Source organism: Lithobates pipiens, unplaced genomic scaffold, assembly GCF_037356315.1.
Source record: "Lithobates pipiens isolate NorthernLeopardFrog02 unplaced genomic scaffold, aLitPip1_a1.2 Scaffold_25, whole genome shotgun sequence".
NCBI classification, from domain to species: domain Eukaryota; kingdom Metazoa; phylum Chordata; class Amphibia; order Anura; family Ranidae; genus Lithobates; species Lithobates pipiens.
The window spans coordinates 44,527,026-44,599,114 of NW_027507787.1; the positions used below are offsets into that span (position 1 = coordinate 44,527,026).

Sequence of the window (72,089 nt, forward strand, 5' to 3'; positions counted from 1 at the left end):
ACCATCCAATGGCTGGTGTCATAACGAATCACATGTGCAGCACCATAGCAGTTGAAGATTAAACAGAGGCAAAGATGGCAGCTTCCTTGGCTGAAAAAGATAGGGGAGTTTACTTCCACTTTAATGCTTGGATAAGGGTCTGATATTGATTTTGGAGAGGACCCCACACCGTTTTCTTTACATTTTGCCATGGGGTTCTCCTTAAAATCCATATCAGACCCAATGGGTCTGGTATGGATTGGGGGGGACCCAACGCTGTTTTACTTTTCTTTCTTTCTTTTTTTTTTTCTTAATCTTTACATGACCGCAATTCTTTTGTTTACATTCTGCTGTAGCAGATGAGTCATGGTTGTTAGGACAAGGTGGCCGCCTGCTCCTTAACAACCGTAACATTTACTAGTTGTTATGGACGCCAGCAGTCGCCCACTTTCTAACAACCAGTTAAAATCAAACACGATCCTTAAATATCGCATGTCTGGACCACCACTTAATTAGAGCATTTATTTATTTCCTTTTGTTAATTGACTTTAACACTGTTCTATGCGGTATTTACTGATTGTTTTTCCTGCATATGGTAAATACTGCATAAAGCAATAGTAAATTAACATTTTCTGGATCACATGCAGTATTTGGGAAAACACCTAAATACTGCATGCGATCTGCTTTTGTGAATGGAGCCCATTGTACTTGTTTCCCTAGTCAGTTTTATGAGTACACTCTAGCAAGGATGGTATCAGTGTTTGTACTGAACTAAACATGTTTTGTACTTGAAGGTGGTCCACTACTGTATAATTACTAAAATAGTTGACAGTGTTTCTATGTCATTCATTTTATGTATGACTCTGATTAGCCTGTTACTCTGAAAAGGGATTATCAATATGTAATCTCCTGTAAAATACTATGTAACACCAATGTTATGTGCTGCAATGGTGTCCTTGACCTTGAAAATACAGAAAAAATAATTGTATGGGAAACTATTTAGATAATATACTGTACTCACCTTTCCTCAGCTTCCATAGTGCAGGAGTGATGTTATCATTCTGCTGACGCTATCTTGGAGCATGATGCCCTGTACACACTGTCGGACTTTCCAACGGAAAATGTATGATCGGACTGTGTTGTCGGAAATTCCAATCGTGTGTGGTCTCCATCTGACTTTTTCCATCGGAATTTCCACCACACAAAGAATGAGATCTGGATCTAAAATTTTCTGACAACAAAATCCGATCGTTTAAATTCCGACCGTGTGTAGACAATTCCGATGTACAAAGTGTCACGCATGCTCAGAATAAATTATGAGATGAAAGCTATTGGCTACTGGCCTATTTATAGTCCCCTCCTACGTGTTCTACGTCACCTCGTTCTGAACGATCTGATTTTCAGACAACTTTGTGCAATCATGTGTATGCAAGACGAGTTTGGGCCAAAATCTGTCGGAAAAAATTTGACGGATTTTGTCGTCGGAATGTACAACCGTGTGTACAGGGCATGATAAGTACTCCAAATTTTGCGAGAGGATGCTAAAACACAATGATGGGAGCATCTTCTCAGTGAGATATGGAGAATGATGTCACCCTTACCTAGGTACCTTGAGTGGAAGCCGGGGAAAGAAGAGTATATTATCTAACATTTTTCCCTTGTAGGTTATATATAACATTTTATTTAATATTTTAGCAAGGGGGAGGGGGCATACATTAAAAGCAGACCTTGGTATTTAGGTTCAAGGACTACTTTAACCTTAAAAAAGTTGTGAGTAGCTTGGAATGTAGTGAATGAGGTATGCCAATCAAGTCTGAGTAAACCAAAATAGGACATGTTTTGAATATTTTGTAATTACATACCTGACTGATTCGTAATATCTTTCTATTGCAAAAATTATCTGGAGACTGCTGGAGGCACTGTTGGCATGTTTTTGCCTGAGGAATACATTTTATGTTTTCTCTCCCATTAGCTCATGTGTATATGGTTAAGCAACTTGGCACGGTACAGCCTTTCTCATTAAATGACAATACCATCCAAAAGCAATATTTTTGCTATGAGTGGATGTTAATAGCTTAAAGCGGAGTTCCATGTTTATTTATTTTTATTTTTTTATAACCCCTGTGACAGTCACCACTAGTCAATTACAAATCACCATATGTTGTCTATTGCACTGTTTCTGTTCTGTGCGCATTTTTTAGTACTAACTATAAACTCCAGATTCAGCATGCAGCCATCCTGATTGTGGGCATCTGAAGCCCACTGTGACTCTCTTCCGGGATTAGATGCAACTGGCTACCCAGAATGCACCTCTCACACAAGTGCAGTGGTAACGAATTGCCCCATCAGTTTTAACATGCAGTACCCCATCAGTTTTACCTGCCAGTGCAATAAGATAACCTTTGATTTGCAATGCTGCTCCTGCTGTTCCTGTCACCACCGACACCAGTTGCCAATCAACATCCGCCAGGAAGTAAATCACCTGGCTTTTAGGAAAAAACTCAAGACCTTCCTCTTTTAGCAGATGATCAAAGCTCGCCACAGCGCCTAGAGGCGATTCAGTTCGCATTGTGCCCTATACAAGTATTTCATTCATTCATTCATTCATTCATTCATTCATTCATTCATACCTTCGCTGCCAGACAGTACCAATTTAAACAAAGACTGACTTCCCAGTTCAAAAATGTCGCCTATGTCTGCTTAGCATTAGGTAATTTCCGGTTGTGAAGTGGGAGATGCCCGTTGACTCCTTGGATTGATGACACTGCTTCCCCAGGAGCCAATGGACAAACGGAAATTATGTACTGCGCCATGGCAAGGTTGGGCAGAAGTGCAGGCTTTACACTCAAGAAAAGGAAAAAAAAGTATTGAAACATGAATGGGAGTACAGTCCTCACTAATTGCAGGCACAGTTGTAATTTAGGCTGGAACTCCTCTTTAATCAATACAGGCTGTCTATATTTTTTGAGGACTCCTGCTGTAACTTTTGATTCAGTTATACACTCCTGCGGAGAGTCACTTTTCCTGCTAATATTATTCTTTGGCTACGTATAATAAAGCCTCCATAGTACAGGTTCATTGTAAACCAGTTTTAAAAATATTTATTTCATTAAAGAAATCATATTGGCAAATATAAGTGATATCAAGTATACAAGTTCATCCCAATAACACATGAATCCTTTGCATTTATACTCATTTACAGAACAGTTTACCTACTGAGTCCTATTTTATTAGAGAGCAGGCTGTTCATGAAATAATTCACTGCAAATTCTGGTTTCTTTTGTGAATGCTACCAAAAACTGAAAAACCTGCTTTGGGTGGACTGGCTATTCAAACTGAATAACAGGCTTTAAATTGAAAATTTTACTTTCCGGTGAAATCTAAAGGGGAAAAAGGTGGCCAGGGAACCCACAAACACTCTTCTTGGACACACTTCAGGACCCAAAACACCACGGATCCAACATGATGTCAACTGATTCACTTGTCCTGTACACAACAAGCCACCATAGCTTTGGCAGCAGATATATGACATACAAACCCCGACCATCTGGGGCTGTTTATCACAGTTACTATTACCATTCCAGTTAATTCTCTGGATAGTTATGATTCTCCATCATTGCCAAAAAATTCAAAGGTCACTTCCTTGCAACCATGGTGCTAATATTATTTTAAGGATAATGTGTTTGAGACGAGGATACAAGGATAATACTATTCTTAATACAATCATACTAAGCAAACTACTCAAGTCCTAGTTTTTTAAATATTTGCACATTATTTGGGTGCCAAGTCCTGAGAGATAACAACAACTAACCGTACTGCAGCCCAGCCTTTTGTTGGGACTATCTGTATATAATTCACAATCCTGGCAGAGACAATCCTCCAATGAATGGTACAGAGTCATTAGTAATGTATTACTGTTATTATAGTCTTTAGAGTCACATGGCCCCTGGCCAGTATATAAATAATGAAAACACATCTTTGCAGCACTAGCGATAGACCAATAGAGACAACACCAACAATGGTAAGTATAATTTTATATCTGATCATATAAATGGCAGTATCACATGTTTTAATTGAGGGTTTTGAAGAAGTGTTTGGCCATTCAAAAAAAACAAGTAAACGTTTTGAAATGACAAGCAGTAATATATAGCGGTATATACACACACACATATATATATATGCAGTGCATATAAAAAGTTTACACACCCCTGTTAAAATGGCAGGTTTCTGTGTAAAAAATTCGACAAAGATTAAACTTTTTTCACCTTTAATGTAACAAACTGAATATTTTAGGTGGAAAGTAAAAATGAAACAATTAAATAATATGGTTGCATAAATTTGCACACCCTTAAACTAATACTTTGTTGAAGAACCTTTTAATTTTATTATAGCACTCAGTCTTTTTGGGTATGAGTCTATCAGCATGGCACATCTTGACTTGGCAATATTTGCTCACATTCCTATGCAAAAACACTCCGAATCTGTCAGATTGCGAGGTCATCTCCTGGGCACAGCCCTCTTCAGATCACCCCACAGATTTTCAGTCGGATTCATGTCTGAGCTCTGGCTTGGCCATTCCAAAACTTTAATCTTCTTCTGGTAAAGCCATTCCTTTGTTAATTTGAATGTAAGCTGTGGGTCATTGTCATGCTGAAGGATGAAGTTCCTCTTCATGTTCAGCTTTCTAGCAGAAGCCTGAAGGTTTTGTGCCAATATTGACTGGTATTTGGAACTGTTCATAATTACCTCTACCGTGACTAAGGCTCCTGTACCAGCTGAAGAAAAATAGCCCCAAAACATGATGCTGCCACCAACATGCTTCACTGTGGGTATGATGTTCTTTTGGTGATGTGCAGTGTTGTTTTTGCGTCAAACATATCTTTTGGAATTATGGCCAAAATGTTCAACCTTGGTTTCATCAGATTATAACACATTTTCCCACATGCTTTTGGGAGACTTCAGATGTGTTTTTGCAAAATTTTGTCGGACTTGTATGTTTTTCTTTGTACGAAAAGGCTTCCATCTTACCACTCTATCCTATAGCCCAGATAGGCAAAGAATACTGGAGATTGTTGTTACATGTACCACACAGCCAGTACTTGCCAGATAATCCTGCAGCTCCTTTAACGTTGCTGTAGGCCTCTTGGCAGCCTCCCTGACCAGTTTTCTTCTCGTCTTTTCATCAATTTTGGAGGGGCGTTAATTTCTTGGTTATGTCACTGTTGGGCCATATTTTCTCCACTTGTTGATGACTGCCTTCACTGCGTCCAAGGGAATATCTAATGTCATGGAAATTCTTTTGTACCCTTCTCCTGACTGATACCTGTTACCAATGAGATCCCCCCCCCCCCCCCCCCCAAATATTTCAGTTTGCTTTCCAATTGAGTTGTACAGTTTATTAGTCAATTAAAGGTTGAAAAAGTTCTAAAATTATTTATCTTTGTCTAATTTTTTTACATCACAGAAACCTGACAGGGCTGTGTAGATGTTTTTTATCCACTGTATATATATATATATATATATATATATATATATATATATATATATATATATATATGGCTACCTGAAAATATATGTGCATATATGTGGACAAAGAAGACTCTCATGGACATTCACAACCTCATAAAATGTGATTAAGGCTGGGCTCACACCGCTGCGGCAGCGAGAACCGGATGTGATTCGCACCGCACTGCAGTGCAAATCACATCCGATCTCTGTGCGATGCGAGTTCAGCCATACAGATAGTATGGCTGAATTTGCATCGCACCCACCGCAAACTCGCACGGGACCCTTTTTTTGGTCCGCAGCAGAATCGGATCGCATGGGTGTTCACACCATGCGATCCGATTCCTGTCCGAGTTTGCAGATCGCACTGCGATATGCGAACTGATCTGGGGGTGTCATTAACATTTCAATGACACTCCCAGCAGTCCGCATAGGGCAGTGTGAACTGCCGGCGGGAGGCATGCGATGCAGGAAAACGCTGCGGATTTGCGGCGTTCCCGCATCGCTCCAGTGTGAACCCAGCCTTAGAGCCCGTTTGTACTTTGGAAGCATGTTAGCCCAAAAGCCTAAACAGTACATAACAAGTATTTAAAGCATTAGAAATGCATGAAAGCACATGCATTTTGGAAAGGGCAAAATTGGAACCGGGCCTCTAATCCTTACATTTCAACATAAGATGTACTTTGTGGAGATATTTAAAGTGCATGCAAAGCCAAAGCATGTATTTAATTTTGGACATTCGCCGATATTTTGCCTGTCAGAAGCTGTCCCTGTGTTTATTATCCCAAGGAACCACCGTTACATGCCTGTGATCCAGCTTGGTCTGGTAAAAAGTGACTCTATAGGAGGATTTTTTGCTCAGATTTTCCGGAAGAAATAGAAAATATCTTATTGTGACTGCTTTTGTTCCCAGGGATATACCCACGGGTTAATCTGCATTATGGACGGAATATAATACATTACAATTCATTGTACTTAGAGAGTGAATTCTGAAACAATAAAAAATTTTCGATGGTTTTATTACCTCAGTGTTGCAATTAATTACTGTATATTCTAAATACAGTTTATTTCAGCACATTGTCTTACAGTGTTGATTTATGTAGCGCTGCCTACATGAAATATTATTGTGTGTATTTTATTTTAGTTTGCTTACCTCGAGTAAGTTATTTGGCAGCAGCTCTGTGTCTTAAATTGACAATTTGAATACGTATTTCTTTGATTTCACTAGCTCCATAAGTGCTTAAAAAATTTGTAGAAAGAGGTTTTTTAGGGTATCTACAATTTTGTTTATATAATTTTGGATATAATGAGGACAGGTTGGAACCTTGTCTACTTTTTACTACTATATATCACTGCTGCAGGGATTCACCCTAATTAATGGTCCTGATGGCCATTGTCTCTGATACAGAAAGTAATGGGAAATCTAATTTTTTTTAAGCTGTCACAGGAACATAAGGCGAGTGGAAATTGCAAAATGGAATACCTGTTCTGGTGACAAATTTCTAAGAGGGGATAGCCCGTTTAGGGCAGTGGTTCAGGAAATGTGCTCCACGACACACTAGTGTGCCGCGTGAGATTTGTAGTGTGCCGTGGGGGTTTTGAAAAATATTTAACATTTCTAGCGTTTTGAAACCTTGAACATATCGAAAAATTAAATGGTAAATCAGTGTCCCAAAAGTAAAAAAGTAGCATATATAAAAACGATCTCTGGCAGTCTGTTATTTATTGGTTCTTTTCGTAACGTGAGACTTGTGCAAGATCTTGGGGGAACTCAATTGCTCTAATTATATTATAATAATAGAGACTGTTCTATTCTAACTTTGATGCTTATAAAGTTTGTTCATTGTTTAGCGATGGAGAAATACTTAATCAAGTCTGGAACTCTGAAAGAGAAACAGTTAAATGAAAAGCTTGGAAACAAGCGAAAGTACAAAGAAGATTACAATAGCTTCAATCTGATTTGTTCTCGAAAGCAGGCACATCCTTCACATTCAATTTAAAATTAAAAATGAAAAAAAATTGGTAAATCTTTTCAGGTGTGCCGTGAAAATCTTTAGATTTTTTTGGCCAAAAAAAGTTTGAGAAACACTGGATTAGGGGGATCTCATTCTGCTGTGTCTGTGGGACTGGAAGTGATGGGAAATCACCTTGATGGGACAGAAAATGGTCTTGACCAATCCCTACCCTATTTGAGGAAATATCATAGCATTGGTAGGACTCATTATTAATGTTAATTTAGGTGCATGAGTAGGGATGGAATGATTATACTTTTAAATTACATAGAGTACATTTTGATTTGGTCCAAGAATATTTAAAGGATGAGCACAATTTTGGAACACAGAGCTTCTTTCTCCCTAGTAAGATAAAACTCTGCCCTCTTAAAGTGTTTGTAAACCCTTACAACCAACTTTGACCAACAGGTAAGCCTAGATTAAGGCTTACCTGTAGGTCCAAGAAATATCTCCTAAACCTATACGGTTTAGGAGATATTTACCCGAAGACAGCCACCGCTGTCTACGGCGCATTAACCCGAAGACAGCCACCGCTGTCTACGGCGCGCAGGCACACTGGGCAGGCCGCAGATCGCGGCAATATGCTGCCGCCGGCTCCGGTGCGCATGCATGGGAGTGACGTCATCGCTGCTCCGGCGAATCACAGCCCCGGAGCAGCGAGACCCTGAAGTCACTCCAGTATCCATGTCAGCGGCGGACATGAAGACGGAGGACCGATTCGGGGGCTTCGTTCTCAGGTAAGTTATTCATAATGAGCTAGTATACTATGCATACTAGCTCATTATGCCTTTGCCTTACAGGGTGTGTTTTTTTTTTTGTTTTTTTTGCCTTTACTTCCTCTTTAAGGTCTTAAGTGGTCTTAAGTGATTCACCCTCCCAGGAGCTGGTGTTCACCAACCATAAGGAATAATTGGTCTGTCTCACCAAGGAGGTAAAGGGGACCTGTGGAACATTCTGTGCCTAACATTCAATTATCCTGTAAGATTAGTTATGAATTGAACTGAAAGAGAAGATTCTTCACTTTTAGGCTTGATTTTGACTTTTGCAATTCTGCAGTTTAAATATTTTTTATTAATTACCGTAGTTTGTATTTCTCTGTTTCTTTGTTGCTCTGTAAATAAATAAGTGATGTTCCGAACTATGCAATGTCTGGGAAAAGGACGTAATAAGTCTTGAAAGATTGCAACTTTAGTGAAAGGTAGATAATAAAGGGTACAATTTAAACTCCAAATTTATGACAAATCTGTGATTCTAATCTCTTAAAGGGGTTTTCCACTTTTGCAGTCAAATTTGAGAAAACTCTACTGTATGTTTGTTCTATGTTCTCTGTCACACAACATACCAAAAAAAATATATATATTTCTTCATTTTTAGATGTTTCTAAGGAGAAGGAGTCATAGGTAATTCATTTCTGGATTGTACACACGATCAGAATAGCAAACAAAAAATATACCCACACAGAGTAAGCTATACCTCATTAACATACAATGCAGGAGGGCAATTTCTATGTTTTTAACCCAACAGTGTTCAAATCTAGTTTAAGGCTGATAATGAAGAACTGCAAACACAGTACAGACAGGGTTAAGTATGTTAAACATTATTCCACAGCCCCTTGGCAATCAGAGCAGTGAGAGCATGTAAAAAACTTTAAGCAAGTAAAAAGCATTTAAAAAGGTAACCAGCAATTTAAAAAAAAGTTATGTAATTGTAGCGGTACCCCCATGAGGGCTGCTGATTGAGTCTATACCCCACTGGCTACCCCAACTCTTCAGATCCTCTCTTACCTCTGACACCTTGGGTTCCATTCTGTAATGTGATGTTAGCAATGAAAAACTCACACAATATCACAGAACCTTCCTCTGGGAAGTCAGCACAGCACAGGGATGGTGGGAGCCCCTCATAATGAGCACAGCAGGGTACAAACCCAGGAAGTTAGCACAGGGATGGTGGGAGCCCCTCATAATGAGCACAGCAAAGGTACAAACCCAGGAAGTCAGCACAGCACAGGGATGGTGGGAGCCCCCTCATAATGAGCACAGCAGGAGTACAAACCCAGGAAGTCAGCACAGGGATGGTGGGAGCCCCCTCATAATGAGCACAGCAAAGGTACAAACCCAGGAAGTCAGCACAGCACAGGGATGGTGGGAGCTCCTCATAATGAGAACAGCAGGGGTACAGCCCCAGGAGGAAGTCAGCACAGCACAGGGATGGTGGGAGCCCCTCATAATGAGGATAATGAGTCCGACGACTGCCATATTAAGAGAGGTATTTTTTGCTTTTTAAATTCATCATAATGAACGTTCGTAATTGTTACGAAAAGTTAATGAACCTAAGGAAAATTACCAATACGAATTAACGGCTAATACAAAATGGAACGGAAACAAAACGAAACAAAACAAAAAAACAAAACAAATTTATTGACGGCGCACATGTCTAATTTTTGGTTTGGGGAGTTGTTTTAGAGACAGAAGGTTTCATTTATGGGGGGATATTTGAGGGAGGGAGATATTTTACAGTGGGAATCTTTGCTTGGGGTGGGAGGGTTCTTAAGAGGGAGAGGGGAATTTTTTTCCTTTAAAATAGATTTTTTTTTTTTATAATTATACTTACCTAGGTGGATGGAGCATCGATCCAATGTTGCATCTGTCCCCAGCTGCTTCAAAGACCAACAGCAGAGCGATCAAAGACCGCTGATCACTCAGTTCTCAGCCTTCAGTAAGCAAAAAGTGGTGACTGTCAGTCCCTGGCTCTGCCCCCCCTCCCGCACGCTCACTGGAATGCCAGGCTGTGGAGGGGGCAGGAGTGGCTGGCTCAGGGTCTCATTGGCTCACTGAGAGGCTGAGCGACCTCCTGGTCCTGGCATCTGGGTGAATCCTGACTTTAAAGTTAGGATCTTTCCACAGTCTGGACTTCCTGAGCAATGTCAGCTGACAGCGGGCTATAGCTGGCTATTGGCTAAAAATGGGTCACAAAAGTGCAGAACGAACTGCTCTCCTCCCCAGGAGAAGCACACCCAAGCGTTATGCTGTGCCTTCAGATTACATGCACCGGTGACATCATTGGCTGCTTTCCATGTGAATATCTCCTAAACACCACATGTTTAGGAGATATTCACTGTACCTACGGGTAAGCCTTATTATGCCGCGTACACACGATCAGACTATCCGGCAGACTTAGTCCGGTGGACAATTTGCAGCGGAGGTCCGCTGGACTATGGCGTGAGTCCGCCTGACTTTTGAAATGAACGGACTTGCCCACACATGGAGAAAAGTCAGTTCATTTTGAACGCGCTCCAGGTAGACGAGACTAGCGAAGGACGTCAATGACGCTGCCTCCATGGGCGAGATTGACACCTCGCTGGCCCCGTCACCTGGTATGGACTTAAAGGGGAAGCCCCACGCCAAAAAAACGGCGTGGGGGTTCCCCCCAAAGTCCATATCAGACCCTTATCCGAGCACGCATCCCGGCCGGTCAGGAAAGGGGGTGGGGAAGAGCGAGCGCCCCCCCCCCCTCCTGAGCCGTACCAGGCCGCGTGCCCTCAACATGGGGGCTGCTTTGGGGAAGGGGGCCCTCTGGTCCCCCATTCCAAAGCACCTTGTCCCCATGTTAATGAGGACAAGGGCCTCTTCCCGACAACCCTGGCCATTGGTTGTCAGGTCTGCGGGCGGGGGGCTTATCGGATACCAGCCCCCCAACCTACATGAATGAGTATTGGGGTACCATGTACCCCTACCCATTCACCTGGTGAAAAAAAGTGTAAACAAAAAAAACACGTTTTTAAAATAATTTATTGCACAGATCCGGTGGTCTTCCGTCTTGGGGGGTCTTCTCGTCGGACTCCTCCGCTATCTTCTGCTAGCTCTTTTACTAGCGGAGGAGCCCAGCTTTCTTCTTCGTCGGGCGGATTGGCTAATCGTGTGTACGCAGCATTATAGGCTTACTTATAGGTACAAGTTTAAAAGCTGGGTTTACTACAGTTTAAGACTGAATAAATGCCAACCATATTGACCAGGTGCAACCACCCTGTGGTAGGCAGTGCACAATATACTGTATATATTTTTTTTAATCTCTTAAAACATTTCATAAAATTTCTTAGGACACAGTTTAAGGTTTAAATAAATCACTGAATTTACTGCCCACCACAATATTTTGCCCCTTGCACCTGCTCAACTTGCAGAGTAAGGTTAGCTAAAATACAGTCTTGGGTCTCATTCATACATCCTACATGACCATGGTGCAGCAAGTTTACTACTAATACCTGCACCCGGAATCTCAGATGTTCTAATATCTTCTCAGCCTGTACACCTGAGTGATGGGCTGAAAATAGATAAGGCTGTCTGCTGCTGTAAACATGTATCCACCTGTATCTGCACATCCAGTGGTTACCTGCAGATAGGGATACATTTTTGCCCTTGGATAAAACCTCTCTGCATCCAGGGTCAGAAATTTGTCCCTAACAGCAGGTAACCACTGTGACCCACGGTTTGTTAGTGTGTTGCTCAGGCTTAATCGATGTAGGAAGTAACGTAGATGATACCGAATGTGCTGCAGGAGTGGGGGCGAGAGATGGAGCTCATCCCAGCTCCTGTAGTCACTGAAGGGAAGAGAGAGAAAAAATCCCTGGTGCCGCACATCCACAGAGTCCTATGGTAATGTAGTAGTGATGGGAGAGACTACCTCAGCCTGGGTCCCACCAGGCCACACCCCAATGTGGTTTGCTTTGTCCCCTGAAGCTTAAACGTGGGGGCCACTGGATGTACAGACACATGTTAACAGCATTGGCTCTTTTCAGCCCATCACTCAGGTGAACAGGCTGAGCAGCTGACAAAAATTGGAACATCTGGGATCCTGGCTGTAGCTACTTATGTTATAAATGGCCATTTAGAACATATGAATGAGATAGAAAGCCTGGTTAACAAGGTGAGTTTTTTTTTAGTTCAACCAAGTGGGCTGAAAAAAAAAAAAATAGGGAGCTTAGGAGGAGTTCGCTGTACTAATGAGTACACTACACAACTGCGTGCATTGCGTTCTATTCAGTTGAATGGGGATAATTTTTGCTGCGCTGCATTGCAAAGCCTCATGGCCCCACTCTGCTGTCACATGTTTTTACCATACCTCCCCCAACATAAAGTGTAAATAACACCTTTGAGTTTGAAAGACCTGATGACTGCTTACTTGAAGAAATATCACCACTTGTAGATTCCTCCTTACATGTGAGTGCAATACAATACTGACCTTACAGCACAAGGGGGAAAAGATAAAGCCCCAACGTCCAGCTGTATGATGAAGTAGATTCACCTCCATGGAACTACAAGTCTCACCAGCAGTCTGTAGAAAGAACTCACTCAGCAATATTGTATTCTCTACTAGAATGGGCAGGTGCCCTTTCACCACAATGGACTCCAATGGCTGTAAGGTTCCATACGGAATCCCCTCCTGGTGTCTCCATCTGGTGAAGATAGCGCTGCCGCGCCATGCTGCAACTCCCGATAGGCTGAAATGCAGGGACTTTCAGTTGAGGCTGTACTCCGAGATCCCTCAGAGGCGGGTGATCTGGCTCTCTTGTCACGTACCTTTAAGCAGAGCCCGGAGTGCAGGGAGTGGCCTCTCGTAGACCTCTGACTCGAGAGACCCTGGTAGTGGTGACAGGGGCTCAGGAGCACAGAGGGGCACAAGTGCCTGACTGGATAGCAGATGGTAGAGGCAGAAGACCGTTGAAGGAGGAGGTGTATTGTAGTCCGGTGTCTGAATGCAGGCAAAGGTGAGATAAGGTCCAGCAGACAGCAGAAGGGTTCCTGTAGTCCAGCAACGGCATACAAGTGATTGCAGGAGGTGACAAACAACGGAGGGGTATTGTAGTCCAACAACGGATGCAGGTGCAATGGATAAGCGGAAGCGGAAGAGTCCAGTAGTCTGTGGCCAAAGGTAGAAGGCTACAAACGCAGAAGGAGTACAGCCAAATATTGCGGAGGACTGGGAGGTGTCCTGTAGTACAACAGCAAGCAACTTACAGTTGACGGATGGTGTAACAGTCCAGGTCAGGCACAGGCGGGCAGATCAGGTACAGAAACGGAATCCAGAAGAGTAGTCGGGTACAAGCCAAAGTCGGGGGGCAGGCAGCAAACAGCAGAATCGGGAACAAGCCGGGTTCGATACGGATCAGGGTACAGGTACAGGTACAGGTACAGGTTCAGGTTCAGATTCAGATACGGATCACCAGGACGCACAGGAACGCTGTTGATCAGGCAGCAAGGCAGTGAGGCATGGATCCAGTTTAAATAGCGCTATTGGCGCCAATTTGCGTCAAACGGCCGCGCGCGCACCCGCCGATCGCGGTAACGCTCCTGGAACTGGGCAAGAGATCTTCTGGGATCAACTGGGACATCTTACCTGGGTGAGATCTTTTAAATGCCAGAACCAACCTCTTGGCGTGGATGCCAGTCTCTGGTTCCCAGGAGTTCTCTTCTGGACCATACCCCTTCCACTTCACCAGATACTGTACCTGGTTGCGTCTCTTTCTGCAATCCAAAATTGCTTCTACTTCAAACTCCTCTTCACCATTAATAAGCACAGGTTCAGGAGGGCCCACGTTCCGATCGGTGAAGGGATCCTGGATTGAAGGTCTTAAGAGGGACACATGAAACACTGGGTGAATACGCAGCGATTCTGGTAATTTCAGCTCATAAGCCACATTGTTAATTTTTCTGGAAATTGGGAAAGGACCCACAAATTTTGGGCCCAGTTTTCTAGATGGGCATGTTAATTTTAGATTCAGAGTAGATAACCAAACCAAATCTCCGGGTTTTAGTTCGAGCTTCCCTCTCCTCTTTCTGTCAAAAACTGCTTTGTTGCGTTCTTGAGTTCTTGCCATCGTTTCTTGAAGCAACTTGTTATTGGTGCAGAAAAAGTCCAAAGTTTCTTGAACTGCTGGAACCGTGCATTCTGGGATATTGGCTGATAAGAACTGAGGGTGAAAACCATAGTTCGCAAAGAAGGGAGATTGATTAGTTGCAGAATGAACAGAGTTATTGTAGGAAAACTCGGCAAGTGGTAAAAGGGATACCCAATCGTCTTGCGAAAAAGAAGAATAACACCGCAAATATTGCTCAAGGGTCTGGTTCGTTCGTTCGGTCTGGCCGTTGGTCTGGGGATGATAGGCAGACGAGAACGAAAGATCAATTTTCAAGGACTTACATAAAGCTCTCCAAAATTTTGATGTAAATTGTACCCCTCGGTCGGAAACAATGTTCGCAGGTATACCGTGGAGTCTTACAATCTCCTTAATGAAGATCCTTGCGGTCTCAGGGGCAGAAGGTGTACCCTTCATGGGCAGAAAGTGAGCCATTTTGGACAATCTGTCGACCACCACAAGGATAGTGGTGAAGCCTTCTGACGGAGGTAATTCTACAATAAAGTCTATGGAAATCATTTTCCAAGGCCTTTCCGGGATGGGGAGTGGTTTCAGCAACCCCCAGGCTTTGGTCTTGCTACTCTTGTTCTGGGTACAGGTAATGCAAGATTCAACATAAAGTTTACAGTCTCTTAGCAGCTGAGGCCACCAGAAGGTGCGTTGGAGAAGTTCGGCGGTCTTGTGTACCCCAAAATGACCGGCCAATTTGTGGTCGTGGCAAGACTTGAGAACAGCAACCCGTAGTTGTTGGGGCACGTAGATCTTGTTTTCATGCCATAACAAGTTATTGCTAGAGAGTAAGGTGGTGTTTGAGGGATGTGGAGCTGAAGATGAAGCCTGCTTAAGTTGGGATAGAAGATCTTCCTGGAGCATAAGGAAATTTCCGGGCGCAAGGATGGTGTCTGTGGGTTGAAGAACTTCGGGTTCGCTGAACATCCGGGATAGCGCGTCGGGTTTGGTGTTCTTTGATCCGGGCCTATAGGTTATGTGGAAGGAAAATCTTGTAAAGAACAGTGCCCATCTGGCCTGACGCGGCTTCAGCCTCTTAGCAGTCTTTAAATACTCTAAGTTCTTGTGGTCAGTGTATACCAGAATGGGATGGGCTGCTCCCTCCAGGAGATAGCGCCATTCCTCAAGTGCGGCTTTGATAGCGAGTAACTCCCTGTCCCCGACATCATAATTCTTTTCCGCTTCAGACAATTTACGTGAGAAGAACGCCACTGGGTGCAATAAAGCCTTTGGGCCCTGTCTCTGAGAAAGGACTGCTCCCACTGCAACTTCGGATGCATCCACCTCAAGGATGTAGGGTAGCGCAGAATTAGGATGCTTCAGGACAGATGCTGACACAAACTGTTCTTTAAGGGAAGAAAATGCGGCCTGTGCCTCCGGAGTCCACTGGAACTTGATACCTTGTCTCGTTAATCTGGTGATTGGAGCGATGATTGTAGAAAATCCCTTGATGAATTTTCGATAAAAATTTGCAAACCCCACAAAGCGTTGAATTCCTCTTTTATCAGTAGGGGCTGGCCAGTCCAGGATGGCCGAAACTTTTTGCGGATCCATCTTGATTCCATCCACCGAAATAATCAGCCCCAAAAACTGAATGCTGCGACGTTCAAACTCGCACTTCTCAGGTTTTGCGTACAAGCCGTGTTGGCGAAGCCGAGTGAGAACCTTCTTAACGTGTTCCCTGTGAGCTGGCAGAGAGGGGGAGAAAATTAAGATGTCGTCCAGATATACTATAACAAACAGGTCGAGAAAATCTCTAAAGATATCATTCACAAAATGCTGGAAAGTCGCAGGAGCGTTGCATAGCCCAAAGGGCATTACGAGATATTCAAAATGTCCGAAGCGGGTGCGGAAGGCAGTCTTCCATTCGTCCCCGCTTCGGATACGGACCAAATTATAGGCTCCGCGAAGATCCAATTTTGTGAAGATACTAGCTGATCCAAGGCGCTGGAATAATTCGGGTACCAAAGGCAGTGGGTACCGGTTCTTGACTGTAACTTTATTTAAGTCCCGGTAGTCAACACAAGGGCGGAGAGAATGGTCCTTCTTTTCTACAAAAAAGATTCCTGCCCCAGCTGGGGACGTAGAAGGACGTATGAACCCCTTTTTCAGATTGTCATCAATGTAAGTCCTGAGAGTCTCCAATTCCACTTCTGTTAAGGAAAATATTCTCCCAAAAGGGATTTCGGCTCCGGGAAGGATCTCAATTGGGCAATCGTAGGGTCTATGAGGGGGAAGTGTTTCTGCCCCCTTCTTGCTGAACACGTCCAGGAAGTCATGGTAGGTCTCAGGAACGTGCTGGCGAGTCTCAACATCGGTCTCCATACACATTAAATGGGGTGAAACCTTAGTTGATTCTTGAAAGCAGTGTTGACGACAATAGGGGGAGAAAAAGAAAATGTTTCCGGTGGACCAGTCTATTTGCGGGTTGTGTGCCCGAAGCCAGGGCATACCCAGTATGATAGGGAAAAGGGGAGATTCAATAATGTCCAGGCAGAGTTGTTCCTGATGGTTACCGGAAATAGTAGCAGTCATAGGACATGTCTCTTGTGTCACTGGTCCTGATTTGATAGCTGACCCATCGGCAAGGTGTACAGACAACCCTTTCGCCCTGGGCCGTAAGGGCACTTGGAACTTTTGGGCAAACGATAAGTCCATAAATCCACTGCACGCTCCAGAATCAACTATTGCGGGGACTTGAATGTTCCCTCCGGGTAGCTGAAGAGAGACGGGAACAGCCAGGTGAGTAGCATTACTAGGCACAGCAGGTAAAACAGGAGAAGATACAGAAGAATGCTTACGGAATTTGGCAGGACAGGATCTCACGTAATGTCCGGGTTCTCCACAGTAAAGACACAGATTGTTGAGCTGCCGGCGTTGTCGTTCCTCGGTGGTGAGTGTTGGTCTAAGTAAGCCCAGTTGCATGGGTTCAGGCGTGTCAGCAGCAGGATGTGCAGGGGGATTAGGTACACGGGGTAACATCCAGACTGGTCGGGACGGCCCGGCAGTGCGTTCTGTTCTCCGTTCTCTCAAGCGTCTGTCTATCTGGATGGAGAGGTTGATAAGGGCTTCAAGAGTTGCTGGAACACCCACCCGGGCCAATTCATCCTTTAGAGGTTCAGAGAGTCCCATGCGAAACTGGTATCGCAGAGCAGCATCGTTCCAGGTAGTATCGGAACTCCAGCACCGAAATTCAGACGCATAGTCCTCTGCCGCTCTGCGGCCTTGCTGAAGAGAATATAAAGCTGCTTCCGCTGTGGCCGCCTGTTGAGGATCCTCATAGAGCAAACCCATGGCTTGAAAAAAGGTATTCAGGTTATTAAGGCAGGCTTCCTTTTGCTCCAAAAGGCGGTGGGCCCAAGCCTGGGGCTCACCCAGTAGGAGGGAGATAACAAAACCCACCTTAGTGGATTCTAGAGAGAAAGTTCTGGGTTGAAGTGCAAAAAACAATTCACAGGCATTGCGAAAAGCTCTATACTTGCTGCGATTTCCCGAAAACCTCTCCGGAGTTGGGACCTTGGGTTCAGGGGGTAACATAACCACTGATGGCGCAGAAGAAGTTCCCGACACGGTAGGGCCTGTGGTAGATAAGACCTGGACACGCTCTTCCAATCGAGAATAGCCTTCTTGTAGAGATTTAACAGCCTGGGTAAGTCCAGCAAGATGACGGCATAAATCATCCATGGCCGAATCTCCCTGCGTGGGCTCAGACATGGCTGCCTGATACTGTCACGTACCTTTAAGCAGAGCCCGGAGTGCAGGGAGTGGCCTCTCGTAGACCTCTGACTCGAGAGACCCTGGTAGTGGTGACAGGGGCTCAGGAGCACAGAGGGGCACAAGTGCCTGACTGGATAGCAGATGGTAGAGGCAGAAGACGGAGGAGGTGTATTGTAGTCCGGTGTCTGAATGCAGGCAAAGGTGAGATAAGGTCCAGCAGACAGCAGAAGGGTTCCTGTAGTCCAGCAACGGCATACAAGTGATTGCAGGAGGTGACAAACAACGGAGGGGTATTGTAGTCCAACAACGGATGCAGGTGCAATGGATAAGCGGAAGCGGAAGAGTCCAGTAGTCTGTGGCCAAAGGTAGAAGGCTACAAACGCAGAAGGAGTACAGCCAAATATTGCGGAGGACTGGGAGGTGTCCTGTAGTACAACAGCAAGCAACTTACAGTTGACGGATGGTGTAACAGTCCAGGTCAGGCACAGGCGGGCAGATCAGGTACAGAAACGGAATCCAGAAGAGTAGTCGGGTACAAGCCAAAGTCGGGGGGCAGGCAGCAAACAGCAGAATCGGGAACAAGCCGGGTTCGATACGGATCAGGGTACAGGTACAGGTACAGGTTCAGGTTCAGATTCAGATACGGATCACCAGGACGCACAGGAACGCTGTTGATCAGGCAGCAAGGCAGTGAGGCATGGATCCAGTTTAAATAGCGCTATTGGCGCCAATTTGCGTCAAACGGCCGCGCGCGCACCCGATCGCGGTAACGCTCCTGGAACTGGGCAAGAGATCTTCTGCGACTTTCGCCGCTCGGACGTCCGTGAGGAGGATCTTCCTGACATCTCTGCTGTATAAGCTGCAGTCTCTCACTCCTAATCCCACACAGACCTCCTGCTGGCAGGTGTTAAATGGCATCAAGAGAGGCTGAAAGCAGGCCGCGCTGATCCTTTTATCACTCCTCCCATTGTCTCTCCTGTAGTTCAGGGCTGATCCAGCCAACAGAGTCACCTCCTCCTCCAAACTATCTCTTCCACAATACTTTGCTGCATTCCTTCTCAAGGAATAGGGAAAAGTTCTAACAGAGCCACTAGAGGGAGCCAAACTCATTTGAAACAAAAACAAACTGTTCAACTATAATAACTATAGTAGCAAACCTTTGGCTACACAATGTTAATGGGAACCTGTAACAAATATAAACTATGTGTTATGCCAATTTGGCTGAAAAAGAGGAATTACACTTTAAGGGTCAGTTGATACCAGATACGTAGGCACATGTTTTTCAATGCAAGTCAATGCAAGGACCTGTAAAAAATAAAGTATGTGGATAGGAAGAGCTAACACTGGTTTCTAGTGGAAAAAAGTAGAGCAAACTCAATTATTTTTTTTTGCTTTGCAACACAATGCAGCGAATGATAAAGTACATGCAGCAATGCACAGGAAAAACAGCAGGCCAGCAAAAGTTTGGTTTCTCTGCCGTGTCATAGATCAGCCATTCTCAACCAGGTTTCCGTGGAACCCTGGGGTTCCTCCAGAGGTTGCTAGGGGTTCCTTGAACTGTGGCTGATGAACCACCTTTTTTCCAGGTTCAGCACCACTTAGCAAAGCCAGCAGTATGACACAAAATATCTTTTTAGCTGTCTTTAAGGGTGGCGTTCTGAGCATCACTTTAAGGGGAACATTCTTCCTATTGACCACCAGTATAAGGAGCATTGTTCCTATTGACCCCTAATGAGATGGTTTTAGTAAGGGTTCCTCAAGACCTGAAAATTATTTTTGGGGTTTCTCTAGGGTTGAAAGGTTGAGAAAGCCTGTCATAGATCCTTTGCATGTTTCAAGAAGTGAGAAGTAAAGTACATGTTAAAAATACAACGCACCACAACTCAGTATGCCAGCTTATGTCAATGCACACAAATTTACCTGTGCTCAATGCCCATGTTGCGGTAGCATAGACCTTAAATGTATCTAATAAGTATATAATCTTTGGGTGTTGCTAACAATCTTGATACAAGGCTAATTATAGCTTTAATAGATGTCTTTATGTTCACAGGATTACCTTCTACCTGCCCTCCTTGTAATGGGCATGGTCTCTCTTTGTGGTGCACAGTGTGATACAGAGGCTTGTACAAAAGTCCTTCGTGATCCTCATAAGCATGCTTTACATGTGACACGTGGTAAGTTAAACAATAACCTCTGTAGTAGTTAGTAGAAACTGAAATAACACAGACCCGTGATTGATAACTCATGATATCTTATGACATTTGTAGACCAAAGCACAAGTCCTTGCATGAAATAACCAAGTCAAATGGAGCCAAAAGTATTTCACATTCCCTTTGCTTATAGTATCATGCAGTTTGCCCGTGGATTTAAACATTGAAGTATTTATTTATTTTTATTTTTTACTGGAATATAAGAAGCAGGATTATACTAGCAACATATTATCCCAGACTGGATTTACATGTCAGGAACCAATAAAGGGAAAAAAGCTGATGCTTTAACCACTTGACCTCCAGAAGGTTTTACCCGAGGCCATTTTTGCTATTCAGCACTATGTTACTTTAAATAGTAATTGCCTGGTCATGCAACACTGTACCCAAATTAAATCTATATAATTTCTTTCACACAATTAGAACTTTCTTTTAGTGGTATTTTATCATGACCATGTTTTTTTTATTTTTTTTTATTTGATAATTGTAAAAAGACCAAAAAATAATATTTTCTACTTTCTGTCATAAAACATATCCAATAAATTCTAATGTATTCAACAAATAGAGGCCAAAACATGTCTTTGGCAAAAAAATATATATACATTTTTAGGGGGGCACTATGCTATTGGGGAAACTAGTATAGTTGTGACCCTAAGCAGAATACTGATCAGGATAGACGCTATTCTAGTGATGGCTGTGATCAGCGAATAAGTGTGACTGTGATAGTGTGGTAAGCAATCAGGGACTGGCCCTAACTGACACTGGCTGGGAGGGCCACTAACTGACTCTGACACTATCTGACAAAGATAGTGATGCTAATACAGTAATCAGTGATAATACTGTATGCTGTCACTGCACTAATGACACTGGCTGGGTGACAGGGATGATCAGGAGGGCAATCAAGGGGTTAACTGTGTGCCTAACAAGTGTATGTGTGCTGGTTTTACTCACAGACTGGCTGGCTTTTCTTTCTGATTTCAGCTCTTAATGGTAAGTGAAATCAGGGAGAAGGACCACAAACACACACACGCAGATCTCTGCATATTAAAAATATGCCACCCCCCACGCCAACCACCTGTAACCTAATTTGCTCCTTGCATCCTTATTATTCCTCCCTGGTTCTTGTTCACCCATTCTCCCAATCCTACATCAGTCTCATTTCACCACCTGCCTCAGTTGCCGCTTATCCTTCCCCATATTTTAGAAGTCTCACTTCACCTGCTACCTCGTCACTTATCCCTCACCATATTACGGCAGTCTTGTTCCACACACTACAAAGCAATCTCATTCCACCCAATACCTAAGTAGTCACTTATTTCTTTTCATCTTTTCATGCCAAGGTTCTAGATGTAGTCCTGGAATCTGAACTCTCCTTTAAACAACACATCCAATCACTGTCCAAATCCTGCCGCCTCAGCCTCTGCAACATCTCCAAAATGCGCCCCTTTCTAACCAATGACACAACAAAGCTCTTAATTCACTCACTGGTCATCTTTCGCCTTGACTACTGCAACTTCCTTCTCTTTGCCTTACCTCTACATAGTCTATCATCTTTTCAATCCATCATGAATGCTGCTGCCAGATTCACCCACCTTACCAATCGCTCTGTGTCTGCTACTCCTCTCTGTCAATCCCTCCACTGGCTTCTGCTCCGCCAAAGAATTCAATTCAAAATTCTAACTACGTACAAAGCCATCCACAATTTCGCCCCCCTGCTAAATCATTAGCCTAGTCTCTAAATACCAACCTACTCGTTCCTCTCAAGACCTCCTGTTCTCTAGCTCCCTCTTCACCTCCTCCCATGCTCGCCTCCAGGACTTTTCCAAAGCCTCTCTAATCCTATGGAATGCCTTATCCCAATTTGTCCGGTTAATCTCCTACTCTATTAGCTTTTAGACGATCGCTGAAAACCCTTCTCTTCAGAGAAACCTACCCTACCCACGCCTAACAACTGTATTTTAATTTTCTCCATCAGCTCACCCCCCACAGTTATTACCTTTTGTTTCCACTTGACCCTCCCTTCTAGATTGTGAGCTCTAACGAGCAGGGCCCTCTGATCCCTCCTGTATTGATTTGTATTGTAAGTGTACTGTCTGCCCTCATGTTGTAAAGCGCTGCGCAAACTGTTGGCGTTATATAAATCCTTAATAATAATAATTTTACAGCAGTCTCATTCTACCGTGTGCCTAAGTAGCTACTTATTTCTTTTCATCTTACAGTAGTCTCATTCCACATCTTTCCTCAGTAGCCACATATCCCTCCCCATACATATCACAGCAGTCTAATTCCACACATCAATTCAGTGGCCACTTACAGTATTTCACCCCATATTACAGCAGTCTCATTCCACCTTCTGCCTCAGTAACCGCTTATCCATCTTCATATTAGAGCAGTCTCATTCCATCCATTACCTCAGTAGCCATTTGTCCATTTTCATATTACAGCAGGCTTGATTCCTTAGATAGGCAGTGAAAATTAAGGACATTAAATGACATTAAGGATGTTAAATGTCTCACTGATTCACAGAGGACTTGTCCTTCCTCTTATTATACAATGTTTGTTAAAAAAAAAAAAAAATGTCTTGTCCTTCCTCTTAAAACACTCCCACCCATAACAGTGGCCAAGCTCACTAACATGGATATTTTAGTCCACTGTTTCTTTTCTGCTTTTGCATCTCATTTTTATTACTAGAACCAACCTTATAGGACATGGGTCTCTGCGTGCTCTGCTGTCCTCCTTACCTACTAGACCCACAAGAAATCTGGGCCCACACACAAAACCTGGGACAGCTGGTGTGGTAAAGGCAGGCAGCCTACGCAAAGAAAGAAGATAGGATAGGAAAATGCAGAGGGAAACTGAAGGGAGAAAAGCTGCTTTGCCTGTTTTTAAATACAGTCCTAATATTTGTATTCAAATTTTAAAACAAAAACTTGCAACTGCTTTATATGTATTTGCTAAATGCTATAAAAGGCATGTCCAGTCAAATTTCTGTCACGATCAGGGGTCAGGCTCGAAGACCAGTTGCTATAGCAGTAGCAGAACTACCAGCAGGATAGGTACACTGTCAGTCACCCTGGTGAATGACGCCGGCTCATCCGTGGGTGCGGAGTCTAAGTGCTAACCAGTGTTCACCAGAGCTCCTGATGGTGGAGATAGATTTTGCTGCACGTTATTACCAGGTCACGGTCTTCAAGATCGCCCCACCCGGAAGTGAGCAAGCCGGGGTCCAGTAGTAGATAGGCAGGTAGGGATCAAACAGAAGCGTAGTTGACAGACAAGCCAAAAGGTCAAAATGAGTAGTTGCAGGTTGGGATCAGGCAGAAGCATAGTTGAGGAACAAGCCAATGGCAGCAGAGGAGACAGGAGTAACATACTGGTTGGAAAGAGCACAATAATCTGGCAAACAGGAAGTGCAGAGGCATGTTTTAAATCAGGAGGAGCAAAACTAACAAGATTCAAGACAGGATCGTTCAAGGAATTGTCCCTGGAACTGTCCAGCATTCCAGGTAGCTCAGCAAGAAGAGACATTGCCTGACACAGCGGAGGTTCCACTTAAATGCAAAATCACGTCCCATTGACTTCAGTGTAAAAACACCCCTTATTGACTTCAATGCAAAACCACATCCTATTGACATTCATGCAAAAACACCCCCTATTGACTTCAATGCAAAATTGCATTCCATTGACTTCAATGCAAAATCATGTTCCATTGACTGCAATGCAAAAACGCCCCCTATTGACTTCAATGCAAAAACGCCAGCCACTATAATTAAATAAATAATTAAAAAAAACAATTAAAAACTGTCCATTTCAGTTTTATTCATATGCATCCTGAATTTTCGGTTTCAGTCGAGAAATGACCAGGGAGTGAATTAGAAGATTTGTGGTGTCATTGGTTAGGATGGGGTGTATTTTGGAGATGTTACAGAGGTTGAGGCAGCAAGCTTTGGAAAGTGATTGGATGCAGAGCCCAGAAAGTAGAGTTCAGAGTCCAGGATTACACCTAGTACCCTGACATGTGATCAGGGGTTGATAGTTGCGCCATGGTTAGTGACAGAGAAGTTGGGGCAGGGGCACATGGGGGAGGAAATATTATGAGCTGGGTTTGGATAGATTGAGTTTGAGGAAGTGGTGTGACATCTAGGCTGATATGTCTGTTAGTAAATTAATGAGAGATAGATTTGGATGTTATCAGCATAGAAATGGTATTGAAAGCCATAAGAGGCTATCCGCTAACCCAGGGAGGAGGTGTAGATTGAGAATAGGAGAGCTCCAAAAACAGAACCTTGGGGGAACTTGGTGGAAAAAAGGAAGAGGAGAAGAGGAAGTGGAATTGTTAGTGACGCTGAAAGTGTGGTGAGATAGGTAAGAGGATGGAGGCTAAAGGATTGGAGTTTTTTGAGGATGAGGGGGTGGCCAACTGTGTCAAAGGCAACAGAGAGATCCAGGAGTAAGGAGTACAGAATAGCCATTAGTAGATAATGTGTGAGCTTTAGGAGAACAGTTTCTGTGGAGTGTTGAGGGTGGGATCCAGACTGAAGGGGGTTAAAGGAATTGTAAAGTAAGAAGGTTTTTTATCTTAATGCATTCTGCATGCAACAGCCCCCCTCTTCCTCCTAATACTTTCCTAAGCCCCCTCTTTGTCCAGCGATGTCCACGATTGTTTCAGCCGTCCGAGACTTTCCCTCCTGATTGCTGCTATCAATCAAAGTCAGTCAGCCAATCAGAAGAGAGGGGGCTTGGCCCAGTGTCTGAATGGACATAGGGAATTGTGACTCGGCTTGGGTGCCCCCATGGCAAGCTGCTTGCTGTAGGGGCACTCGGCAGGAGGGAGGGGGCAGGAGCACTGAAGAGGTACCGAGAGGATAAGGAACCAGGCTGCTCTCTGCAAATCCATTGCAACAGAGCAGCTAAGTATAACATGTTTGTTATTTTTATAGAAAAAAAACGAGACTTTACAATCACTTTAAGAAGGTTATTCTCAGTGAGGTGGTCGCTCAGTCGGTTGTACACCAGATGGTTAGGTGAGTGTTATAAAAAAAAGTTTAGCAACCTCATCTATAGTAGTGGGGTTTAATGAGGGGAGTAATGAGTGTACTTGTGGACATGGAGTGTTAAGTGGGGGAAATGTCTGTACAGTAGAAATCTTATCATGAACAGAGCAGAGCACATTCCTCACATAGTAAGCAGACGTACAGACAATTAAGCCAAACAGGTATGCATAATACACAAATCACTCTTATTTTTGAAGTGTTTAGCGATTTTCTGGGGAGTGAGTGACTTAATGGGTGGAAATGAAGTAGAGAGTTAAAGTAGAAGTCCAGCCTAACACTAAAATCACTACATCTATATTCATCCACGATCTAACACTAACCTATCTAACCCTGTAATGAAGAAATCAGTATACATACCTTTTTAGAAACCGCTCCAGTCCGGTCTCTGGTCTGGTCCCTAGTCCAGTCTCTAATCCGGTCTCCTTGTCTGCATAGGACACAGTGACGTCACCCATAGAGTTGCTATGAGACTTCTGTTGTCAGCTGCCTCCTCTGTACCCGCCTCCACAGCGAAGCCGCAGCTGACAGTTCAGCATGGGACCAGGTCAGATCAGCTTCAGAAAAGGTATGTATACTGATTTCTTTACACGGCTAGATAGGTTAGTGCAGGGGCGTAACTAGAAATCACAGGGCCCCATAGCAAAATGTTGTATGGGCCCCCCCTCCCACCAAAAAAAATGAACTAATGCCATTAAACAACAGACTACCACACCCATGTGGCACAGTACCCAGGCAACGGCTTATATTAATTTTGAACAACAAAGTATGCAGTATACTCTATGCAGCCCCTGAAGGGAACACATTGCTGACCTCCAGGCCTTTTAACCAATTTCTGTTCTGTTATATAAAATGAAATAGTTCAACTCACCATAATGCAAAATCAGTGGGATCCCTGAGCGTGTCACTTGCCATCATCGCCTGCCACCAGATGCAGATTGTAACTTGTCAAACGTTGCGGAATGTCACCTACCACATGTTGCGGATTGTCACTTGCCAAGTCACCTGCCACACATTATGGATTGTCACTTGCCACGTCCTGGATTGTCACTTGCCACACATTATGGATTGTCACATGCCACGTCCTGGATTGTCACTTGCCACGTCACTTGCCACACATTATGGATTGTAACTTGCCACGTCCTGGATTGTCACTTGCCACACATTAAGGATTGTCACTTGTCACATCACCTGCTACACATTGCAGATTGTCCACTTGCCACGTCGCCTGCCACCAGATGCAGATTGTCACTTGTCACACGTTGCAGAATGTCACCTGCCACATGTTGCGGATTGTCCACTTGCCAAGTCCCGGATTGTCACTTGCCACATTACCTGCCACACATTACGGATTGTCACTTGCCACGTCTCGGGTTGTCACTTGCCACGTCACCTGCCACACATTACGGATTGTCACTTGCCACGTCACCTGCCACACATTACGGATTGTCACTTGTCACATCACGGATTTTCACTTGCCACGTCACCTGCCACATGTTACGGATTGTCACTTGCCACATCCAGGTTGTCACTTGCCACGTCACCTGCCACATGTTACGGATTGTCACTTGCCACATCCAGGTTGTCACTTGCCACGTCACCTGCCACACATTACGAATTGTCACTTGCCACGTCCTAGATTGCCACACATTACAGATTGTCACTTACCACATCCTAGATTGTCACTTGCCACACATTATGGATTGTCACTTGCACGTCCCGGGTTGTCACTTGCCACGTCACCTGCCACACATTACGGATTGTCACGTCACGGATTTTCACTTGCCACGTCACCTGCCACATGTTACAGATTGTCACTTGCCACATCCAGGTTGTCACTTGCCACGTCACCTGCCACACATTACGGATTGTCACTTGCCACGTCCTAGATTGCCACACATTACAGATTGTCACTTACCACATCCTAGATTGTCACTTGCCACACATCATGGATTGTCACTTGCACGTCCCGGGTTGTCACTTGCCACGTCACCTGCCACACATTACGGATTGTCACTTGTCACGTCACGGATTTTCACTTGCCACGTCACCTGCCACATGTTACGGATTGTCACTTGCCACATCCAGGTTGTCACTTGCCATGTCACCTGCCACACGTTACGGATTGTCACTTGCCACGTCTCTGGTTGTCACTTGCCACGTTGCCTGCCACACATTATGGATTGTCATTTGCCACGTCATGGATTTTCACTTGCCACGTCACCTGCCACACGTTACGGATTGTCACTTGCCACGTCCTGGGTTGTCACTTGCCACGTCGCCTGCCACACATTATGGATTGTCACTTGCTCTGCCACTTTCCTGCTGTGTCACAGAGTCAGCCAGCAGATTATCAGTCAGGCAGCAGAGAGATAATGTCATCTCTCTGCTTCCTGGCTGCCTGCACAGTGAGGTGGGAACTGCACTGCAGGGATGAGAGGGCGGCGAGAGATGATGTCATCTCTATGCTCCCTCACCCGTCAGCTCCCTGATTGGCCAGCCCGCTCACGCCCACTCTCTCACCAGCGGACCGGCCACTCTCATCTGCCTCCCACTATCACCCGCGGAGCCCCCCGCGGACCCGCGGAGCCCCCCGCGGACCCGCGGACTGCCCGCTCTCACCCGCGGACCCGCGGACTGCCCGCTCTCACCCGCGGAGCCGCGGACTACCCACGGCCCGCCCGCGGACCGCCAGCTCTCACCCGCGGAGCCGCCCGCGGAGCCGCCCGCTATCTCCCGCGGAGCCATAGCACCTGTCCTCACCGGGCCCCATTTGACTGCGGGCCCCATAGCGCCCGCATGTGCTGCTATGGCGGTAGTTCCGCCACTGGGTTAGTGTTAGATTGTGGTGATTTTAGTGTTACGCTGGTCCTCCCCTTTAACCACTTAGAGACTGCCCACCGCATATATACTGCGGCAGGGCAGCTCTATTGAGCAAAACAATGTGTGAACGCATGCGCGCGCCCGCTGCGCAGAGGAGGAGCCAGCCACCCGCGATCACTTGAGAGGCAGAACGGGAATTTGCCTATGTAAACAAGGCAGATCCCCATTCAGACAGGGGACAACATGGAGATCTGCTGTTCCTAATGATTAGGAACAGCAATATCTGTGTTGTTCCTGTCAGCACTCCCCCCACACAGTAAGAAAGCACCAACACATTTAACCCTTTGATCACCCCTGATGTTAACCCATTCCATGACAGTGTCATTTATACAGTAATCAGTGCAAATGTCCAGTGATTTGTCACAGTCCCGCTAAAAATTGATAATCGCCTCCATTACTAGTAAAAAGTAAAAAATAAATTAAAAGATCATAAACCTATCCTGTGGTTTGCAGATGCTATAACTTTGCGCAAACCAATCAATACATGCTTATTGGGAGTTTTTCTTACCAAAAATATGTAGAAGAATACATATTGGCCTAAACTCATGAAGAATTATTTTTTTTTTTTGGATAAGTATTATAGCAGAAAAAAAAATATTGTTTTTGTTTTGTTTTTCAAAATTGTCAGTCTTTTTTGTTGATAGAGCAAAAAATAAAAACCACAATTAATTTCTTCAGGTCAAAAGAGGAGGTCAGACTGAGAAGTTTGCGGGAAATGTTCGATGTGAGCTTGTTGTTGGAAAATCCTACCGTGTGTATGCTCCATCGAACATTTGCTGTCTGAATTTCCACACACAAATGTTTGAGAGCAGGTTCTCAAATTTTCCATAAACTTCACTTGTTGTCAAAAAGTCAGATCGTGTGTACATCACACAAAAGCTCACGCATGCTCGGAATCAAGCAGGAGTCATGCTGGCTATTGAACTTCCCTTTTCTCGGCTTGTCGTACGTCTTGTACGTCTTGTACGTCACAGCGTTCTTATGTTCGGAATTCCTGACCACATTTGTGTGACCGTGTGTATGCAAAACAAGTTTGAGCCAACATCCTTCAGAAAAAAATCCACGGTTTTGTTGTTGGAAATTCCGAACATGTGTACACGGCATTAATATTAACAGGAATGTGTTGAATTCACTGAGGATGATGGTGGAAATTACAGAGGAAAGAAAGTAGGCTTGGGTAGCCAGGCAGAGAAGTCATCAAGGAAGGTTGATACTGGCCCAGGGGGCCGGTAGATTACAGCAACTCTTTAAAAAAGCTGGAAGAAATAAATAAATACAACTTGCCTCAAATACACTTTAATGAGTTTTAGTGAACACAAACACAATATAATGTCCAAGTTTCTAGTAAAACATAAGATGATGTTATGCGGAGTAAATAGATACCTAACATGTCACTCTTTAAAATTGTATACACCTGTGGAACGGCTCCAATCTATGCTACCGCTGACGCTTTAGGTGGCGCTTTAAAAGCCTTTATAGGTTACCAGTTTAGAGTTACACAGGAGGTCTGGCACTAGAATTAATGCTCTTGCTCTGGCGTTAACGGCAATGTGTGTTGTGAAATTTATGTATGTGTGCGGAACCTACGTGGGCATGAGCATGGGAGGACAGGCACTTTAGATTTTTTTATTATCATTATTTATTTATTTAATTAATTCATTAATAATTTAATAAACCTTTTTTTTGTACTGCACTTTTTTTTTTTTGGATCAACTTTATTGCTATCACAAGGGATGAACAACATCCCTTGTGATAGCAAGGTCCATGACAGTTCCCATTTTTGGAGAGATCTGGGAGAGATCTATTAGTCCCCAGATCTCTCCTCTGGCCACCAAAGCATCTGATCAATCCAAGATCAGTTTGATCAGATGCAGTCACAAGCTGTTAATGGCTTCTTTACATGAGACCACAGCTGGAAGTGACACAATCCTCGTCAGACATCACACAGTGGGAGGAACATTAGTTCCTCTCAATGTGTCCAGGAAAGTTGATGCTGCCAGTTGCATCCAACCCGATTAGACAGGAGAGCCTGGTAAAGGTGGCACGGGGGGGGGGGCAAGACCCCCTTTCCCTGCCTACAAAGTGATTTAGTGGTTGTATGGCCACTCAGATCAGTTTTACCTGTAAAAAAAGACAATACCAGGATCATGGTTGTGGCTTCAACCATGATCCCGTTATAACCGCTTATATAAACCACTTTATAAATGGCCTAAGGATGAGAAGTGGTTAAAGCTCAACTTCAGGCAAAAATTAAATTTAAGGCTTGGTGCACACCATTGCGAATTGGATGCATCCAGTTTGCAAAAGCAAAAGATTTTGACCGGCTGTCTATGGAGCCAATTCACATCTCTCTGCAGCGGGTTCGGTGTGTCTTTTGGTCCGTTTTAGGTCTGAATTCAGCCCAAACTTCGTGCTGAAATCGGACCTGAAATGGTGAACCAGGATGCACCAGACCCCTGCTGTGAGCCAGATATGGTTCATATGTGAACCCAGCCTAAATAGTGCATCAATTACCTTACTCCTCTGTCTTGATTCCTAATACCCCTTTCTAAGCCATCCTGCAAAGTAACGGATCAAAGTCGTATTTTCCTCTATGAGCCAAGCTCATTTTCTGCCATAGGATCCATGTATTTTCCCCTGCTCATTATTCTGGGTACTGGTACCCCACCACCCCTGTGAGTTCTCCTTTCCCTGTAGCCTATAAGAGAGGACCCAGCAGCTTAAAGGGTTGCCTCCACCAGTAAGTGTCATCATCATGCAGTCAGTGTTGAGAACATCCAGAGAACTCCAGAATGAAAACAGTAGAAGAGAAAAGGATTGCCATGCGACCGTGGCTTCAGGTAAGTAAAATGGGAAATTTGGATAGGTTTCTTTTTAATACTAGCAGTTCATACCTGCTCCTGCTTTTAAGTGCAGTGTAAAAACTCCAGTTAATGTCCAGCATGTTGAAGTCATCCATAATTAAAATTTCTCCCTTTATTATCATTTGATTTATTATGTTAAAGCGGAGGTCCACCCTAAAATGGACCTCCGCTCATCTGATCCCTCCCCCCCTCCGGCGCCACAATCGGCGCCTTTCAGGGGGGAGGGGGGTGCAGTTACCTGGATAATCCAGGTAACTGCACCCACTTCCGGGCTAGCTGTCTGCGGAACGAGCGTAGGTTACGCCCCCGTTCCGCAATGCCCCGCCCCCTTCAGCAAGTGCCCCGCTGCCTGCTGGGAAACACACAGCTCCCAGAGGCAGCGGGGACCGTCCGGATTGCGCCGCGCGGCTCGCGCATGCGCAGTAGGGAACCGGGAAATGAAGCCGAAAGGCTCCATTTCCTGATTCCCATACCCAAGATGGCGGCGGGACCCGGCAGCCGAGCGAGCGATCGGCTTCGGGTGCCGACATCGCGGGCGCGCTGGACAGGTAAGTGTCACTATTTAAAAGTCAGCAGCTGCAGTATTTGTAGCTGCTGGCTTTTAAAAAAAAAAAAAAAAACGCGGAGTCCCGGTGGACTCCCGCTTTAATCAACAAGAACTTTCCTGTAGGCTTGTATACAACACCAATTCTAATGAAAGAACTGTTTTATAGGCAGACCCAGAGGGTTTCGAGTAATCTAGCAACAATGGTTTTCTAAATTGAGATTGGCTTTATGCTACATTTTATACTCTTGCAATAAATGGCAAATCCACTACCCCTCTTTCTCACTCTGCCTTTCCCAGTGTGTATCCTGGTATAGGTATTTCCACCAGTTATTTGAATCTTCGAACCACATCTCTGTAATCGCAACAAAGTCCTAATTATCCCTAGACATAACAGTTGTCAGCTCCCAAAGCTTGTAACCTAAACTACAAACATTAGTGCACATGATGTGCAAGCACTGCTATCTACTGTTGGATTTTTAGTTCCAGAACAGGGGTGCTTAACCTTTTGAAGAATGAGGGCCACTTAAATGATTTGGTCATGGGCCACAATGCAATAAAATGGTTCAGAATTTCATATTTTTTTCATTTGAATAGCATAATGAACATTTTACTCCTACAGCTGCTGAATGCCAGTGGGAGAGAAGGAAAAGATGGCTTTGAGCGTTTACAGGAGGAAAATGGAGAGGATCAGCTCCTGTATATGCCACCACCACTGCCCGTCCTGTTCAAGTTTAAAACAGAATGTGACAGTGAGGTTTATGGGCCCCCTGGAGCATGGGGCGGGGTCGGCATTGCGACCCCTGATGCTAGACCAGTGGTTGGGGTGTGTGGTAAAAACACATCACAACTATGGGGTTTTACAGCCCCACAAACCACAAATTTAAACAAGCCCTTACTGTTCTAAGACCTCTATAAGACTGCTTTCACACTGATGCGCTGTGGTTTATCCGGGTGTAGTGCTGAAAAATATGGCTCAGTGCAGCTAGTCCACAGGAGCACTGCACTGCACCTGCAGATCAGTGTGAATGCAGCCTAATAGTTGTTAAAGCTTTTATAGGTGCTAATATGCCCATTGCAAAAGTGCAGTGTATGTGATGCCTAATACACTTCCAGCTTCTGCTGGCATCACTATCACTCTACCTGGGACAGGTACCGGTACTACTAAAGAGGCTCGATGTACTCTGATACTCTGGGATGGCGGGTTGGTAAGCTCTGGTCGCCATCAAGGGGTTGCTGACCCCAGGCAAGCACTTCCCTGGTTTGAGGTTGAGGGCCACATCAGAGGGCTCAGTGGGTCAAATGTGGCCCACGGGCCACAGGTTAACCACTTGCCGACCGCCGCACGCCGATGTACGTCGGCAGAATGGCACGGGCAGGCATAAGCACATACATGTACGTGATTTGCCTCCCGCGGGTCGGGGGCCCAATCGGGCCCCCGCCCGGTGCCTGCGGCGGTCGGTTTTCGTTCGGGAGCGATCCCGGACGAGGGGACGGCCATTCATTCATGGCCACCCCCTCGCGATCGCTCCCGACGAATGGAAATCCCCGGTGACATCACTTCCTCTCCTGTAATGTAAACACAGGAGAGGAAGTGATGTATTCTCTCCTCCGTGTCGGTATTTTTCGTTCCGACACGGAGGAGAGCGGATCAGTGAGTTGCACCAACACATCCCACACACAGTAGAACATGCCAGGCACACTCACACCCCCCCTTTACCCCCCGATCACCCCCCCAATTACCCCTGCCCCCCAGTCACAGTGACACCAATGTCATTTTTTTTTTATTTTTTTTTTTTTTTGCATTGGTGTCATTTGTGACTGTAATAACTGTTAGGGCAGTTAGGGTTAGCCCCCTTTAGTTCTAATGTACCCCCCTAACCCCCCCAATAAAGGTTTAACCCCGTGATCACCCCCCGTCGCCAGTGTCACTAAGGCTGGGTTCACATTGCAGCGGTTTATGAGAACGAATGTGATTCGCACCGCACTGCAGTGCAAATCACATCCGATCTCTGTGCGATTCGAGTTCAGCCATTCGCCGCACCCGCCGCACCCGCCACACCCGCCGCACCCGCCGCAAATTCGCACGGGACCCTTTTTTTGGCCCGCAGCAGAATCGGATCGCATGGGTGTTCACACCATGCGATCCGAGTTTGCAGATCGCACTGCGATATGCGAACTGATCTGGGGGTGTCAGTAACATTTCACTGACACTCCCAGCAGTTCGCATAGGGCAGTGTGAACTGCCGCCGGGAGGCATGCGATGCGGGAACCCGCCGCGGATTCGCGGCGTTTCCGCATCGCTCCAGTGTGAACCCAGCCTAATAAGCGATCATTTTTCTGATCGCCGTATTAGTGTCACAGGTGACGCTAGTTAGGCAGGTAGGTATTTAGGTTTGCCGCAGCTTTTTATAGCGCTAGGGACCCCCATATACTACCGCATAAAGCCCCCTGATTGCCCCCTAGTTAACCCTTTCACCAGTGATCACCATATAACTGTTACAGGTGACGCTGGTTGGTTAGTTATTTTTTTATAGTTTCAGGGCACCCGCCATTTATTACCTAATAAAGGTTTAACCCCCTGATCACCCGGCAGGTGTCATTTGTGACTAATAACTGTTAGGGCAGTTAGGGTTAGCCCCCTTTAGTTCTAAGGTACCCCCCTAACCCCCCCAATAAAGGTTTAACCCCGTGATCACCCCCCGTCGCCAGTGTCACTAAGGCTGGGTTCACATTGCAGCGGTTTATGAGAACGGATGTGATTCGCACCGCACTGCAGTGCAAATCACATCCGATCTCTGTGCGATTCGAGTTCAGCTATACAGATAGTATGGCTGAATTCGTGTCGCACCCGCCGCACCCGCCGCAAACTCGCACGGGACCCTTTTTTTGGTCCGCAGCAGAATCGGATCGCATGGGTGTTCACACCATGCGATCCAAGTTTGCAGATCGCACTGCGATATGCGAACTGATCTGGGGGTGTCATTAACATTTCACTGACACTCCCAGCAGTTCGCATAGGGCAGTGTGAACTGCCGCCGGGAGGCATGCGATGCGGGAACCCGCCGCGCATTCGTGGCGTTCCCGCATCGCTCCAGTGTGAACCCAGCCTAATAAGCGATCGTTTTTCTGATCGCTGTATTAGTGTCACAGGTGACGCTAGTTAGGCAGGTAGGTATTTAGGTTCGCCGCAGCTTTTTATAGCGCCAGGGACCCCCATATACTACCGCATAAAGCCCCCTGATTGCCCCCTAGTTAACCCTTTCACCAGTGATCACCATATAACTGTTACAGGTGACGCTGGTTGGTTAGTTATTTTTTTATAGTTTCAGGGCACCCGCCATTTATTACCTAGTCTCACTAGTGTACCCCTAAATTTAGGGGTGTCTACTTTCTAAAATGGGGTCATTTGGGGGGGGGGGTTTGTGCCATCTTGGCATTTTATGGCCTTCAAAACTGTAACGCCCTTAGAAAGCCTGAAGGCGGTGCTTGGTTTTTGGGGCCCCGTACGCGGCTAGGCTCCCAAAAAGTCCCACATATGTGGTATCCCCGTACTCAGGAGAAGCAGCAGAATTTATTTTGGGGTGTCATTTCACATATGCCCATGGCATGTGTGAGCAATATATCATTTAGTGACAACTTTGTGAAAAAAAAAAAAAGTTTGTAATTTTCCCGCAACTTGTGGCAAAATATAAAATATTCCATGGACTCAACATGCCTCTCAGCAAATAGCTTGGGGTGTCTACTTTCTAAAATGGGGTCATTTGTGGGGGTTTTGTGCCATCTTGGCATTTTATGGCCTTCAAAACTGTAATAGGTAGTGAGAAGTGAACTCAAAAAATTACGCCCTTAGAAAGCCTGAAGGCGGTGCTTGGTTTTCGGGGCCCCGTACGCGGCTAGGCTCCCAAAAAGTCCCACATATGTGGTATCCCCGTACTCAGGAGAAGCAGCAGAATTTATTTTGGGGTGTCATTTCACATATGCCCATGGCATGCATGAGCAATATATCATTTAGTGACAACTTTGTGAAAAAAAAAAAAAAAAAAAAAAAGTTTGTAATTTTCCCGCAACTTGTGGCAAAATATAAAATATTCCATGGACTCAACATGCCTCTCAGCAAATAGCTTGGGGTGTCTACTTTCTAAAATGGGGTCATTTGTGGGGGTTTTGTGCCATCTTGGCATTTTATGGCCTTCAAAACTGTAATAGGTAGTGAGGCGTGAAATCAAAAATTTACGCCCTTAGAAAGCCTGAAGGCGGTGCTTGGTTTTCGGGGCCCTGTACGCGGCTAGGCTCCCAAAAAGTCCCACATATGTGGTATCCCCGTACTCAGGAGAAGCAGCAGAATTTATTTTGGGGTGTCATTTCACATACGCCCATAGCATGTGTGAGCAATATATCATTTAGTGACAACTTTGTGTAAAAAAAAAAAAAAATTTTTTTTTTGTCATTATTCAATCGCTTGAGGCAAAAAAATAAAATATTCAATGGGCTCAACATGCCTCTTATCAATTTCCTTAGGGGGTCTACTTTCCAAAATGGGGTCATTTGGGGGGGTTTTGTACTGCCCTGTCATTTTAGCACCTCAAGAAATGAGATAGGCAGTCGTAAACTAAAAGCTGCGTAAATTCCAGAAAACGTACCTTAGTTTGTAGATGTGACAACTTTTGCGCAAACCAATAAATATACAATTATTGACTTTTTTTTTACCAAAGACATGTGGCTGAATACATTTTGGCCTAAATGTATGACTAAAATTGAGTTTATTGGATTTTTCTAATAACAAAAAGTAGAAAATATCATTTTTTTTCAAAATTTGCGGTCTTTTTACGTTTATATCGCAAAAAATAAAAATCGCAGAGGCAATCAAATACCATCAAAAGAAAGCTCTATTTGTGGGAAGAAAAGGACGCAAATTTTGTTTGGGTACAACATTGCATGACCGCGTAATTACCAGTTAAAGCAGCGCAGTGCCAAAGTGTAAAAAGACCTCTGGTCATTTACCAGCAAAATGGTCCGGTCTGAAAGTGGTTAAGCACTCCTGTTCCAGAATCTTTACCTGTATTTCCATCCCATTAGCCCTTAGAAACCCACACAGACCCTCACATGTGTTTTTACCCACTGAACAGAAACAGTAACTTATCAATTAAATATCTGCCCCCATTCCTCATGTTAAATTAATGTCCAAAAAATTCCTAAATTCCATACTAAGCAGATCAGTAACCTTGTGTGAGGAATGCAGACCAACTCAATACCAGACCTGCCAACATCATGACTAACCAAAATCTTTAGCTCTACGCCATTATTTTAATTAAACACAACTATGAAATACGGAAGATTTTCCTCTTTTTTGTACATTATAGACAGGTAGGACCTATGAAAACGTAAGGCAACAACCAAATATTTTACTAATCATAGTGTTGAATAAAACAAAATTATTAATACTGTCTGAACAATTCTTCTCTTGTTTGTTTTGCACATAGTCTGTTGCAATACAGCAATAGGTTACATTTCTGGGTCAGGAAGAAAGTGTACAATTTGTTCAGCCAAAACTTTGTTTTTGTTCAAGATGAATAAGGGAATTTCGGCTCTTCAATTTCAGACTGTGTGAAGAATGGAGTACATCATGAAAAGGGAGAAGAGTGGATAGAAAAGGATTGTTCATCATGTACTTGTGATGGAGAACATATTGACTGCTGTTTCAAGTAGGTTTACTTGCTCATTGCTTTATTTTTCAATATATTATGAGCAGCAATAAATATGGAATTCATGTAGCATCTGCTCAGCAAAAAGAAAATACATGTCCCAATGTCCTGCAATACAAGAAGTTTTGGCAGAGATCTTTAGTTATCTTTGAAAAGCAAAACAATTCCTGAAACATATCAAATTAGATGACAGGATGTCCTGTTCAGAGGACAACTGGGAACCTTTAACCTGGGGAAGGGGGGGCAGGGGGTAAACAAAATCAGCCTTTCATGGTGTTGATAGATTTCTGTGGGCAAAGAAAGTGTAACATAAAAAGTGTGCCATAATACATTACTGACTAGTGGGCTCCAAGAAAGATGGATGTTCCTTGAGGACATGATTTATTGTGATACACCTTTGCATATATTTCAGTGTCAGCTTCCTTTGCAGCTCCTTTCACACCCAGTCACATTTCAGAGCTACAAAGTAAGGTGGTGCTGGAATACTTTCTCTGCCAGATCACTGGTCTGAATGGGGAGCAGGTAACTTAATGATGACTAGCACATGTCACTGATTGGAAGTCCCACTGTGATCATTGTTTGAGAGGTAAGGTCTGTCCATTGAAAGCCGCCAGCCCAACATATCTTACTAGTTATTGAGGAAGATGCCACTTGCTCATTTGCTCAGCCCTTCCCATTTCTATTACTGGGCAATTTTTGTAAAGCATTTTAAAGCAAACCTTTACTTTGCCTAGTCAGAGCAAACCAATGAGTCCACTTCAATGCAGCCCTCCCCGGCACTTTATACTTGCCTTCCCGTTGCTCCTCTGCCACTCTGTTCAGTGCTGTGAACAGAAGGATACTTTTATACTATGTCAGTTTTTTATGATTGTGGCTGCAGCTGATTGGGCTTAATTGGCATATGGGCAATCACAGAGTTTGGGTCCAGATAAAAGTATATATATACCGTATATACTGGAGCCTGTCAACCAAATATTAAAATTTTAGACATAGAGCCTATTGGGGTGAATAGGCAGTTAAGAATCACAGCTGACAGTAAAAAGGTATTCTAGAGTGCCTGTTTCAAGAAAGAGAACCTATGCTTGATTATGCAAAGCAAGGTAACTGATTCATGTTAATGCATCTCCCCCCTCCTCCATCCCCGCAAGACATAGTAACTTTTCCTTTTGCCTCCCACCACTTGATTCAGTTGATACCAGGTCACAGCTATGGGTCATTCACCATGCACCAGTTCTGTCATATGATAGGAAGGGAAGGGAATCCTTTGACAATTCTTTTTCTTTGCCCATGACTCAGAATCCAGAAATGTCAGTGCAGCACTGGATGAAAGATGCAAGGGTCTGTCAGGAGTCCAGAAACTCATTGACCTTTTATACACACACACTAATTACAAGCAAACAGATCACGGGTGAGGATGGTTACCTTTAATAGCCATTCAAACCCCTTTGTGTCAACTTGTGTGCATGTAATTAGGTCAAAATCACCAGGGTATGTAAACTTTTGATCTGGGTCATTTGGGTAGTTTCTGTTGATATTATGTTTAAAAAAAGAGTAAACACAGTTGATTGAAAATAAATGGCTTCAGCCAAACACTAATTATGAGTGAAAGAAATGGTTTTGTATTATCATTCATGTTCTCTGAAAAATGGCCAAGAAATCATAAATTCTGACGGGATATGTAAACTTATGAGCACAACTGTATGTAACCCCTTATTATGTCTACTGGGAGTTATTGAGGATGAGGCGATGGATGCAGCTACAAAGTTGTTTCTTAGACTCCTTTTCTTCTGTGTTTGCAAGCTTATAGCGAGGAGGTAGATACATGTGGAATTTCTAAACTTTGGGAATGTGGTTGAAATCAGTCAATGCTAATATTCCGCTTTACCAAATGACACATGAGGGGTGTCCTAAGAAATTTAGAAAGGTTTTGTTTTGCTGGGTTGACACTACTGACACATTGGAGTGGGAAGTGGATATTTGAATGACTATGGGGTGGGATCTAGAGGGATAATGTTCCCTCGGGTGGTTGGTTATGGGTGCAATTTCACACACATCGCCGAACCTTAAGTGTTTGATTTTATTTATTTGTATTTTATTCAAATATGTTGTGTTTGTTTGAATACTTTACTCTAATGATGAGATTATCTAACCCTGTTGGGTGTTACAAAAAAGGGGGAAAAAAGGGTACTTACCAGGCACTGAGGTGCATTACTGAAAAACCATAGGTCAAATCTGGTGTACTGTGTAAATTTTGTTATAGACTGTTCCTTCCCTTGTGTGTTTTCTATTCTCATGGATACTTTTATGTATTGGGTTTGATACTGTATGTAACCTCTGTTGTCTGGTAATAAAAAAAACGTTTAAAAAAAAAACATTTTTTTGTTTTCCTATTTCAGATTTGCAAAGCCAGTTATTGAAGATCCTGCAAACTGTGAGGCTGTTCTCAATAAGAAAACTTGTAAATATGAAGTTAGGCAGAAGGGTGATAAGCCCTGTAAAGTGGACTCTTGGATTTCCTAAAAATATCCTTCAATACATCCTCTATAATGACATACTACTATAAACATACAATAAATATTAATCATAAGCAGAACAAGCCACAGATTGGTATACAATTATTTCCCTGATTAGAGTAAAGTCAATCCAATCTGAATTATTCTTGATGTTATCAATTTCACTGATTCTTTTCTATGCGTTCCTAAATTTGCATTTCCTAGTCAAATAGTTCCAGTCAGATTCCATCCAAGAGTGGGCATGCCAAAAAAATGCCATGCATTCAGAAGAAATTCCTTTACTAGCCATAACATAACACAAAGCAGCAAGTCCGATAAATGGATTTTTCAATTGTGTAAAACAAGGTTAACATAACATGCCATCAATTCTTATTAACTGACTATTATTAAAATAAATCCACCAAAGATTGGAAAATGTTCTGGAAAAAGTTTAATTCTAATAAATGACATGCTTAATATGCAGCTCTTCCATTTTCTGCATGTCCATTTCATGCATGCATATGAATGTCTATTGCAGTTATCTATTTTCATGAGATTTTCATGTGAATGTTGCCCCAACTTTATACAATATCGTGTAGCTTTAATGGATGACTGGCCTTTTATAAGAAAAATGTAATTCCACTGAACTCTTGAAAAACGACTCCTTAGCATGCGCTGAGGTAAAGGAAGAGGCGACCATTATTCTCTGTGGACCATTATTCTCTGTGGACAGGCCTGGTGCACGTTCAAGGCAATTACAAATGTGTTAAGGAGAGTAGAAGGAGGGTAAAGGGGTGGAATTTCACTTCTGTCATGTTTCTTGAGCCTTAGGTTAGGTGTTGGAAGCATATAATAATATACACATATATATTGTAAAAATGTTATGTACAAGAACATACCAGGACCATTTATTGTAATTGTTCATACTCATGATTATTAAGTAGTATTGTATTTACATCCCTGAACCATCCATGTCATATGTGGGATAATTTACCAAAGGCAAATAAGTTGTTCACTTTGTAAGAAAAGTTACACCGACCAAGGGATTTTTTTTTCTGAGCACTTAGTGAACATGGTGACATTTTCCTTTTCAAAGAATATCCAATGACATGCAAGGAAAACAAAAAAACAGCATTTCTCCATGCACATGATTGAATGATAGAAGTCAGCAGAGCTTCACCTCATTCACTAAGCTCTAGAGAAAACCCCCATGCAAAGTGCAACTTCTATTGCAAAGTAAACAGTCTATTTTCCTTTAGTCCATATATATATATATATATAGAAGGGTGTTTTCTGCGCTCAGTGTATTCTATTGGTTGGAATGTAGCACACTGTTAGAAGTTTTTGAGTTAATATTTTAAGTGATAAAAGTTTCTGAAAATATATGTAAGTTATATGTTTGATAAGAAGTGATGGTTTCTGAAGGTCACAGAACAACACAGAGTTTAGATAGGAGTGGTTTTGCTGAGTAGGTATTTCTATTTTTTAGTTAGTCAGGACAATGGGTGGAGTTATGCTACTTATCTATAGACTGAACCATATTGGGTATATATGCAAATGTGGGAGTTATTAGGATATGCTGACATAACATCATGAAAAGTATAAGAAGGGAGTAAGATTATGGGTGTGAGAGGATCGGTGGGAAAGAAAGAACTCTACACTTTGGAGAATGTAGATCAGATGACCCTTTCCTCCTTCTGAGGCCATCACCATGTCATATGTTACCAGATGTCAATCTTGTCTTTGCTTATCTTTCTGAACAATAAACCAACTATTGGACGAACGAAGGATTCTTCAATTTCTACTCCTGAAAGTACGTTTGAAATGCCATGGAGGAAGACATACATATCTCCGCTACACACCCTTTAGGAGAAGGGTTACTGATTCACATATTACACAAAGATTTTGCTATTCATTAAGAAACGCCCCTGTGAGTATGTAGAGTTTCCACTACATTTACAATACATTTGTATTTACTCTCCTACACTCACTTTTAACATTGTCGAGCCAGCCGAAATGATAAATTTTTTCCCTACTCCTTGACAAAGGGGGGAAATGAGATTTGTCAAGTCTGGGGAACAAATGATCAAAGAACCTAGAAGGAGGCGTTTGTGTCAGATGTGGACAACGGTCCAGTAAAAAGTGGAGGGTGAGTTTTTTCTCTTTGTTTTCTCACCTCTCTGTACACAGAAAAAAAAAAAAGATACAGCCTGCGAAGTTGATTGACAAGGCCAGTTGGACAGTATACTTCAAGTTATTTTTGGAAAATCCAGGACTTTGTGAAGACGTAATTTAGTTACGTTCGTGAAGATATCTGCCAAGGTTAGTTCCTAAGAAGGTGAGAGAGTCTCATATAAGAAAATATTGGGTTGTTACCCAAGAAGAAAAAAGTGTTGAAATAGGAACAAAAACTTCACGTTATTTGAAAAAGTCACCATTGTAGGTACAAAGGCAAATGTACACTTTGGGTGAGCTAATATGGAAGTCGGATTTTGATGTTTGAAGATGGAAGGTCCAAGCACAAAGGCAAAGAATAGATCAACAGGCATGACACTACAGCACACTACAGCACACAATTCAAGGAACAAGGCAAAGAGCTACAAGAAAAGAAGAAAAAGAAAGATAAAGCAACGAACAACAAAGTTAAAAGGACATTATTCATCTCTTGTTTTATTTTAAGTACACACAGGACTATCATACTAACAAGGGGTGAGTGTGTCTGTTTATATAAAAGGGTAATATGGCAATGGTTAACATCTCTAGGCTCAGAAGTAAGTCTCAGTATGATCGGGAAATTGATATATTTCATATGTATGGAGTATAGGAATACATGCAGTAGTAAGGTAATTAATTAATTTATGCCAGAGTGTAAAGAAGTTCATTAAGAAGAAAATTAAGTTTAATGCTGCATGTATATCTTTATGTATTAAGCCCTGAACAAAGTTTTCAGAGAAAAAATATTGATTAAAATGTGGAAAGAACTGTATGAAATTGAGATAATGAAAAAACACGATGTTTAGTGTTTTACAAAAATTCTAAAGATTTGGTTGAAGGATATAATAAGTTAAGGATTGAGCAATTTTTACAAACTTGGATTTAGTTATTAAATTAAAAGTAGTAAATTGTTCTAATTTACTTAAGGTTACCCAGAGAAAATATTAAAATATGAAAGTTTTTGTTCAATCTAAAAAAATTGTAAAAACAACTATTGTTAAAAGTTTTTGTAAATTAGTATTTCTGGTTAAAGTAAGGACTTTTGTTGTGGGAGGAGTTTTTTCGGAGAAATGGTCAATCGCAGGTCATGGGCAGGATCCAATCTGTGAGTTTCACGAGATTGTCTTCTAAACAATTTTTTGTCATTATTATAATCAGGGAAGTCATATAACATGGTGTACATGATTTCTCGCAGATGTACAAACAAAATATGTTTAAAAAGTGATAAAAAGGTTAAACATTTTAAAAAACGAGAAACGAGATTGTTACCGAATTGTACAGTGTAGGGTGTACAAAGCATGGTAGCCAAGACTGTCAGTAACAGATCATTCTCTGAAGAGTTTGTGACATGTGAGGAGTATATTACCAACAGAGAGATGCAGATCAAGTTACAGACTGGTCAGACATGCCATGACATTTTTCACTTTATTGTATCAAAGCACAATATATTTTTGTGTTAAATTTTCCAGATACTTGGAAGAGGGTTCACTGATGAGGAAAATATATATTTAAAAGGTATTATTACTTACTAAAAGTAATTGTTTTTAAAGTGGTTGTATGCTCAATTTTTTAACTTTTACCTACAGGAAAGCCTATAATAAGGCTTACCTGTAGGTAAAAAAAATATCTCCTAAACCTGTACGGTTTAGGAGATATTCCCCTCGGTATGCGCCGTTGACTGCAGTGGCGCATGCGCACAAGGGGGTTCTCGCCGTGAAAATCCAGCAGCGGCCGACCGGCCAGACTGAAATCTCCCGCGCGGAGGTGACGATATCGCGGCTCCGGCCACTCACAGCGCCGGAGCCGCGATACCCGGAAGAAACGCCGAGGGAGCATGTCAGCTCCCTCGGCGTGGATCGGGCCAGATGTCGGGGCCTCGTTCTAAGGTAAGTATTTCATAATGAGCTAGTATGCGGTGCATACTAGCTCATTATGCCTTTTGCTTTTCAGGTTTAAAAAAATAAATAAAAAATTTGCGGGTTTACTACCGCTTTAAAATATAAGATTTTTTAGGCCTTAATAACTTTTTTTGAGAGTTCATTGAGATTTTTGCAGACAAAGTATCTGTCTGAGTAAATTTTAATGAATTATATAGGCTTACTGTAGGGCAAATATTCTTTTAATAACAAAAGATAACTTATATACAAACATTTGAAGATCTGACAAAAGTCCTTATTAATATAGCAATCTCTCTCAGCCATTGTAAATTCAAGTTGTATGTGGATGATGAGACAATTTCATTGGTATTTATAAATAAATGTGTTAAGGGTGCATTGTCCAATGCTACAGATCTGAGACATTGTGGGTTTAGCACCATTTGTTTTGAAAAACATCTTATGTTACACTAAAGGTGTTATTTCAAGGAAAACAGGAGGTGTCAATACACACAGCTTTGTCTAATGGCAATTGGATGTTAAATAGATCAGTTGTAGTGTGAGGGATAGAGCCACAGTTGTGTAAATTAATCATGAGAATGTTACTTTTTCAACTTTTAGTGGACGCATTGAAAGCTGAATTTAAGACTGCCTTGTGTTGGTTTAGCAGTCAGTGACAGAGCAGGTGTGGTTCATTCAATCATACTGTATGAGGGGAATGCTTGGTTCTGAAAAGAAACTTCAACATGATCAAATTTCTTTCAGAAACAGAATATTTAGGAAAGCCCAACCTAAATTAATGTTCTTTTACAAAATTAAAATAAATTGTCAGTGTAGAGAAAAAAACAATAATCTGGCAAGATCATATTTTACAAAATGTAATATTAGTCACAGGATAAAGAGGGGAACTATGACATGTTGTCTTAGTTAGAATCAGTACAGACTGATAAAGGAGAACATTTATTGTAAAAATAATTGGATTCCAATAATAAAGGATAGAGTTATTTTTAAATGAAAATATTTATTTTTGATATCCAGGTACCTGACTGACTGATTGATTTTTTGTTTTAGCTAATGAAAAAAAATTCTGAACTACTCATTTTAGAACACTTTGTCATCAAACTTCTGAACATTGTTTTATTTGTTTATAAAATTTTTTAAAGTGAAAAAGGCCTAACCTGATACTAGAAAGTACTGAGGGATTTGGCAAATCTATATAGATTGATTTATATTAGTTTTTTCACTTGCTACAGGAGGATTACAAGGATATTGTTTTTTTAGTTAATGTTTCTTTTTGATAAATTAATTGAGGTAATTCTAGAAAAAATAATATTTTTCATAAAAGCTAAGTTGTTGTGAACTTATGTCATATTCCATTGGGGTTGGATTTCAAACCATGGAATCAGTTAATGATTTAAAATTTTATAGGACAGGTAGTAAAGGACATGTATGCAATTTTAGGTTTTGTAAAGTTTTTGTTTCTTATCATCTTAAGTACTCAGGTATTGTAGAATGTATGAATAGTATTGGGTAAGATGATTCAAGAATAAGGTGTTAACTTTTTGAGTTAATGGAGATTAGCATACTTAGGTTTTTTTTATATAATCTGTTGTATAGAAAGTAGTGTGGTTGCAAATTTTGCAAACAACAGGTATAGGTATTTCAGAAGTTTGTTCACAAAACATGGCTAGGCCTTTGCTAAATTTAAAAAGAAATGATGTCTTGAATGAGATTTCTACTTCTAATGAGTATGTTTAGTAATTTATTCCAGTAGCTAACGTTATGGTACCAAGGATGTCAACTGGGATATCAGTTGGGAAGATTATTTTGTTATTTTTAAGGTACATTGGTATTATAGTTTTTTGTTTCAAAAGTATTGGTAAAAATAAAAATAATTGGTAAAAATACGAATAAAATGGGTAAACACAGAAAGGATTATCAGTTTAAAATGGTTTAAATTGATTAATAAAAATTATTTAGGAAAACATAATTTTTAAAAGAATTTGATACTTGTTTTCATTTTCTTTTATAGATATGTCTTTTGTTTCTAAATTTAAAGAAAACTATTTTTTTATTTAGTTTTTTTTTTAATTCTTCCATGACAATGCAACAAGCACAAATACATTTCTATTTGTTACTATTTCTTGTTTTTTCATAAGTTATTTTTTTTTTGATTATGTTATCAAGGACTATCATTTTTTGGTGAACTTGCATCAAAAGCGACATATTGATCGGTCGATCATTATGTGAGGGGGAGTTAGGATATGCTTCTCATAAGAATTTTTTTATGAATTATCTGAATAACGATGATAGTAATAAGATAATAGGAAAGACAAAAAGGTATAATTAGAGTATATGAAGAAAAGGATTTCAATGTATCTAAACAAAGTTATTGTTGAATTTAAATAATTTTGGAATGTTTAAAAAAAAAAGAAATAGAAAAAGTTGCTTGCTGGTCATGGATAGATAGATAAATACATTGAAAAATAAATAGAATGATAGATAGAATATATAAAATATGACAATCGAATAATGGGAAAGTTTTTTTATTTTGTTTCATATTTGTATTATGGTTAGAATGAAACGATTTTATAAATTGATTAAGGAAGAAACGAAAAAAGGTGAAAAAATTATGACAAGTATTTTTAGTCAGAAAATTACTTCTGGTTTATCTGATCCAGTGATTAGCTGTGGTACATCTGGAGCAATTGATTCAAAATGTGTATGAAAGGGCCATAAATGAAGTGTGAGTGATTTAGGTAATATTTAAGTTGTGTGAATGTCATTTTGGTACCAGTTGTTCTCCATGTCCAAAGTTTATGACTAAAGGTCAGTAGGTCAGTGGTTTCACAGATAAGAATACACATAGAGAGTGTGTCATATAATGGAATGAAATAGTTAACTATTTTTAATAGAAACATCTCAGAATTTTTGAAAATGTTTATGTACAATATCTGACTCACTAAAATGTATTAATGTGTATTGTATTGTTTGTATTGGAAAAAAAGAGAATCAGAGACATTTATTATTTAAGATGAATGCACTTATTATTTGTTGAATATAGTGCATTGAGGGGGAATTGTTAGAAGTTTTTGAGTTAACATTTTAAGTGATAAAAGTTTCTGAAAATATATGTAAGTTATATGTTTGGTAAGAAGTGATGGTTTCTGAAGGTCACAGAACAACACAGAGTTTAGATAGGAGTGGTTTTGCTGAGTAGGTATTTCTATTTTTGAGTTAGTCAGGACAATGGGTGGAGTTATGCTACTTATCTATAGACTGAACCATATTGGGTATATATGCAAATGTGGGAGTTATTAGGATATGCTGACATAACATCATGAAAAGTATAAGAAGGGAGTAAGATTATGGGTGTGAGAGGATCGGTGGGAAAGAAAGAACTCTACACTTTGGAGAATGTAGATCAGATGACCCTTTCCTCCTTCTGAGGCCATCACCATGCCATATGTTACCAGATGTCAATCTTGTCTTTGCTTATCTTTCTGAACAATAAACCAACTATTGGACGAACGAAGGATTCTTCAATTTCTACTTCTGAAAGTACAGTTGAAATGCCATGGAGGAAGACATACATATCTCCGCTACACACCCTTTAGGAGAAGGGTTACTGATTCACATATTACACAAAGATTTTGCTATTCATTAAGAAACGCCCCTGTGAGTATGTAGAGTTTCCACTACATTTACACTACATTTGTATTTACTCTCCTACACTCACTTTTAACATTGTCGAGCCAGCTGAAATGATCAATTTTTTTTTCCCTACTCCTTGACAAAGGGGGGAAATGAGATTTGTCAAGTCTGGGGAACAAATGATCAAAGAACCTAGAAGGAGGCGTTTGCGTCAGATGTGGACAACGGTCCAGTAAAAGTGGAGGGTGAGTTTTTTCTCTTTGTTTTCTCACCTCTTTGTACACAGAAAAAAAAAAGATACAGGCTGCGAAGTTGATTGACAAGGCCAGTTGGACAGTATACTTCAAGTTATTTTTGGAAAATCCAGGACTTTGTGAAGACGTAATTTAGTTACGTTCGTGAAGATATCTGCCACACAAAATTGAGCTCAAATTATCTTTAAAATAATAAAGAGACAGCGGACATAAAATCACAAAGGTAGATAGCTTTATTCAGCAGCAGGAAAAGGAAGCGAGACGTTTGCACTGTGCCTCTCTGTACTCACTATGTAAGTATCCTGTATGCTCTTGAATAAAGCGACCCACCTTTGTGATTTTACAATATGTTGGCTGTCTCTTTATTATTTTGAGAATAATTTGAGCTCAAGTGGTGGTGCAATATTGGTCCTTGGTGCCAATTGACCTGGACTTCTGGAGGTTCTCATTGGCTGAAGCAGGGGCGGATCCAGAGTCTAGTCTCGGGAGGGGCACTGCCAGAAAATAAGGTGTTGCTTACAGAACACATTTGTATTAAAATATATGTATTTAACATATCATACAGTCATAACCTTGTTTAAAACAGTGACACTGTTTTAAAGTGTAGGATGCATCCCCATTCCGGCATCCCATTTATTTGTATTATAACACATGGCTGCATGGACACAGCGACTATATCCCAATATAACATGCTGGTGTGGGTATCTGAAGGCACCTGGCAAGCATTCTGGAACCCATGCAGGACATATTGGGACACAAAAGCTGTGTGTCAGTAGAAATAAATGGGATGCCAGCACAGGGATATGTACAAAACTTTATGGGACATTCCTTTCTGTCATTCCTTTTAGTATATCCCACACTTTATCCATCCCCAAGTCAGTAAAAGACAGCCCCGCATGTCTGCAGCATGCCCCCTGTGTGAATGAGGCCTAAAGATGAATTTTAATGTCATTCTATATCATCATTATCATCATGATAATCACACAATACAGGTGCTGTGGCTCATGATGATGATGATGATTGGTAATTGTAATACACAGCATGGAGGGGGGTAATGTACCGACTGATGCATTTGTGACCAATGGCAATTAATTAACCCCTTTGTGCTGCATTAGTAGCAGTGTTTTTTTTCAACCCCTTCATGCTGCAGCATAAAAGGGGTTAATTAATAATGATGGTGCCACTGCCACTAATGCAGCACAAAGGGGTTAATTAATTGCCATTGGTCATGAATGCTTCAGTGAGTACATTACCCCCCTCCATGCTGTGTATTACAATTACCATTCTAACTGAATTAACACCCCTCCCCCCTCCCCTTCCCTCCAAGTGTTAACCACTTCAGCAGTTCACACAGCTAACACACTGCTGTGTTAAGGAGTTAAGTGATCACTCACTTGCAGACAGTGCAGATGGGCTCACAGGTCGGAAAGCATCTTGTCTTCAACGTCGCGCTCCCGGCTTCTGAAATGTGACGTCATGCCAGCCGGGACTAGGGAGCTCCTGTCGGGTGGAGATCACTCCGCCTGACAGGGAAGTAACTTCTTAGAAAGTACACTGGGCACGTCCGCACCGCTCTGCTAATAATACTACACAGTGTGTAGCCGCGACCCCAGTTTTACCGCGGTCTTTACCCCCATAAGGACGCCACCGCCTGGGCCCCTCTAAATGAATGGATGGGGCACACTGAATATGTCTTAAGCCATCTGGGAGTGGGGGAAGCAGAAATAAAGTCTCTGCAACTGCATTTATACGATTCCTCGCCAAATGTAAATAGGTGGCAGAGGGAGAAAGCCTTGAAGTGAAATATTTTTGGGGGGGCAATTGACCCGTTGCCCCCCCTGGATACGCCCCTGAGCTGAAGCTGGCGGTTTCCTTGTGAGCTCATTTATACCAGCGCATTTTGATCTCTGCTTCTTGAGAGATCAAAATTATATGGTAAGAGGCTGTGTGATATGTGTTGGAGGTCTCTTGTGGAAAGCACTTACCTGTCATTCTTTTTTTGCACCTTATTGGATAATATCCAAATGGACTCATATTACAAATATGTATTTATGAACTTTTGATGACATAGGCACTTGAATTTATTCAGTATTCTTTTAAAGTGATCATAAGATTTATTCATAAGTCTTAGTCCCGGTTCACACTTGTGTGCTCCGTGAGATCGCATGCGATTCCCACAGCAATGCAGTGCAAATCACATGTGATGTCTGTGCAATGCGATTTCAGCCATACAGATAGTATGGCTGACATAGCATTCAGACCAAACTCACACAGAACCCTTTTTTTGGTCTGCACCCATGAGATTCGATTCATGTCTGAACTCCGTTCGCAGTGCACTATGCGAGCTGAAATGGGGTGTCATTAACATTGTATTGACACTCCCCGCAGTTCACATATGGCAGTGTGAACTGCTGTGCTAGTCTGGTGCGATACGGGAACCCGCAGTGGATTCGCAGTGTTCCCGCATCACACAAGTGTCAACCCAGCCTTAAAGTATTACAAGACATTCTAGGTGCTGGAAAAACATAATTACATACACATATTCAGTAAAAAAAAGTTTTCCCTCAAAAAATCATTACAATCACGGTTAAAAACACATAACATTATCATGATCTTGTTTGCCAGAAAATGGTTAAAGTAACCTTTTACATGCAACAATGATGTTACATTCTCAACATGTTTTGCCATGTTATGCTGCTTCTTCGGGAGTTATTGTAGCATAGGAACCGTATAAGACAGGGATGTCCAAACTTTTTTCAAAGAGGGCCAGATTTGATGAACTGAACATGCGCGAGGGCCGACCATTTTGCCTGACATTCTTTGAACCATTAAAATTCGGTCTAAGTGTGTCCATCCGAGCACTAATACACTTCCCCACAAGAATTCTCTTGCCTTTGTGGCTGTGTGCGGTGAATAGATGAGCTCAAGTGTATTATTTGGATACACCATATTTATTGACGTATAACACGCACCTTCACTTTAAGAAAACTTCAGGAAAAAAAAACTTAAAATTTTAAATAAAGAACTGTGAAGCAAAACAAGGATCAGTGTCTATCTGCAGACCCACAATTGCTAGGAATGCAGCGCTCACCATTGCTAGGAATGCAGCGGCCACCATTGCCAGGGATGCACCCACCATTGCCAGGGAATTCACCCACCATTGCCAGGGAATTCACCCACCATTGCCGAGAATTCACTCACCATTGCCGGTGTCTTGTCAATTAGGGTCCTCTATCAGATGCTGTCCTCTGCGTACTGCGCATGCGCAGTACACAGGAGCACAGATTCCGAAAATTGCCGAGGACGAACGGCGCCTGCGCCGTGAGTCCAGGTTCTATCCCCACTATCCAAGTGGACATAGAGTTAGAATAAAAAAGAGCCGAGCGCAGCGAGGCCGAGCCCGAAGCGTGGCGAGCGAAGCTCGCCCGCGAGGGGCCCTCTAAAATTCTAAACCCTATGTCCGCTTGGATAGTGGGGCTACCTCCTCCACTCACGGCGCAGGCGCCGTTCAGCTTTGGAGATTTTCCGAAGCTTCGTCTGCTCCGTACTGCGCATGCGCAGTACGGAACGGACACATATCGATGGCCGGACTCTATTAGGCAGAACACCGGGAATTCACTCACCATTGCAGGGAATGCTGCCACCATTGCCGGGAATGCAGCCACCATTGCCAGGGATTCACCCGCCATTGCCAGGGATTCACTCACCATTGCCGGGAATGCAGCCACCATTGCCGGGAATGCAGCCACCATTGCCGGGAATGCAGCCACCATTGCCAGGAATGCAGCCACCATTTCCGGGAATGCAGCCACCATTGCCGGGAATGCAGCCACCATTGCCGGGAATGCACCCACCATTGCCAGGAATGCACCCACCATTGCCAGGAATGCACCCACCATTGCCAGGGATTCACCCGCCATTGCCAGGGATTCACTCACCATTGCCGGGAATGCAGCCACCATTGCCGGGAATGCAGCCACCATTGCCAGAGAATTCATTTACCATTGCCGGGAATGCAGCCACCATTGCCAGGAATGCAGCCACCATTGCCAGAGAATTCACTCACCATTGCCGGGAATGCAGCCACCATTGCCGGGAATGCAGCCACCATTGCCGGGAATGCAGCCACCATTGCCAGGGATTCACCCGCCATTGCCAGGGATTCACTCACCATTGCCGGGAATGCAGCCACCATTGCCGGGAATGCAGCCACCATTGCCAGGAATGCAGCCACCATTGCCGGGAATGCAGTCACCATTGCCAGGAATGCACCCACCATTGCCAGGAATGCAGCCACCATTGCCAGGGATTCACCCGCCATTGCCAGGGATTCACTCCCCATTGCCGGAAATGCAGCCACCATTGCTGGGAATGCAGCCACCATTGCCAGGAATGCAGCCACCATTGCCGGGAATGCAGCCACCATTGCCGGGAATGCAGCCACCATTGCCAGCAATTCACTCACCATTGCCGGGAATGCAGCCACCATTGCCCGGGATTCACCCGCCAATGCCAGGAATTCACTCACCATTGCTGGTAATGCTGCCACCATTGCCGGGAATGCTGTCACCATTGCCAGGAATGTATCCACCAATGCCAGAAATGCAGCCACCATTGCTAGGAATGCAGCCACCATTGCCAGGAATTTCACCCACCATTGCCAGGAATTTCACCCACCATTGCCAGGAATTTCACCCACCATTGCCAGGAATGCAGCCACCATTGCTAGTAATTCACTCACCATTGCCAGGAATGCAGCTCCACAATTGCAATTACCAGGAATGCAGCCACCATTACCATCAGTGCAGCCATGGAGGGCAGGACGAGTGCCAAAGACATCTTACAGGAGAATCTCCTGTTTACACAACGGCCTCTTTAAGAGAAAGTCCCGCCTCCTTTGATGGACAGCACAGTCGTCCAATGGTAGAGACGGGACTTCCTATTACAGCTGCCGTGTAAACAGGAAATTCTCCTCCTGTGTGCACGGCACTCGTCCCGCCTCCTCCCTCCGAGGCAGCCGGACTATACATCTTTTGTGGCCCCGGCGCTGGGAGATCGCCGGGGGCCACAAAAGATGTATATGTTTAAACAACCAGGCGGGCCGTTCAAAACCGGACCGCGGGCCGCAATTGGCCCACGGGCCGGACTTTGGACATGCCTGGTATAAGAGATTAACAAATAAACAATGAGAATGTATACAAAAATAATGTTATCATTTTTAATTTCTTATAAACATTTAATTTTATCTTAAATCATGTTGTAAACACTCACCTACTGTATCCAAGAAATTACTCAAACTTATTAGAAAAATATGCCAAAGGGCTTAAACATCTAAACATAGAAGCCACATTTGAGTAATTTCTTGGATAGGTTAGTGTTTATAACATGATTTAAGGTTGAAATAAAATGAAATGTTATAAGAAATTTAAAATTATATTATTTTTGTATAAACTCTTAAGCCCCATACACACTATCAGTTTTTCTGCTGAGTTTTTCCTTCATGTTTACCAAAACCATGTAGTGCAAGGGCCTGCCTGATTGAATACAAATTGAAACTCCTAAGGTTTGACCTCATATTATATGGTTTTGGTAAATCTGAAGGAAAAACTCAGCAGAAAAACGTATAGTGTGTATGGGGCTTTAGTCTTTATTTGTTCACTTCTTATACAGTTCTCTGCAGTATGCTGCAATAACTCCAGAAGAAGCCGCATACTCAGCGAAACATGTTGAGAATGTAACATCATTGCAGCATGTAAACGGTTACTTCAACCATGTTCTGGCAAACAAGATCATGATATGGTTATGTATTTGTAAACGTGATTTTAATGATTTTTTGAATAAAAATTGTTGGTAAACTTTTTTTACTGAATATGTGTATGTAATTATGTTATTCCAACACCTTGAAAGTCCCATACTACTTTAAGACTTATCACTAATCGACTGAGATGTGGTGCATGAAATAACTCATCTTTCACCTAAATCACTAATTTTATAAGATTTATTTAATCACTCATTTGATTTTATAGGCATGGATTTATGTCACAATTATTTTTTTACTGAGCATAATGAATTTTTGATTGCATTAACATTCAATATGATTTCTTCGATAAGATTATTTGTTTTTTTTATGAAGGCATTTTAATTTTGTATACTGAGAAAGCTCACCTACATATAGATATATTTTCCTTTAGTAAATCAACCTCATGAAAACACTCTCTTTGCACTTCTTGACACTCATTGACAAGCAGAGACCAGAAGCCACCTTATTAGTTTTGTAAACAGTCCGTTCTTGACTACCTGAGTTAGGAAAACATGTAACATTTGTAAAACCTGGATTGCTCATAACTTGCTGTTTTGCAATGAGTGGATATGGGTAGCAAAATTAAGCCAGGGATATTGCCAAATAAGTGTCACAACCAGGAACATATTTCCTGCAAAATCAGTGTTGATCTCTTGATGTTGACTTCTAGTACACACAACTACTGTAAACACAGGAATAATGTGTTGTAGAACATGCACTGTGTGCTATCATTGCCCTAATAGGAAAATGCAATACTTCATTATCAGGACAGCACCTAATACATAGATAGTCAGGTTGAAAAAAGACACAAGTCCATCTAGTTCAACCGAATAAATAAAAAATATCATACAATCCAGTATAGCCAATCCTGTCAAGGAAATGGCCGAAGAAGGACTGGCAATTCTGCCCAAGACAATCATGGCCACCACGGTGCACAGTGTGACTAATGTGGGCAGCACTTCCGGGTTTATTTAAGCCTGCTGTTGGAGCCAGCCCTTGCTGAATTATCATCAGCTCCCCAGTATTTCCTGTGTCTCTGTGATTCTGTTCCCTGTTACCGACCCGGCTTGTTCAACTTCTGCTTCTGATTTGCTCCTGATTGAACTCTGGCTTGCACCCCCGACTATGCTCCTGTCTGCTCCTTCATCTGTACTTCGTCTCTGGCATTTCTGGACTGATCTTTTGTGTATGACCCCTGGCTTCTCTTCAGTTCCTGCTACCGGCTTGCCCCTACTGATGTCTTCTGCCCGGCACCTGCGCTCAGTGGCTCTGCGGGTCATCCCAGCAACTACCAGTGCACTCCTAGTGACTGGCTCATCAGCAACAACACCTGGCAAACCATGCACCCTTTGGGCACTGCTCCTTCTGTATAACACCCAGAGGAGAGCTGCACTTAGCTGCAAGGGGTGTCCTCTCAACAATCGGCATCTTCCTCGAAACCTGACAAATCCTATACCCACAGTTGATCCAGAGGAAGGCAAAAAACTCCAGCAAAGCATGATCCAATTTGCTGCAGCAGGAGAAAAAATCCACTATCCCCCCTCCCATCATACTGCCTTCCACTAACCCCTCCCATTATACTGCCCTCCACTACTCCCCTCCCATCATACCGCCCTCCATTACCCCCTCCCGTCATACTGCCCTCCATTACCCCCTCCCATCATACTGCCCCATCATACTGCCGTCCACTACCCCCCTCCCATCATACTGCCCTCCACTATCCACTATGGGAGGAGTGATAGTGGAGGACAGTATGATGGGAGGGGGGTAGTGGACAGCAGTATGATGGGAGGGGTGGTAGTGGAGGGTAGTATGATGGGAGGGGTAGTAGTGGAGGGCAGTATGATGGGAGGGGGTAATGGAGGGCAGTATGATGAAAGGGGGTAGTGGAGGGCAGTATGATGAGAGGGGGGATAATGGAGGGCAGTATGATGGGAGGGGTTGTAGTGGAGGACAGTATAATGAAAGGATATGGTAGTGGAGGGCAGTATGATGGGAGGGTGTAGTGGAGAGCAGTATGATGGGGGATAGTGGAGGGCAGTATGTTGGGAGGAGGGTAGTGGAGGGCAGTATGATGGGAGGGGGTAGTGGAGGGCAGTATGATGGGAGGGGGTAGTGGAGGGCAGTATGATGGGACAGTATGATGGGAGGGGGCTAGTGGAGGGCAGTATGATGGGATGGGGTAGTGGAGGGCAGTTTGATGGGAGGGGGTAGTAGAGGGCAGTATGAGGGGGGAGGTAGTGGAGGGCAGTATGATGAGAGGGGGGATAGTGGAGGGCAGTATGATGGGGGGTGGTAGTGGAGGGCAGTATGATGAAAGGTGATGGTAGTGGAGGGCAGTATGATGGGAGGGGGTAGTGGAGGGCAGTATAATGGGAGGGGTGGAATCAGAGGGCAATATGATGGAGGGGTAGTGGAGGGCAGTATGATGGGAGGGGGTGTAGTTCAGGGCAGTATGATGGGAGGGGGTGTAGTTCAGGGCAGTATGGTGGGAGGGGTGGTAGTGGAGGGCAGTATGATGGGGGTGGTAGTGGAGGGCAGTATGATGAAAGGTAATGGTAGTGGAGGGCAGTATGATGGAAGGGGTGATAGTGGAGGGCAGTATGATAGGAGGGGGGTAGTGGAGGGCAGTATAATGGGGGGGTGTAGTGGAGGGCAGTATAATGGGAAGGGTGGAATCAGAGGGCAATATGATCGAAGGGGTAGTGGAGGGCAGTATGATGGGAGGGGGTGTAGTTCAGGGCAGTATGGTAGGAGGGGTGGTAGGGGAGGGCAGTATGATGGGAGGGGTGGTAGTGGAGGGTAGTAAGATGGGGGTGATAGTGGTGGGCAGTATGATGGGAGGGGTGGTAGTGGAGGGCAATATGATGGGAGGGGTTGTAGTGGAGGGCATTATGATGGGAGGGGGATAGTGGAGGGAAGTATGATGGGAGAGAGGGCAGTGGAGGGCAATATGATGGGAGGGGGGATAGTGGAGGGCAGTATGGGGGAACTGTACAGCAGGACTGGAGGCGGCAGTGTATGGGAGGGAGCAGAGTGACCATGAGTGTCCTTGGAGCACTGCAGGGAGCATTTATCCTACCTCTCTTCCAGCGGCAGTAATAACCTGCTTCAGGCGAGACCCGGAGCTGTGGGGTGGAGTTGGGGACGGAGTCGGGGACAGTCCTCTGATGACTGTGGAGCTTAGGGGTGAGGAGGAGGAAGTTAAATCCTCCTTCGGCTCGTTCAGAATACTGGGTCCCTACTCTCCTCCTCCTCATGATGTCACTGGTTGCTAGACGCCAGGCGGGCCACAGCTAGCAACCAATTGTTTGGGCATTGAGCCAGGCAGCGCCTGGTGGTTAATAATAAAGAGGGTCTCGGCCAGGCAGTGAGTGACAGCAGTGGCATTTTTATGGGGCATCAGATCAGCCTGATTGAGCCACCACCTCTCAGGTGAGCACTCCAGACCATTACTACCCTAAAGGAGTTGCTTCATCCTGATTTAACCACCATCTCTCAGGTGAGCACTCCAGAGCATTACTCCAGAAAAGGAGTCGCTGAGCGATTGGCAGTGTTTGATCGATTGGTTCTCAGTGTAGAGGCGCTGAGGGGCAGATACAACATCCACCTAGGTAGGTATGGTACTGAAAAAAACACCCAGCATACAGGACAAGAGAAGTGGTACTGTGGAGAGTCCATGCATACAGAAAAAGAACAGATACTGAGAATTATGCCCAGTATACCCAGTCACTAAAATGACCATAGTATCGTTTAATTAAATATAAAATCTATCAGTTTCCAAGCCTGAAATGTGGCGGCTGGTATGAGGTGTGTGATGTCACAGTGAGCTGCAAATCGGTTCAAACCGGACTTCAGTTGTTTGAAAACATTACTGTATTGGGAGCTGACCGAGTGACATTGTCAGATTGTCTCCTGCGAATATAAGTGTTTTTTATTCAAATATTTTGCTATCGTATTATTATTGTTTACATTGCTATTATTATTATTATTATTATTATCTCTATTAAATATTTTTATTTTTTTCAGGTACACCGGCATCAGCCACAACCACCATGCCATCATGACGTCGGTCCCGTGGAAGGTGATCCTGTCAGGAAGGCGGAGAGGCTCAAATTGCTCAGAGAACAACTTCGGAGGAGACAGGAGGAGGCAGAAAACCGGAGCCGTTCTCCCCGGAGACAGGTATGCTGGACAACACCCACCATAGTGTAACACCCTTCTATCCAGGTGCCCTGAAAACATCATGGGGTATGCATACCAGTATCTATATTTTTTGTTATTTTCTGCTAAAGGTAGAAAATGCTTAGAAAAAAATATACTTCAGACCATTACTACTGAAAAGGAGTCGCTTCATTCTGATCGAACCACCACCTCTCAGATGAGCACTCCAGACCATTACTACCCTAAAGGAGTTGCTTTATCCTGATTGAACCACCACCTCTCAGGTGAGCACTCCAGACCACTACTACCGAAAAAGAGTCGCTTCATCCTGATTGAATCACCACTTTTCAGGTGAGCACTCCAGACCACTACTTCCGTAAAGGAGTCGCTTTATCCTGATTGAACCACCACCTCTCAGGTGGTGGTTCCAGACCATTACCACCGAAAAGGAGTTGCTTTATCCTGATTGAACCACCATCTCTCAGGTGAGCACTCCAGAGCATTACTCCAGAAAAGGAGTCGCTGAGCGATCGGCAGTGTTTGATCGATTGGTTCTCAGTGTAGAGGCACCGAGGGGCAGATACAACATCCACCTAGGTAAGTATGGTACTGAAAAAAACACCCAGCATACAGGACAAGAGAAGTGGTACTGTGGAGAGTCCATGCATACAGAATAAGAACAGATGCTGAGAATTATGCCCAGTATACCCAGTCACTAAAATGACCATAGTATAGTTTAATTAAATATAAAATCTATCAGTTTCCAAGCCTGAAATGTGGCGGCTGGTATGAGGTGTGTGATGTCACAGTGAGCTGAAAATCGGTTCAAACCGAACTTCAGTTTGAAAACATTACTGTATTGGGAGCTGACCGAGTGACATTGTCAGACTGTGTCTCCTGTGAATATAAGTGTTTTTTATTAAAATATTTTGCTATCGTATTATTATTGTATATATTGCTATTATTATTATTATCTCTATTAAACATTTTTATTTTTACAGGTACACCGGCATCAGTCACCACCACCATGCCATCATGACGTCAGTCCCATGGAAGGCGATCCCGTCAGGAAGGCGGAGAGGCTCAAATTGCTCACAGAACAACTTCGGAGGAGACAGGAGGAGGCAGAAAACCGGAGCCGCTCTCCTGAGCGGATCTCCCCTGTGCGGTCAGCCTGTGGAGAGGAAAGCTGATAACACATCCGACCACATGGGTAAAGAGCCTCTTCTTCGGCTCTTTACCGGGATTGGTGATGCTCTGTGTCCCAGGAACAGAGCACGCCACGGGCAAGCATGCTTGGCGTCAGTGGGGGGATGTCATATGACATCCTCCCACAGTGAATGTCGCCGCCCACCCGCCCGTCATTTGACAATACAGTGGGCAGTAGGCAGTTAAAGTACTAATAAATAAAAAATTTACATTTATTATAATAATTATAACAACCATTTTTTTTTAGATGTGGAGGTTGCATTCGTTTCTGTAGGCTTTCTTTCCTTTATGTTCATCTGGTGATGTGGCACACAAGTCTGTTATTTTTCAAAAGAACAAGCTCCCCTGCAAATGTATCAGTTAAGAGTGTTGAGACAAACCATTTTCCACTTAAAAGGGTGCTTGCAATGACCAGCTTTCATTTGTTCATATAAAATCTTTATCCAAAAAGAAAAAAAACTGTTGGTGTAACTGCAAATCTGAGCTGAAGTTTGGCTTCAATTTGTTTAGTGTATTTAAATCTGCTAGTAGCACATATAACACTCCCATCACCCCAAACTGGTAATGCTGTTGTGCAGAGGTGCCCATGTTTCCATCCAGAGTGTAGGCAGTATAGGAGTTGTGTTATTGTTAGATCACCAGGTGAAAACAAAGGGGAAAAGTCTAAAAAAAGAGAACTAATGCAGCCACCACATCAAATGGTTGGTAAGCTGCAATATATTACATTTTTGGTGCGGGGTACTGCTTTAAAAGGTGTTGTAAAGGCAGAAGGTTTTTTTTTTTATCTTGGATGCATTCTGTGTGTAGCAGATTCCCAAGCACCCCCTAATACTTACCTGAGCCCCATCTCTGTCCAGTGATGTCCATGAGTCCCTCGGCCATCCGGGACTTGCCTCCTGATTGGCTAAGACACAGCAGCGGTGCCATTAGCCAAACTGTAGCTCCATGTCTGATTGGACACACGGAGCTGCAGCTCGGCTCGTGTGCCCCTATAGCAGGTTGCTTACTGTGGGGGCCCTCGACAGGAAGGAGGGGCCAGGAGCAACGAAGAGGGAGATCTGGACTGCCCTCTGCAAAACCAACTGCACATAGGAGGTCATAGGAGTATGACATTTTAGTTATTTTTAAAAAAAGAGCGCATTTACCATCACTTTAAGTGTACTGATCAGAATTTTGCCTCTCTTGGATGATGAACAGTGAAGAGTTTGCCAGTTCAGGACCCCCCCCCCCCAACCCCGATTGCTTGCTTGGGTACCCCCATGACCTCACTTTGCACATCTGTGTTGATCTTCTATTGGACTCTCTTGTAGTTTATTTAATCTCTGCAGTGGCCGGAGCTGCACAGGCAATATGTCTTCATCTTCCTCCGCCACGTGCTTTTAATTATTTTTGTAGCTTTCTCCCAAACATCCCTTCATGCACTCTTCCTCCCTAGACTCTATCACTCCCCCACTCTCTTTCCTCCTTGTGTGCACCCTCCATGCTCCCCCTTTACTGGCGCCAGCCCTAATCTTATTATCTTTTCTCTGACTCCTGCACATTATTATACAATTTTTTGTATATATATATATATATATATATATATATATATATATATATATATATATATATATAAAAAATAGTTATTAACTCCTTCCCTGCCATCTACCTGAAGAGACACCTGGCACTCTCCCCAGCTCCTGACCTCTGTAATAGAACCCAGGTGGTAGTACCCTTTGAGCACAGCTAGCATTAGGTTACCACAATGCTCTTGTGGTGCCTTTTATTATATTCTAGTATTCCAATGTATACACTTTTTCCTCTCCCATTACTTTTTCTGTAGAAAACAGCAGCGTTTTGCCTTCACAGTCATGTCGGTCATGTCCCCCCCCCCCCCATTTCTCGCTCCCCATCCGTATGCTTCATTACGCCCTCCTCCCTTGTTACTTGTCTTCTTTCCAGACACATAATTGCACTAAGGGAATACTACAGATTTTGCACAGATGAGTTCTGCTTGTAAAGTAATTCCGGTTTGTGTGCAAAAATCTAGCGTGCTAGAGAAGAAGGGGGACCAAGAGAGATGAGAGAGACACAGCAGAGATACCAAAGTGGGAATAAAGCAGCAATTTGACAGCATATAAGCATTATAACTGGGAAATTTATGGGAGAGGGGATGGGAATTTGGGTATAGACTGATAAACATTTTATCTTTAATTTACCCTCTTCTCCAGTTTCCACTCCTTCCCTCTGTCTTTTCCCTCCTCCCTCCTCCCATCACATATTCTTTTCCATCAGATTACACATGTAATAAAAGCCTTTTTGAGTGTTGTGTGAAACACACCCAGATAGGAGGCAAACCACACCTTAACCCTTTGGCAGATAAATGTTGCTGGCAAGGTGGGCATATTTCATAAGCAGTAGATGTGAATTTCAGTAAACAATCACTGGTGGTGGATCGTTGTCATTTAAAACACTCATGTGTTGGAAGATTCACCTGCAGTGAATGTTTGGTGAATGTCAAGTCACACTGCTTTTTAAATATGCCCCTAAGGGCTCTTTCACACAGGTGAACCGATCGGGACTGTCTGTTTTTCAGGCGGACCCGATCGGACCATCTATTGCCTTCTATGGGGCATCGGATGTCAACAGACATGGGTCCGCTTACACTCTCTGACATCTGATCTGATCCTATCTGCTAAAAACAGATGGATGGGGGGATCCGTTCCCCATCCATCTGGCAGATCAGTTCGGGTGAGAGTCAGATGGAAAGTCAGATGGAAATGGACAGGCTGTCCATAACATCCAACCATAGAGGAAAGCAGGCTGTATCAGTGTCCACTCTGCATAAGTGGGGTGGACACGGATCTGTCACCTGCCTGCTCAGCGGGGATCAGCGGACAGATTCGCCACTGAGCAGGCGTATCCGCTGGCAGAATCCCCCCATGTGAAAGAGCCTGAAAGTGCTAACATTCTGTTTTATTGTGTACTTATCATTAGGGATGAGTTCAGGCGTGTTCGCATGCTCCACGCGCTGAGGCCGCCAGGAAGTAGGCGCAGCGCTGCGCTAATCACAGGCAGTGAGACATTTCCTGATTTCTGCAGCCGCACATCGGGGCAATGTCTCACTGCCTGTGATTAGCGCAGCGCTGCGCCGACTTCCTGGCGGGCTCAGCACATGGACGATGCGAACACGCCTGAGCTCATCCCTACTTATCATACGGCACTTGTGCACTAGTGTCTAGGGCAGTGATCTCCAAATTGTGACCCTGGGGCCAGATGCAGCCCTTTGTTTTCCTTTACCTGGCCCTTGAGGCATTATTCCTGCCACTTACATCAAAAATAGGGCATAATTCCTGCTACCAACACCAACAATGGGGCAGTATTCATTCCACTGACAACACAGCGGCACAGTGGCGTAGTGGTTAGCACTCTCGCCTAGCAGTAAAAAAGGTCACTGGTTCAAATCCCAACCACAACACTAGCTTCCTGGAGTTTGTATGTTCTCCCTGTACCTGCGTGGGTTTCCTCTGGGTACTCTGGTTTCCTCCCACACTCCAAAGACATGCAGGTAGGTTAATTGGCTTCTGTCCAAAATTGGCCCTAGTATATGAATGGGGACCTTGGATTGTGGGCTCCTTGAGGGTAGGGCCCAATGTGAGTGTGCAATGTACAGGGATAGGGACAATTGTAGACACTCACTCAGGATGGACTGATGTCTTTATTCAACCTTACTAACTATGGAACCATGGAACAATCGGCATAATTCCTTCTACTGACAATGAAAATGGGGCAATCCTCCCACCAACTATTTCTCCCCCTAATACCAAAGATTGGGCATTGTTCACTCCCACTGGGCACAGTCCAGCCCCCCTAAAGTCTGAAGGACAGTAAACTGGCCCTTTCTTTAGAAAGTTTGGAGACCCCTGGTCTAGGGCAGCCTTTCTCAACCTTTTCAGCACAGACGAACCCTTGAAATAACTTTCCAGTCTCAGGCTTCCCCTGCCAAAAAATTATGTATCTTCAACTCATGATACATTAGTATAATGGCGAGTTGGATAGATGCTCCTTACACTTGTGGTCATTAGGAAGAATTACCCGTTACCACGGGTGGTCTGACCATTTGGGCAACTAGGGGGCCCCATCAGGGTTGCCAGCCTCAGTAAAACCAGGGACAGTATGTAAAAATCTGTCTCTTATTTATATCTGTCTCTGAAATGTCCCTTTCCGACATCCTTTTGGTCTAAAAATTCAGAGATTATAGCTTCCCCACCTCTCCAGTACCTTCTCAGCCAATAGAAACATGTCTGTGTATACTGTATGATTGTATACTGTGTGATTGTATACTGTGTGTGTGTATATACTGTGTGATTGTATACTGTGTGTGTGTGTGTATACTGTGTTATTGTATATAGTGTGTGTGTGTTTCTGTATACTGTGTGATTGTATACTGTGTGTGTGTTTGTGTAAACTGTGTGGCCCCATAATCTCTGATTGCCTGGGGGCCCCATAATCTCCTATTGCCCAGGGGCCCCATGAGTTGTCAGTCCGCCCCTGCCCCTTACAGATTGCTAAAAAGAGCAATGGTGTCAGTGGGAGCTTATCTGATTGACAAAAAGTGCTCTTTGCTCAAGGAACCCCTAGCAACCTCTAGAGGAACCCAAGTTGAGAAACCCTGGTCTAGGACTCAATTCTCAGTCTGATTATAGCCTGTCCTCTGTGGAGCCAGCAGATACTGTACATGCTCAGAGGGAGGAGGCAAGCGCCAGCTAAGTGTAGCATAAAAACAACTTTAATACGGTTAAAAGCAATACACGCACAAGGACCTTTGCGAGTGTTTTCCTTTTAACCATGATAAAGTTGTTTTTACGCTACACTTAGCTGGCGCTTGTCTCCTCCCTCCCTTTATGCCTTTCCAGAGTGGCTCCTTACTCTTACGACCCAGCTGCCGTGGAAGTGAGCGTCTCCCCACATGGCCTCTATTTGATTTTAATGAACCATGTACTCATGAATTTACTCTTTTCATGAACTGCCTATCCCAATATTGTCCCCCAGTTGTGCCAATCCTTTTTCTTTTTCAGGTACTGTATATGATCAGTCATTGAAGAAATTGGAAGGTAGAAGCAACCCTATAAGGACTGCATCAGTAGTATGAGCACCACAATAGCAATGGTTCCTCAGGTGAGGTTCTTAAAGATGAATTCCAGGCATAGTATATTTTTCTATAGTTACATTGGTCCAGCTTGGACCACTGTAACTATGTATATACCATACCTGAATGTTGCCCCTGGAAGCTGGAAATGACTGAAGTAGACACTGCTACTGCAGTGATCACCACTTGCTTCCGGTTCCCATGCTGAGTGGCTGGTATAATGAATTCTGAATACATTTGGTCAGCCGCTGATTTGAAAAGATGGAGAGACAGGGCAGTGATGCAGTGCTTTCCACCTCATACAATCAGAGAATGATTTGCATTCAGACAATGTAAAGCATCCTCTGAATAGCGTCTATGCTGAGTGGTCATCCTCCTTTCTTTTGAATGCATCAGGTCGGCCATTTGGCTTGGGACCCAGAAGCAAGTGGGGATCACTGGAGTAGCGGTGTCTGCGTTAGTGATTGCCGGCTTTTAGGGGCATCAGATAGGTACGATATATGTATGGTTACATTGGTCTAAGCTGGACCAATGTAACTATGTAAAAATATACCATATCTGGAATTCTTCTTTAAAGAGGAAGTAAACCCTGATGAGTTTACTTCCTCTTTCATTCCCTGCAAAGGCAAAGTATAATGGACTACTATGCATCGCATAGTAGCCCATTATGTGTCACTTACCTGACACAGGAGCCAGCGAAGTCGCCGCTTTCCCCTGTAGTCCGCCGCATCCATCTTCTTGGTGGGGTCTCGCAGCTCCACCTCTGTCATTCAGCGAAGCTGCAATGACGTCACTCCCACGCATGCGCACGGGAGCCGACACGCGCGGCAGCTCCGTCGTTGAGAATGCCGCGCTCAGTGCGCCTGCGCGCCACTGTCTACAGCGCATGCGCCGTAGACAGCAGTGCCTGTTTTCGGGCAAATATCTCCTAAACCATATAGGTTTAGGAGATATTTCTTGGACCTACAGGTAAGCCTTAATCTAGGCTTACCTGTAGGTCAAAGTGGTTTGTAAGGGTTTACAACCACTTTAAGCCATATGCCAGTAATTTTCCACCATAGTGGATGTCCATCTCTGCTATATTTTGGCTTTCTCATGTCCCCATGAAAAAGTTCCATCTAGTTAGGATGTGCCTAAGCAAATGCAATCTTAGCCCTTGTACACACGGTCGAACGGAAAATGTCCGATCGGACCACGTTGTAGGATAATCCGACTGTGTGTGGGCTCCATCGGACTGTTTCCGTCGGAATATCCGACGGACAAAGTTTTAGAGCTGGGCTATAAAACTTTCCGACAACATGATCCGATCGGACTTTGTCCGATTGTGTGTAGAGAATTCCAATCGGACAAAGTGCCACGCATGCTCAGATCAAATTCCTAGACCAAAGCTATTGGCTACTAGCCTGAACGTAGTCCCGTCGTAACGAAATAACGTCGTCACGTTAAGTACGATCGGATTTTCCGACAACTTTGTCTGACCGTGTGTATGCAACACAAGTTTCGGACAAAATCCGTCTGACAAAATCCGACGGATTTTGTTGTCGGAATGTCCGACCGCGTGTACAAGGGCTAAGGATTGGAGGGCAGCACCAAAGCATTCTTGTATGCCAAACTGGATACTAACGAGTAACCCAAGCAACAGAACTAGTTTGGCGGGATTGTTCTGGGGATTGTTCTGGGGACTGCAAAGAAGAATTACAATTCATGCATCACAGCTATTATCTCATTTTGATTTATGGAAAGCACAGAAAAAAAGGTTAGTGTTACACGCATAGCATGCTGTCTTTGATAGTACCACCTGTTTTTAATACTCGCTATGATGACACATCATCAGTGTGCACAGAATTGGTGCAGCTTTATAAAAGAGTGATATCATTTGAATGTGCCCTAAGCAACATGAACTCTACATGCAACCCTTTATGGTGACTTGTCTTATTTTTCCTTAAACCTCTATTTAGTCTAGTGGTGGTAAGCTAGTGGCTCAGGGCTCCTATGTGGCCCTCTAGGCTTGTTTGGTGACCCAAAGGACATTACATTATTGCTTCTTAGTTCTCAGATTTCTACAAGAATATATATGAAAATGAGTTCTGAACAAATGCCAGTGAAGATATATAATATGAATGGTTAAAAGCTACCAAGTTAAAAATATATTTAATTTTAGAGAATTTAAAAAAAAGATAAAATATGGCCCTTGGGAGAAGTGAGGCCTTGCAGGTGTAACAAGTTTTATATTATTTATTTAAGGTACTGATATAGCACCGTCAATTTACACAGCGCTTTACATATACATTGTACATTCACATCAGTCCCTACCCTCAAGGAGCTTACCAGGGCCGTCTTTAATATTGATTGGACCCTGGGCAAAAATTTTCTTCCCCCCCCCCCCCAATGCAATGTCACTCTCCACCAGCTCTGAGACATACAGTAAAGAGCAGCTAGACGTAAAATCAGTTTACTGTATCAGATCAGGCAGGAATTGTGATTGGTTGCCAACGGTTACAGCATATCATTACTGCTTACTGACTGGTTGCTAGAGGTTACAGCACACATTACGGTTCACTGATTGGTTGCTAGAGGTTATAGCAAATGATTTCTGCTTGTTAATTGGTTGCTAGAGATTACTGTACAGTAATACTGCTCACTGGTTGCTAGAGGTTACAGTACATCATATTCACTGCAGGGGAGCATGATATAAATATGACTGCCACCTTTTTTTACATATAAATACTGTGGGCCGCAGCTATTTACTTAGTAATGCCACCGCTATTTACATATGAATACCTGTTATTTACATGTAAACACAGGGTCTGCAGGTGAGTCATCAGTACACAACAATAGGGCAGAGCTGGCCATCATTAGTAGCAGCACTTCACACTAAGATATTGGGACACAGCACAGGACTAAAACTTCAAGGGACAAGGGAATTTAAACTGGGATAGTTGGCAAGTATGAGGCAGCTGCTTTGGGCCCCACAGCAATGACAGGGCCCAAGGCAGCTGCCCCTTTTGCCCTGCCTTAAAGATGGCCCTGGAGCTTACACTCTAAGGTCCCTAACTCACATTCATATACTAGGGACAATTTAGACAGGATCCAATTGACCTACCAGCATGTCTTTGGAGTGTGGAAGGAAACTGGGGTACCCCATGCAGGCACAGAGAGAACATGCAAACTCCAGGCAGGTAGTGTCGTGGTTGGGATTTGAACCAGCATCCCTCTTTACTGCTAGGTGAAAGTGCTATTCACTAAACCACTGTGCTGCCCATTAAACACCAAACGGGTTAAACTTTACTGTCTTTACCACTGAACAAAAATGCTAAATGTTCTAAAAGAAGTATGGGAATTTGATTTTGTTTTTGTAATCCCTGAGTAGAGAGCTGGTGATGCCCCCCTAGAAACATAATTTCCTGCTTGTGTGATTGGCGCACTTTTTTTCCCAGAAGTCTGCACTGAGATACAAGTCAGATATCATGCATCTCCTGCAGCAAAAAAATTCATTTTTGGTGAGATACTCCCAATAGGAAATCCTGTTTAAAGGGATGCAGACCATGCCACTTTCCTCATTGGTGCCCTGCAGGTGTAGCAGCTGGTTGAGAATTAAGAAATAAGAAATAATTCCCATTAGATTCACTTACCACATGGACACAGACAAATACACAGGGATTTCTTCAAACAGTGCGCTAGATGTATATAGGTTTAGCTGTTAGTGTAGGAAAATTTTGGCTTGGCTGAGAGCTAGGCCTGGGTTGAATCTGGGTCAGGGTTGAGTGACTCAGGGAGGCTGGATGACTCAATAAGCAGCATCTCTGGTGCTTCTCCCTGCTTTCTGTAACCTTGGAGAAGCTTCCATAAGTAGTGGGCAGAAACCAGGAGGAGCTATTTGGCATATGTATGAGGTCCTGACCAATCCACGGCAAAAATGGTCTGGAAAAGGGCCTGTTTACCTCATAAATATGCATGGGTCATGCCAGCAGAGGCAGTCAGGTGGAAAATGGAGATGGAGTGCTGGGGGGGGGGGGCTGTCGGTGGCCCTTGAGTGTGCCCCCTAGTCTGGATGGGGGTTGACCTCGAGTTTGGGGCTCGAGTGCTGGAAGGATCCCCCACAACACATGGAGGAACCCCTTCCTGGAGGCATGGGAGCAAGGAGAGGACAGCAGGAGAGAAGTCAACACATCTGGGAGGTCTCCTGAGGAGTCAGCTGGGTGGACTGGTTAGTGTTTCAGGCTGAAGAGGGCTGTGGAAAAGTTAGCCAGGAAAGCTAGAGAAAGGGGCAGCTGCAGCCAGGCGGGTTGGCAGTGCCTAAAGAGGTGGTGCTGGGATAAGGGATGTATGCTGGACATTGAATTTGCTACACACATAAAGAGGGCCTTGGGTTCCTGCCTACTGGTGCTCTAAATCTGAATGATTCACAATCAGTGAGCCAGTGGATTTCTGCAAACAACTGTACTGGAGGAAGTAAGGAATGTCTATAGACTGTATATAGGGAAGTTGTCCCTGAAGTTGTTCTGAAGTCAAGTGGACATCCCATCATTTCCCAATCCCTATCCAAGTTCTAATCCCTCAATAACACAGAAAAAAAACAAAGCACTGGACTGTTCTGACTCTGGAATGCCTGTAAAAATCCAGTGTGCCAGGCTATGCAGGGTGGGGGCGCTACAGTAGGAATCTGCAGCAAAGTTTGTTAAAATTGCAATGTACATAGCTCATCCAGAGGGGAATGTTTTTTTCTCAACAAGAGTAATGCCCTGTACACACAGTCGGACTTTCCAACGGAAAATGTGCGATCAGACTGTGTTGTCGGAAAATCCGATTGTGTGTGGGCTCCATCTGACTTTTTCCGTCTGAATTTCCGACACACAAAGTTTGAGATCTGGATCTAAAATCCAAAATCCGATCGTTTAAATTCCGATCGTGTGTATACAATTCCGACGCACAAAGTGCCACGCATGTTCAGAATAAATTACCAGACGAAAGATATTGGCTACTGGCCTCTGTATAGTCCCATTGTACGTGTTGTACGTCACCTCGTTCTGAACGATGGGATTTTCCATCAACTTTGTGCGACCGTGTGTATGCAAGACAAGTTTGGGCCAAAATCTGTCGGAAAAAATCTGATGGATTTTGTTGTCAGAATGTCTGACCATGTGTATGGGGCATTACTCTTTAAGGCTAGTTCACACCTCCAAAATTACCTTACCCCTCTAAAAAGCCATTGTAGCCTAAGTTTGGTGGCCCCGTGGGCCACTATTGTGAACAAGGCCTTGTGCATTTACAGGAGCCTGGAGACAGTGGGGTTGATTTACTAAAATTGAGAATGCAAAATCTGGTGCAGCTCTTCATAGAAACCAATTAACTTCCAGGTGTTTTTGTCAAAGCTTATTTGAACAAGCTGAAGCTGATTGGCTACAATGCACAGTTGCACCAGATTTTGCACTCTCCAGTTTTAGTAAATCAACCCCTGTGCGTGAAGTCAGGCAAATTGCATCAATTTCATAGACCAAAGCTTTGACTGTGTTATGTTTGAAGTGTTTAGGTAGGAAATATCTTCTGCACGTTTTAGGAGGCAGGGTGGTGACAACGTAGAAAATTGTAGGCTGTAGGCTGTAGGCTCTCTAGAGTTACATTAGAAGAAATACACTTTGGGCAGAGGCCGGATTAACTGTCTTTCGGTTTATCTTGTTGTGAACCAGACACAGGGAATAGGGAACCCACACATTTTAGATACAGTACATTTATTGATCCAAAGAGACAGTGTTGCCAGACCATTCATTTCAACAATACTGGCCATGAGATTATATTTGCATTTAAAGTAAATTTTCACCCATTTAGGGTCGGTTCACACTGGTCCGACATGCGCTCCGACTTCCAGAGCACAAGTCGCATGACATGTTAAAATCAATGGTTCCCTATGGAGAGCCGTCTTAACTGGTCCAACTTTGAAAATACTCCCTGTACTACTTTGGTCCGGCTTGGGCACAATTTTCAGCCCATTGAGTTGAATGTAAATCGCATCCAAGTCAGATCACCGTCTTAACTGAAGGCATGCGACTTGAAGGGGAACCCTATGCTGCAATTAAAAAAAATAAAAAATAAAAAAAACAGCTTGGGGTTCCCCCTCCCCAGACCATACCAGACAGTTCGGATCAAGTATGGATTTTAAGGGGAACCCCCACAGCAAAATAAAAAGAAAACCTGGGGCATGATGGGGCAGTGACATCATAAGGGGGCAGGTCTCTGAATGACATCACTAGATGGCCACGCCCCATGTCTATATAAGAACTGGAAGAGAATGGAGCTGGCACAACTGTGGGAGCTAGCGTTGGGAGAAGAACCGGCAGAAGAAATTATACAAATGTCGTTTGGGTACAGCATTGCATGACTGTGCAATTAACAGTTAAATTAGAGCAGTGCTAAATAGCAAAAAATGGCCTGGTCATGATGGGGATTTAGTGCTGGTTCACACTAGATGCAGAGCGAATTCACGGTGAATATGCTGCAAATTCGCACCATATCTAAATCGCAACCTGCAAACTAATTGCTTAGTGTATGTTAAGTTTACAACAGCCCGCAATCGGTTTGCAAAACGCAAAGCGATTCGCAGAATCAGATCGCATGGGTGTGAACATGCTGCCCTCAGCCTCACCCCTCTGATGAAAACGCAACTAGCTGGTGACTGAAAAGTCCAATATAATCTCTATAAAACAAGTGGGAAGGTTAGCAAGCCAGTTCATACACAGGTAAGCATAAATGACTCTCCGGGTTCAGCAATGGAATCAACAGTCAAGCACCAAGTCGAGGATAAGTTATGAGAGGCCAAAATTCAGAAGTATACAGAAGCAAAAGACACAAGGAATAGCTGAGGTGTTTTACCTGCACATTTTCTCTGCACTTTCTGCACACCAGATGTGAAGCATTCCCTGCATTTTTTTATTTGTGAAGCACATTCACAGTTTTATATGGACTTTATGTTTATTTCATCACTCATTATGAGTTTTTGTTTGTGAGCGCTGTATTTATATTTTATCACTATGACTAGGTGTTTAGCACTTTGTGTATAGCAGCGTCATTCATTTTTTTATCACCCATTTTTTTCACACCATCAGCGCGAGTTTATACATGTAGATTATATATTTTCCCTTGTTGGTATAATAGCCATGGATGGCTTTCACCACTCTAACAAGTATAATGAAGGGTATTTTTGGGGGTTCTCCCCACATATTTTGCTTTTCTTTTTGCAATTCTAGGAAAGCTACTGAAGGGCTGTTTTTTTCTGATCTGACTATAGTAAAATAAAAAGTAGTAGTTTGGGGTTCTTTGAGTGTTAATAGGATTCTCCCTTCTCCCTTCTCATTGGCCTGCCTCTCCATAGTCTCCTCTTCAGTCTATCATGAATGCTGCTGCCAGTCTTATCCACCTTACCAACTGCTCAGTGTCTGCCAACCCTCTCCTCTAATCCCTACACTGGCTCCCGATCACCCAGCAAATTATATTCGAAATACTAACCACAACATACAAAGCCATTCACAACTCTGCCCCGAGCTACATCACCAATCTTGTCTCCAAATATCACCCAAATCGTCCCCTCCGTTCTTCTCAAGACCTCCTACTCTCAAGCTCTCTCGTCTCCTCCTCTCATGCTCGTCTCCAGGATTTCTCCAGAGCCTCTCCAATCCTCTGGAACTCGCTACCTCCACTGGTCCGGCTATCCCCTACTCTTGCTACCTTCAGGCGATCCCTGAAAACTCATCTATTCAGGGAAGCCTATCACATCTCAAATTAATCTCCTACCACTTCCATCAGCTCATTCCCGACAGTTATAACCTTTTGTACCACCTGCCCCACTCTAATAGATTGTAAACTCTTCTGAGCAGGGCCCTCTTAATCCTCTTGTATTTTATTGTATTGTAACTGTATTGT

At 43.5% G+C, this 72,089-nt stretch overlaps 1 protein-coding gene across 1 annotated transcript; it reads left to right on the forward strand.

The window, feature by feature from the left end:
• The first annotated feature begins 3,874 nt into the window (after positions 1-3,874).
• LOC143930244 (beta-microseminoprotein-like) lies at positions 3,875-47,497 on the forward strand. Its single transcript, XM_077454389.1, has 4 exons — positions 3,875-4,000; positions 20,183-20,306; positions 37,284-37,386; positions 39,783-47,497. Exons 1-4 carry the CDS (start codon positions 3,944-3,946, stop codon positions 39,904-39,906), a joined length of 408 nt encoding a protein of 135 aa, XP_077310515.1. The 5' UTR covers positions 3,875-3,943; the 3' UTR covers positions 39,907-47,497.
• The last annotated feature ends 24,592 nt before the right edge of the window (positions 47,498-72,089 follow it).

Bases quoted from the DNA above. Each gene is read 5' to 3' on its own strand.
- LOC143930244 (XM_077454389.1), top strand. From the start codon at position 3,944: ATGAAAACACATCTTTGCAGCACTAGCGATAGACCAATAGAGACAACA. The intron at 20,307-37,283 runs GTAAGTTAAACA...CTTCAATTTCAG, and splicing joins TGCTTTACATGTGACACGTG to ACTGTGTGAAGAATGGAGTA. The intron at 37,387-39,782 runs GTAGGTTTACTT...TTCCTATTTCAG, and splicing joins CATATTGACTGCTGTTTCAA to ATTTGCAAAGCCAGTTATTG.